The 71,256-nt window shown below is 43.9% G+C and overlaps 1 protein-coding gene and 2 long non-coding RNA genes across 7 annotated transcripts; 2 read left to right on the forward strand and 1 right to left on the reverse strand.

Moving 5' to 3' along the window:
• The first annotated feature begins 1,431 nt into the window (after nucleotides 1–1,431).
• On the forward strand, nucleotides 1,432–7,004 carry LOC123604460. The gene is made up of 3 exons (XR_006715333.1): nucleotides 1,432–1,572; nucleotides 4,845–4,945; nucleotides 6,821–7,004. It is a non-coding gene; the product is annotated as an uncharacterized LOC123604460 (long non-coding RNA).
• On the reverse strand, nucleotides 6,552–10,203 carry LOC123604461. Its single transcript, XR_006715334.1, has 2 exons — nucleotides 8,228–10,203; nucleotides 6,552–8,114 (listed from the first exon to the last, which is right to left on the reverse strand). It is a non-coding gene; the product is annotated as an uncharacterized LOC123604461 (long non-coding RNA).
• Nucleotides 10,204–10,320: 117 nt separating this feature from the next.
• HEATR6 (HEAT repeat containing 6) lies at nucleotides 10,321–46,805 on the forward strand. 5 transcript variants are annotated; one of them, XM_045490552.1, is made up of 21 exons: nucleotides 10,321–10,570; nucleotides 13,684–13,791; nucleotides 16,610–16,750; nucleotides 17,223–17,338; nucleotides 18,151–18,265; nucleotides 19,781–19,882; nucleotides 20,753–20,890; nucleotides 22,578–22,873; nucleotides 23,610–23,787; nucleotides 28,840–29,046; nucleotides 29,487–29,586; nucleotides 32,397–32,752; nucleotides 33,571–33,693; nucleotides 34,063–34,149; nucleotides 37,955–38,089; nucleotides 38,794–38,916; nucleotides 39,628–39,752; nucleotides 40,584–40,680; nucleotides 41,753–41,957; nucleotides 44,410–44,951; nucleotides 45,402–46,220. In XM_045490552.1, the coding sequence occupies exons 1-21, from the start codon at nucleotides 10,352–10,354 to the stop codon at nucleotides 45,417–45,419; spliced, it is 3,531 nt and encodes a 1,176-aa protein (XP_045346508.1). In that variant the 5' UTR covers nucleotides 10,321–10,351; the 3' UTR covers nucleotides 45,420–46,220. The 5 variants fall into 5 exon arrangements, with proteins under 5 accessions (XP_045346508.1, XP_045346507.1, XP_045346510.1 ...); XM_045490551.1 differs by having other exon boundaries at nucleotides 10,322–10,570; nucleotides 44,410–46,805; XM_045490553.1 differs by lacking the exon at nucleotides 10,321–10,570 and adding an exon at nucleotides 10,636–10,827 and having other exon boundaries at nucleotides 44,410–46,805.
• Nucleotides 46,806–71,256: the final 24,451 nt, after the last annotated feature.

Genomic DNA, 71,256 nt, shown 5'->3' on the forward strand with positions numbered 1-71,256 from the left:
ATTGTTTTTATTTCATGGTTAAGCACTTTCTTAAAATTTGCGGTTACATATAGAGGACATCTCTATCATTTGTTCAGTGTTTAGGGCCTCTTTAAGGTTTCTTTCTGGCTCTGACTCTGTTTCAGAAATTGGACACCAACCAGCCTCAGCTTTGGGATAGGCAGGGTTGTGTTGAGGCAGTTTTGCAGAATTGCTTCATGAATAACCTATAGTTATTCATGCACCCCCTAACCTACCCAGGAGTACTAGCAATTTATGAGGTCAGTTGTTTGTCCAAAGGACCTCTCCCTGGTGGCATTTCAGAAACTGTGAGAAATGAAGCAAGGTAGGGTGGGTCTCTTCCTGTAGCCCTAGAATTAGAACCCAGGCCCCTGATGAAATGACAAGGACTCTACTACTCTTTAAAGAGAAGTCAACCATATTGTTAAAGCCATAAGAATCTGCAAACTGGTCCTGCCATGCCCAAGCAGCTGAGTCATCCTTATCCCATGTTAAGTAAGACATCTTATGGGACACGATGTTCATGGCCAGAAGTTACACACACCTCTGCCTTCGCCGACTGCCACTGGGGAGGGAAGGAGGACATATTCCTCCAAAAAGCCGAGGGGAGTACAGATTTCAGAAAATCACTTATCTAGCTGAGGAGTGCTTACAAGAAGGGAGAAATGAATTCTCACTCCCCACCTGGTTGGTTACTGCAGCTACCCAGCATCCCCCAATCCCACCGCAGTGCTGTCTGATGAGAGACATCCTGGAAGAGCCTAACACATATATTGAGAGTTAGGGTTCTCAGAAAAGAAGGTGGACAAGATGAAGTGAAACTCTACACCAAGAGAACGACATATATCGTGTCGGCAAAGACCACCACAAGTGCCTAAATCAGACCAAGCCAGGAGACTAAGGTGGCCTCCTTCCCACCAGCAGGTGACCTAGGAGCACCCCTGCTGGTTCTTCTGACTCTCCCTGTCCTCAATACCAAAGGCCCTAGGCCCAGAGCAGACAGGGGAGATGTCAAAGAAGGGGCTGCGCCCTTGCTAACACCCAGTTCCTAGATTGTGATTTCTACAGGGATGTATTCCATGCCTGGCATGTGTCTGGCCCAGAGGAGATGTTTCTTTGTGTTAAAAAAAAAAAGGAATGAGTGGATAAAGTACATAATAAAGGCCAGGGCCCACCCCCCACCCCACTCCACCCCTTTCTCTGTCACTCATAGCTTACCTGCTTCAGGAGACTCTTGTCTGCCAGAGGAGGGTGTTCCTTTGGGTCAGAGACTTGCCTAGGCAACAAGGAGGAGTTACCCAGGATACCTACTGGTGTGAGTTCTTCAGAAGTAGTTTCTGGGCAGGGCTTAAGGCTCTCACCTCCCTAGTCCCACCCCTGACCTTGCATTCTAATTCGGGGGTGGGGGTGGAAGAGTATAAATTTCAGCCATTCTCTGCCTCGCTGCCTTTCTGCCAAAGACTTTCTACAGCAACATGAAGGTGGGGGGCTTCCTCCTCCTGGTGATGCTCATCACCCTCAGCTTGGAGGTGCAGGAGCTCCAGGCTGCGGTGAGGCCACTGAAATTGTTGGGTGAGTCCAGGCAGAAGACAGCCCTGTTCTCTGAATGAGGGAGCTGGAAAGTGGGCCAGCAGGGACCGGTGTGTGCAGGGGGAGGAGGGAAGAAAGGAGAAAAGGAAAGATGTTCTAGTCAAGGAGCCATCTTGACCGCATAAATCTCTCTCCCTCTGCTTCCACTCTTCCCCCTCCTTTCCTCGGGTCATCCCTTCATCCGGACTCTCCACTCTTCCCTTTTTGCTGCCCCATCATCTCTTCCATCTCCCCCAGCATCTCTCTCCCCATGGGTTTCTTGGCCTTTTGCAACAAATAAATCAGATCACTAGAGAACACATTGTCTTAGTCACATTACACACAAATCATCTCGATCTCCGCTTTTCCCTTTACCACCAACATTCTCAAAGGAGCCATCTTAACTCTCTGCCCCTACTTCCCCACAACTCATTCCTTCACACCCTGAAGACTGACTGTCGCCCTTTCTGTCCTCATCAGTCTCCAGAAACTTTGCTCCCAGGATCTGCTGGCAAATCTCTTGACGCTCCTCGGCAGCGAAAGCCTGTAACCTCTGCATCTGACATGGTTTGCTGCCCTGTCAATCCTCAAACTTTCTTCTCTCTTGGGTTCTCTTCACTGTAGCTCCTGCTTCTCCCTAAATATTCCTGGGTTCTCACTTACTCCCCTCTCTTCTTTGCTGTCCCCCTCCCCCCTCCATTAAACCAGTTACCAAATACCGTCCATTCTTTGAAATTGTTTCTTGCATGTGTTCCTTCCTTTCCCCTCCCCATTGCCACACAGCACTTCCAGCCCTGACTACCCCATGCTTGGGCCAGTGCCCAAGTTTCCTGACCGCACCCCCTGACCCTCTTTCCCTTCTGAGGTTTGCTTGCTCACTGAATCCTGGTCCATTTTATGCCCTCACACCAGAATAATCTTTGTAAGCAAACTGCAGTCATATCCCTCCCTTGGCCTACCAAATGGAATCCAAACTCGTCAGGTCCTCAAGATCTGACCCCAGTAACTTTGTCCCCTGCCTGTTTGTCCTGCTTGACTTCCAGCTGCTCCCATGTACTTCTCCAGCCTCACATTTGCCAGTCCTCCTGTATTCCTTGCATTCCAGTCCGAGCAGTGAGGAGAGGAGACGCCTAGAGTGCAATATTGAAGGAGACGTTCACTCTCAGGTTGTGCAAGTGGCTCCTTAAACTTTGTGCCCTGGATGCCTCACATGCCTGCATTTCCCCTTGTGAACTTTTGCTAGTAATTCTTTTTTCTTCTCACAAGACTCTACCACCACCACCGCCCCCCCCCATGCCCCCGCCCCGTCAAGTCTGCCTTAAAAAGATTCCTGTACTTCAAGACTCACCTTTTGTGGTTAATCTAACTGGAAATAATGTCCTCCCTCCTCTGAGCCCCTTTTCCTTTGGATATACCTCTCTCAGGACACCTGTCACATACTGCTTTGTTTTTAGTACTTCATTTTTTAAAAATATTTTAATGTTTGCTTATTTTTGAGAGAAAGAGAGTGGGAAGGGGCAGAGAGAGAGAGGGACAGGGGATCCAAAGCAGGCTCTGTGCTGACAGCACAGCCAGATGTGGGGCTCGAACCCATGAACCAAAGTTGGACACTTAACTGACTGAGCCACCCAGGCACCCTGTTGTTAGTACTTTAAACACAAGTCTTATCTCTGTTGTTAGATTCTAAGCTGCTTTAAGATAGTGACTCTACCTGACATCTTTTCTTTTAACTGTTTCTTTAAAATGTTTATTTATTTTTGAGAGAGAGACAGAGAGAGAGAGAGAAAGAGAGGGAGCATGAGGTGGGGAGAAGCAGAGAGAGAGGGAGACACAGAATCTGAAACAGGTTCCAGGCTCTGAGCTGTCAGCACAGAGCCCAACACAGGGCCCAAACTCACAAACCACGAGATCATGACCTGAGCCAAAGTTGGGTGCTCAACCCACTGAGCCACCCAGGCACCCCTTAAATCTTTATATTTTCTGAATAACTTAGCTCTATGCTTCATACACAGCAAAGATCAACAGATTTAAGGAGTGGGGCAAAGTCTTCAACCATCTCACCATATATCAACAACAGCAAACAGAAGCAGGGAGGGATCGTACTGACTTTCTCTGAGGTCTGCAAGTATATTATAGACATCCCACCAGGCTCCCTTCTTATACTCTTAAACATTGCTGTCATCACAGGATTCTTTTCCTGTTGAGCTTGGACAAGATGCCCCAGCCTTCTCAACGCAGCATTAGATAGTCATCTCTGTTGATCAGACTTGACACTGGAGAATGAACTTCATTTCCCCTGCTAGATCTAAGATCTCCATTTTACATATGAGGAAACAAGAGCCCAGAGAAGTCCAGACAGAATCAGGTAGAGAAACCCCTGAGTAGAAGCAAAAGCACAGCACACATTCATCCAGAGCTCTGCATACATTTAGCGAGAAGTTCCTGTGGGGTCTTAACCGGCTTCTTGGACCTATTTCATTGGTTCTCAAAGACTAACTGTGAGGCACTGGGAACCTAGGGGGCCTCCACTCAGGTCAGGAGTGACTCCTTGACATTTAGCAATGTGCACTTCATCTCAGAGTCTGTTTCACCATGTGGGACGGCAGAGGGAGCTTGGCCTAGGGGCCAGGCTGGTCTGGGTTCAATTCCATTTCTGTACCTACAGAGGTGGGCAATTCACCTCTGTGCACACCAGTCACCACACTTATTAAGTGAGGTTAATCAGATTCACTGCGCAGGGTGACAGCAAGGCACCCTGGATGGCATTTGCTTAATGTGAGTCTCCTCTTTTCTGCCCTTTTCCCTGCAAAGTAGGGAAGTGAGGACATTTGAGTGGGCTTCTTTGCACTTCCCTTCTGCAAATACAATGATTCTCTTCTTTAAAGTAGGCCTTACTTTATTGTGATTATGTGAATGTATTGTCTTTAACTGAAATATATAAGATGTTAAGGAGTATTATTCTGTAATTATTTAAAAATTCCATATTTATTGAATTTATTGAATTTATTTATTTATTGTCTTTAACTGAAATATATAAGATGTTAAAGAGTATTATTCTGTAATTATTTTTAAATTCCATATTTATTGAATTGAATTTATTGAATTTATTTATTTATTGTCTTTGAAATATATAAGATGTAAAGAGTATTATTCTGTAATTATTTAAAAATTCCATATTTATTGAATTGAAAGAAGAAAGTGGAACTAGCCGCTTCAGTCAAGGGCTGTCCTCTCTGATACCTGGGCTTAAAACAAGGTGGTCTGTTCTAACATAGGTAGCTGCATTGAGGAATGCAGTGGTGACTGGGATTGTGACCCAGATGAACGCTGTGTCAGCAATGGGTGTGGCCACGTCTGTGATCCAGCCTAAGGACAGGTGAAAACATCAGGCCCTTCCCTGCTTCCTCAAACCTTGTCCAACCTAAGGAGGCTGGCTCTGACGGGACTTTCCAGAGCTGGGTGGAACAGAAGCCCATTATTCTGTGGCCTCTCCCTCTTTACACCCTTCTCAAGAAAAAGAAGCATCCATCACAGGATGGTAGCTTCCAAACCTTTAAAATAATTTCATTACCCAATATATCCAGAAGAGAAATCAGACTATTTGAACAAAAAGAACATTAAAATCAGTCACATTATGCCCCATCCCCAAATGATATCTGCTTAATACTTTGGTGCATATTTTAAACACACACATGCAAATACATAATATACATACATATATATTATATATAATATATGTATATGTTATATATATTAATATATGTATATATTATATATATATTGAAATGAGATAATTTGTGTCTATTTTGATTTCTTAATTATTTCACTTAGAAAATAGCTATTTTCTAATACAACTTTTAACAATACCAATGTTTCTATACCATCGTCAACAGGCATAAGGCTGTTATACCTTTAACAGCCTTATAAAAAAGTTCATCATATATGTTCATATACTTAGTAACCCCCATTAATACACACTTGATATGTTTATTATTTATTTTATTAATACAGTTGTAATGAATACTAAATTGGTATACATGCCCTTATTAATTTCCTTGGGATAAATTCTAAGAATTATAATTTATGGCCCAAGAGTATGTTCATTTTATTTATTTATTTTTCAATATATGAAGTTTATTGTCCAATTGGTTTCCATACAACACCCAGTGCTCATCCCAAAAGGTGCCCTCCTCAATACCCATCACCCACCCTCCCCTCCCTCCCACCCCCCATCAACCCTCAGTTTGTTCTCAGTTTTTAACAGTCTCTTATGCTTTGGCTCTCTCCCACTCTAACCTCTTTTTTTTTTTTTTTCCTTCCCCTCCTCCATGGGTTTCTGTTAAGTGTCTCAGGATCCACATAAGAGTGAAAACATATGGTATCTGTCCTTCTCTGTATGGCTTATTTCACTTAGCATAACACTCTCCAGTTCCATCCATGTTGCTACAAAGGGCCATATTTCATTCTTTCTCATTGCCACGTAGTACTCCATTGTGTATATAAACCACAATTTCTTTATCCATTCATCAGTTGAAGGACATTTAGGCTCTTTCCATAATTTGGCTATTGTTGAGAGTGCTGCTATAAACATTGGGGTACAAGTGCCCCTATGCATCAGTACTCCTGTATCCCTTGGGTAAATTCCTAGCAGTGCTATTGCTGGGTCATAGGGTAGGTCTATTTTTAATTTTCTGAGGAACCTCCACACTGTTTTCCAGAGTGGCTGCACCAATTTGCATTCCCACCAACAGTGCAAGAGGGTTCCCGTTTCTCCACATCCTCACCAGCATCTATAGTCTCCTGATTTGTTCATTTTGGCCACGCTGACTGAGAGTATGTTCATTTTAAACCTCTGATGCACATTGCCAGATTAGCCCATGAGAACCCCTTTCCTGTAGAAAAATTTCAAGGTCCTCATGTGATATTTTTAGTAGCCATCAAATGAAAAAAAATGCATAATGGAAAGCTACCATGATTCAGTCTTGATTATAAATCAGGTTGTATTTATTAATTAACGTAATAACTAACACAACAGAATCAACATAAACTTCAGAAGTAAGCCATTTGTGTTCAGAAGTTACTATTTGTCCAATCCACCCACAATCCTTGGGATGCTTTTAGCCTTGCTCGCTCTTTTCAGGTGCTTATTGATTCCCAGAACTGGGAACTGTCACCTCTCAATTGCAGTCTGCGACCCTAGGTCACAAAAACAGCAGGTCTCATGCATAATTTTTTTTTGTCCATTTTTCAGATGAAGATTTATCTTAAGGGCCATCCTTCTCTAATAATTTCTCATCACTTCCTATCTTCAAAGATGTGACTGGAACTCCTTGCCCTGGAAGACAGATGAAAATGGGGACCTGTGGATGGAGATTACATGTGGTGGGGAAGGAAAAAGAGTCACTTCTTTCAATAAATCATCATTGTTAAAAGTACCCACACTGCTTGAGTTATTTGGTTAGGGGTGATGATGAGGTGGGGGAAACATTTGCTCAGGACTTGGTATGCCACTGTGTTATAGTCTCCACAAGAATCATCTAATTTATCCTTACAACCACCTTGTGACTGCTTATTACCACTACCATTTTACATATAAGGGGGCTGAGGTTTGGAGAGATTAAGTAATTTACTCAAACTCATATAGCAGATAAGTGTCAGGACCTTATCGCTAATCTCATGTCAAGCTCCAGGGCCTATGCATTATAGCATTTAGTTAGGAGCTCTGATTCTGAATTCCAAACCCAGTTCCAGCACACAACTGTGTGACCTTCAGCAAGTGTCCTAACCTTTCTGTGCTTTAGTTTTCTGATCTGATTACCAATATATACTTCCTAGAGCTACAAGGATAAAAGAAGTTAGTTCATGTAAAGTGCTTGGCATGCTTGGCATAGTGCCTGACACAGAAAACATTCAATAAATGTTGACTATGATTGTTATGATTATTACCAAATAGATGGGCTGATGGCCCTTAGTCCTAATTTTCTAAGATTCTAGAAGAGAAGCCAAGGCCAATCCTCCTTCCTAGCCTATCCTAGTTGATCTCAATTCTTAGGACCAGCCTCTCTCTTCTGGTTTTCCCCATTACAAAACATGGGTAAAAACAGACTTATAGTTTCTTGTCTCTGGTCTTCACAATCACAACTGGCCTGGGTTGTAGTCTGATTTTGGCCAACTTACTGCCTGTGTGGCCCTTGACAAATCATTTAAACTCTTTATACTTTCTTTTTTTAAGCCATTTAAACTTTTCTTATCTGTAAAAAGGGGGAAGTAACAGTGTCTCCCTCATTTGGATGCTAAGATTTATAGAACTTTATAGTTTACAAAGTATTTTCACAAAGATCCCATTTGATTTTCACAACAAGTAACAAATGGCAAATTGGGGGCTCCGAATAAATAGTGAACCCATTAATTCTGCAGCAAGTATTGGTGAGTGTCTTCCATGATGCAGTTGCTGTGCTAGCATTGATGAACAGCGATAGATGATGCAGACATTGAACAACAGTGAACCAGACAGATGGGATGTGTGCTTTCACAAAGCTCACATTCTAGAAGAGGAAACAGATAAAACCAAGTAAATAACTACACATTATGGTAAAGGTTTTGAAGGAAATAAACAAGGATGTGAATTACAAGGAGAAGGGGGCAAGGTAAAGCCTACTTTAGTTAGGATGATCCACACTCTAATGAGGTAATAAAAATGAAGTCTTGACAGAGTTCCAAAATATGAAAGAGGTGATATTCCAGAGTAAGGCTCCAGACCACTTTATGCAGAACTTACAAAAGGAAATAGCTATGAATATGCTAGGCATCCCTTAAAGTCCCAATGCCACTGTAGGATTAAAAAAGATTGAGAGTGAGGAGGAATAAGGATATGTGAGGAGATTTTCTTGGGAGAGATTTTTACCAAGCTATGAATTCCACAGTTTGGGGGTTATCATCTAAACACAAGCCAATGAAGTGGGCCTTCAAGTCCTCCCTGAAAGCTTGATATATGTTTCTTCAGTTGGTGATCAGCAAAGGGTAGGAATGTTCATTTCCTTGGAGAAACCACATTGCCATCTGCTAGGGTACATTCCATCAGAACTCAACAGACTGGTATCAGTATACTTTACAATATCTGGGTCATTCGGTCTTGAATAACAGTATGCGTGGGCCACTCAGGTTGCAACCTAAGATGAGCCACACCAAACCCTGATCCTTTCCACAGTCTCTATCACACCACCTCCACTGTGATGATGATCAGGTCTCACATCCTTCTAGCCCAGTGTATTGGATATCTCTTGTGCACTGCTTTGAATACTCTTGGCCTTACACTCTTATTCTTAGTCTAATCATTGCTACAGCAACCAGCTTCTATCAGGCATCTACTGGCTTAGCACAAGTTAAGGCTTTTATCAGAGCCTTGTCTTGGACTGTACCCCAGTACCCTCCACCTCTCACTTTTGCCTCAGGGCTTCTCTGTGCATCTAGAAACTCCCACAAGAGCCACCACCCACTGATGCATGCTCAAATGAAAAGCACTGGAGAACTGATGCTTGGTGGGGCAATGCTTGACAACAGAATTCAAAGGCTGGCAGATATATGCTTTCATCTTCCATTCCTCAGGAAGGGGGTTCTGACAGCATTCCATAAAGCTTCTCAGAAAATCTTGAGGATTGAGCAAATACCACCCCTTGCAATGGTTAATTCAATAGCCCATATGCATATTGATTCCCCTTTCTTCCCTGTTCATTCCTGAATAAATCACTCATATAACAACCTCATCTAAGGCTCTGCTTTGGAATAACTCAGACTAAGACATCCGTGACTCGGCCTCAGCTCCTGATCTTCTCTGAGCAAGTGCTTGAACATCACAAATACACATACATAACATACACATACACACATCTCAAGAATAAGCAATAATATACAAGCATAATGAAATCTAAAGTCAAACAAAAAATATTCCTCTCCCAAAAGCCCAAAGTCTTTAGAAAACTAGCTCTTCTAAAGCATGCCCCCAATTGCCATTGCTAAACAGAAGTGTTTGTCTCAAGATAAAACATGTATATTCAGGTGCCTTCAAGGTTTTCCCTAAGAACCATTGATGATAATTTGTTTTACATTTGCATAACTCAAAAGGCTTGAGATGACCAAATGTAAATTTCATGCCTTCACTTCTTGGGTTGCTATAAAGTGTTTATAGCATTTAAAATGGCTATTTTCTTTTCCAGTTTCTTGCTTTTAAGGTTACAGGAAATCTTGGGGTGTCCAATCTCAACTAGGTCACCCTCGGGCAGGTTATATTTCACATGGCTTGAGTTTGAACTTCCAAATTACTTTTCTCGTGTGGTGAAGTGCCTCAAGATTCACAAAAGGATGCACAGCTAGCTGCAAGGAACACTGGTTACTATATCCTTTATGCAGGGTGGTTTTGTGCCTGGGAAAAAAGGTAAGAGCCCAAGATGTCGCAGACCTAGCAGTTTCTGCCATTGCCATCTACAACGGCCCCTCCCCAACTCCAGTCCGAATTTGAAACGCTAGTACTAAATAGGCATGTCAGCCCTGCCCAGGAACAAACTTTCTAGGAGGACAAATAAAGTCTCAATTTCAGTCAGGGCTCAAAGCGAAGTGGGCGGCAAGTAAAGCCTCCAAGCCGTTTCTGAAACCCATTCGCACAGCAGTGCAAGCAGATCCCAACGTCTAGGAACGCCAGCTCTGGTCTAAAGAAGTTATTTCCGGAGTTGGCCCCCGGAGCCGGGAATGCCCCGGAAGTATTTCCCTGTGGTCCTACGTGGTAAAGATGGCGGCGATGCAAGTGGCCGAGTCGCTGCCGGGCGGGCAGGCGCGAGACGTTCCACGAGAGCCACCGCCCGAGCACGGCAGTGGGTTCCTCTGCTTATCGGCCAGGCTCTGCGCCCTCCGTCCTGACGACAGCAGCTCCGCCCGCACCGAGATCCACCTGCTCTTCGACCAGCTCATCTCTGAGAACTACGGCGAGGTCGGCGGCGTGGCCCCGGAGGTAGGCGGCCTGCTGGGTCGGGAGGACTCGGGCCACGCCTGCTCGCCCCGGCCCCACCCTCAGAGACCCGGGCTGGCAGCTCCCGCCGGCCTCTCCTGGCCTCTCCTGGCTTCTCTCGGCACCGCTTCGCATTACTTAGTTCCAGGCATGCTTGCTCCCTCCGACGGTGGCAGTCTCTGCCCTCCTCTGTCTGGAAGACCCCGCAGTGCTTGGCAAACTCGGCATCTTTCAAAACGCCACTGATGACTTCTGCTCTGGTAACACCGCAGGTGTCATTTGGTCCGCCCCTCGCCTCCGCTCCACTCTCTGCATACAAAAACACTTTGTATATAAAATTCACTATTACCATTTACTAAGTAATGGAACTCGGACCGTCACGTACTATATACCGCGCACGGTTCTAGGAATCTTACAACGTCGGTAATATTAGGTCTGTTTTACTGTTAAAAATACGGAGGCACATAAAGGTCCAGTGTCCTATTGCTGGCGAACGGCAGCGCTAGAATTGGAGCCTAAGTCTGTCACATGGTCCCTGCCATTTTCTGTTCCTCCGTGCTAGCTTTTCCCTCTTTGCCTCCTCTTTAGAAGTACTTTGACTCTGAATAATAATAATATTCACGCACATCGGGCCTTGGAGACTACTTAATGAACTCCTAGAACTCTTGACCCAGTCATGCCACTGCCTACGGTGCTCAGAGGCACCTCAAACCTGACAGTTCCTAAAAATGAGTTACATTATCTCGGCAGAGACCACTGTATCCCCAACCCGTCCCCTCCCCCCACTCAGGGAAACATGAACAGTCTGCCAAATCACACTGGCACAAACACTGGTGCTTTCCCTTTCCCTCCTCCCGGATCTATCCACTCTGGATTCTTCAGACTCTATTTCATAAATGTTTCTCATCTCGTTTTCTGTGTTCCATTGCCAGTACCTTAAGCCTTCAGGCAAGGTGACTTTTTCCTGAACTCTCCTTAAAACTTCTGCCTCCAGTCCCGCTCTTCTCCATACCATTCTTTGCTTTGCTGCTAGAGTGCTCTTTTCTTTTGTGGGAAAAAAATCTGACTAGAAAGCCAAGCTCTGATTTGGGATGATCTTCACTACATACTGTAAGTGATCAGAGCAAGTTACAGAACAGTTCATGCATGCAGTGTGACACCAGTATAGGGTGAGGAGCGTGTTTAACAGACTGTGTATATTTATAGATGTAAAGCGTTCACAACAACAAATGGAAGAGTTGACAACAACAAAATAGTATGTATCACTAGGGCGTGGAGTGGAATTCGGGGAGTACTTGGGAACTTTTGCTCTATAGATATAATTTGATATTTTTACGTCAAAAATAATGTGCTTTTCCAGTCTCCCATCACTTCTTTTGTGCCCTGTGTGCAGTCATTTAAAACCTGCTCTTCCTCAAGCTTCTACTAGTGTTTCACACTTACTAGTGTTCCAGGTTTTGCACACTCCATTCCCTTTGCTTGCGGTGTCTTTCGTTGCTTTGTATGTCTGGCAGATTTTTAAGTCATCCTTCAGATCATTCCAGGTTATGCTTAAAAATCACCTCTGTAAGACCTCCTTAATTACCATTTCCCCATAGAGTTTGTACTTAATTCTTTCAACATTTAATTCACTTTAATGTTTTGTGAGTATTTCTAGATAATGAGCTCTTTGAAGTTCAGGAATATGTTTGTTCACCTTTGGATCCCAAAGATCTAACACATAATAGGTGCTCCAGACTTTTAATTCAGTAAACGTCTATAGAGGAATGAATGGTGTGATTTGCAAATAGATTCCCCGCTTTTTTTTTTTAGAATTACCTAATTTTACATTAAACTTATACACGTGTCACTCCTGATTTTCCCAGTGGCCTTGAAAATATGGTTTGCTTGCTTTCTGTTTTCTTTTTCAAGATGGGAATGAATGAGTTTTATTTTTTAATTAAAAAAATTAATTCCAGTATGTTAATATACAGTGTTGTATTAGTTTCAGGTGTACAATATAGTGATTCAACAATTCCGTACATCACCCAGTGCTCATCATAACAAGTGCACTCCTTAATCCCCATCACCTATTTCACCCATCCCTCCCTACCCACCTCCCTTCTGGTAACCATTAGTCTGTTCTCTATAGTTAAGAATCTGTTTCTTGGTTTGTCTCTCTCTTTTTTTCCCCCTTTGCTTGTTTGTTTTGTTTCTTCAATTCCACAGATGAGTGAAATCATATGATATTTGTCTTTCTATTATTTTGCTTAGCATTATACTCTGTAGCTCCATCCATCCAGGTCATTGCAAATGGCAAGATTTCATTCTTTTTTATGGCTGAGTAATATTCCACTGTGTGTGTGTGTGTGTGTGTATACACCACATCTTCTTTATCCATTCATCTGTTGATGGACATGGGCTGCTTTCATACTTTGTAAATAACACTGCTGTAAACATAGGGGTGCATGTATCCCTTTGAATAGTGTTTTTGTATCCTTTGGGTAAATACCCAGTAGTGCAGTTGCTGAATCTTAGGGTAGTTCTATTTTTAACTTTCTGAAGAGCCTCCATACTGTTTTCCACAGTGGCTGCACCAGTTTGCATTCCCACCAACAGTGCACGAGGGTTCCTTTTCCTTCATATCCTTGCCAACACCTGTTGTTTCTGGTGTTTTTTATTTTAACCATTCTGACAGGTGTGACGTGATATCTCATTGTAGTTTTGGTTTGCATTTCCCTGATGGTAAGTGTTGTTGAGCATCTTTTCATGTGTCTGTTTGCTTACTTTTTGGTATTTTTAACTTTGGTGTGTGTTTTTATATTCTGGAAGCCTCTCTTTGGCTATTTAATTGCACTCTCTACATATGTAGAGACTCTGGAGTTTTTAGACTGACAAAAACCATATTGTGTCTTTTCCTTCTTTTTAGCACATCCCATTTCTGTGCTATCATTTAATTTTCTTCCTACTTCCTGCCTCACATTTCATCTTTTCCTCATTTTGAGTGTGAACATTGCCTTTCATTTTTCTGTTTGGCTGTGTTTGGGGGGCAGGGGTTGCTTCTTTACTTGACTAATAAATAGGCATATCACCTTTCATTGTTTTTTGTTTTTTTGTTTTTTTGTTTTTTTTGGTAGGATGTCAGTGCTCTTCTTGTCCAAGCTTGCCGACTGGTGCCTCTTAATCAGAATCATCTTGTCAGCAAAGTGTCTCAACTTATCCACCATTTACTTAACAGATTACAGGTAATCATGTGCATAACTTTAGAATTTATCATGAACTAAATAAGTACCTTTGAAATGCTACATCTGTGCTAGGTGCGATAGGCTGATCTTTTGAGAAATTAGAAGAAGCACTTCCTTACTAGGGATGATATTAAATATAATTCTGACCAAAAAAATTATTCTGCACAATTCTAGAAGTTTGTCTGTTAGAGTTACCCCTTTCTGTTTGGTTCAAGAAAGCAATATCATTGAGTCCCTCAGGTCTTAGAATTTTTCATGGAAGATGTATTTGACCAAGATATATCTAAGAATAAGTTGAAACAATCTACTACTCCTTTCCTACCAATATGTTTTCCCCTTTCCCATTTTTGTGGTCCGCTTTTGATCTTCATAAACATAAGTAGCTTGGGAGCAAGAGGACACTAGATAGAAAGACCCTTGGGGCGCCTGGGTGGCTCAGTCGGTTAGGCATCCGGCTTCGGCTCAGGTCATAATCTCGCGGTCCATGAGTTCAAGCCCCGCGTCGGGCTCTGTGCTGACAGCTCAGAGCCTGGAGCCTGTTTCAGATTCTGTGTCTCCCTCTCTCTCTGATCCTCCCCTGTTCATGCTCTGTCTCTCCCTGTCTCAAAAATAAATAAACATTAAAAAAAAATTTTTTTTTTTAAAAAAAGAAAGACCCTTGTTATTTATAACAAGGTCCATGCTGTAGCTCTCCTTTCTCCAGAATGTTTTCAGTTTGCTAAATAAATCTCATATCTTTTTAGGAACAGTTCAGACATTGAGGCTGTTACCATAAGATGCCACATGAGGATGTGAATGTAGTTAGCACAAAATTTACAATTAGCACTATGTAACCTTTTGGCTGCAAGAAACAGAAAAGTCAACCTAGAACAGCTTAAAAACAATTTTTTTTTAAGTTATATCATACCACAACCCCCAAGAGAGGCACTCCAGGGGCACTTCATGAGAAACTTCCTGACATTTTTCCATTCTGCTATCGGTGTATGGGCTGTCCTCAGCTAGCATCTCTCCTAGTCAAGATGGCTGCCTCAGTTCCAGGCATTCCATGCGAAATAAATAAATAACCCCCAGCAGAAGCAAAAAAATGATTTATTTTGTGTCTCTGTAAGAATGAGGCATGTTGTTGGGGCGCCTGGGTGGCTCAGTCGGTTGAACGTCCGATTTCAGCTCGGGTCATGATCTCACAGTCTGTGAGTTCGAGCCCTGCGTCAGGCTCTGTGCTGACAGCTCAGAGCCCGGGGCCTGCTTCAGATTCTGTGTCTCCCTCTCTCTCTGACCCTCCCCCATTCATGCTCCGTCTCTCTCTGTCTCAAAAATAAATAAACGTTAAAAAAAATTAAAAAAAAAAAAAAAGAATGAGGCATGTTGGGGCGCCTGGGTGGCTCAGTCAGTTGAGTGTCCGACTTCAGCTCAGGTCATGATCTCACGGTCTGTGAGTTCGAGCCCTGCGTCAGGCTTTGTGCTGACAGCTCGGAGCCTGGAGCCTGCTTCAGATTCTGTGTCTCCCTCTCTCTCTGCCCCTCCGCCTTCATGCTCTGTCTCTCTCTGTCAAAAATAAATAAACATTAAAAAAAATTTTTTTTAAAAAGAATGAAGCATGTTGTCCCCTCACTCTCCATCAGACCTCCCCTCATATCTGGCTGGGGAGACCTAGGTCTGATCAAGGGAATAGTATTACCTTGGGTGACTAAAACCAGGGGTTAACCTTGACTGCACATTAGAATCAACTGCAGGGCTTAAGCTCCCTAGATGATTACACTGTGCAGCTCAACTTTTATATCAGGGTTTCCCAATCTCGACACTTACTGATATTTTGGATTGGATGATTCTTAGTTGTAGTGCGGCTCTCCTGTGCATTGTAGGATTTTAGCAGCATCCTTGGCTTCTACCTTAGAAGGCAATAGCATCCCTCTGATTGTGACAGTCAAAACTGTCTACAGACATTCCCATTTCCTTGGGAAATAAGATTTCCCCTGGTAGAGAACCAGTATCTTAGCTAATTAGGATTTACCCTCAGGTCCCATGTGCAAGAGGTGAGTACCCAAATAAAATCAATACTCTGCCAGCAGGACAGAGGAGATGAGTGCTGATAGGTAAGCAGTGTCTGCTACCTGTGACGTCCTAAATGAAATGAGGCTGTCTTCAAGTTCAGAATTTTTCACACTGGTACCATAGCTTCTGAAGGTTTACTGTTCTCAGATGTAGTACCTTTGTAGCACTGGCAGTTGGAAAAGTTCCTGATCACAGATGGTACCTACAGCCCTTAATCAACTTTCTAGCTTTTGATGACAGTTTATCTCAGTTATTCATGAATTGATACTTCGATTAGCCTCCTTTGTCCCAACACGATTATAAACTTGATGACAAGGATATGCAGTCTCTTCCCATTGTATGCTCCACATCATAGTGAGACATAGTAGCTATTTAACAGGCATTTATATGCATTTATATTCATAGTGTGTTTGTTGAGCATTTATGATGTAGAGAAGCCCATTTCAGTGGCTTGAGTCTTACATATCTGTGTATTTACAGCTACCAGTATCTGGTTGGCTCCAGGAAAAGCTGCAGGGACTTTGCCAGGCTCTATTTTGAGTGGAGGGAGTAAAGGGGAGGAAGTGAGCAAGGCCCTGGGACAAGGAGAAGGCCCTGTCTTGATCAGACGTTCACGGCCTTTAAAGCTGATCTTTCTGACACCAAAAAGATGGACACATGTGCCCTTTCTTTCATAGCTTGGTTCAGATGAGCATACATGTCTGAAAAAGATAAAAGTATTTTTTCTTACAAGTTGGATGATGCATATTTTTTCCTGTATTGATAGGTGATTGTTGATGAACAAAACCTGGATTTCCTGTTGGCATATACTATTTCTGCTATTCAGCAGTGTAGTTCCTGGACACACATGGAGATTCTCCAAGCCCTGGCAGCTCTGGTTTACTGCAATGGCTCAAAATGTCAAAAGGTAGTTTAAACTGTGTTCTGCCTTTCCTTCCAAAGGTTAGGAACACAGGCTCTGAACCAATAGACTCATGCTCAGGTTTCCATCCTGTCATTAATGAGATGTGTGACCTTGGTCAACCCTTACTCTACCACCCTGAATCTCATTTCTTCATGTATATGGTAGATCGTTTGAGGATGAGGTGAGACAGTCCTTGTAAAGTGCTTGGCACTCGCTAAACATGAACCGCTATTGTTATCGTCATCCTTCAGTGTGCACCCAAGACTGAAGAGCTTCAGCAGCTACCTGGGCTGAGAGTGATGATCGCTACTGGTGTTTCAGGGCACATCTTTGCATGCCCATTTGAAAGATTTAGCTAGCAGCTAGTCTTTTGGGACTTAACCGCCCATTAGTTAAAAAAAATGACACCCACCTAAAGAGTAATAATTTTCCAAGAAGCCTTTTCTGACGCACATTAGCTGTTATTTTGTTCTAGTACCTCCCAGACTTGCTCGGCAAGAGCGGGATTTTGATGCAGTTGAGTGACTCGGCTCAGCCTGACCCTGAAGCTAGGAGAGCTGCAGTGCACTGCATGGCAAACTTGTGTCTCAGGTATGTGACTCCGGCCACATCTCCTGGCTGTGATGAGACAGGGCCTCTCATGTCTGAAGCCAGAGCCAACTTAGAAAAATAACCTACTTTGTGTTTCCCATGTTCCTTGCTAATAAGATCATCGTATATTGTTTATTTTAGTAGTATTTGTTTAAAAAGGTAAAGTAAAGGAAAAAATAGACTAGGATCTTATCCCTAAAATAGGGAAAGAGCAGTACATATGCAATATGTCAAGGTTTTGTTTTCTGTTGATACAAATTCTAACCATATTAAGTCTTCTAGAAGGATATAGTCATGAATTTAAGCTTTGTTGAGGCCTCTATCAAAGCCAGTTTCTTCTAAGAAAATGGAACCAATCCCATCCACCAAATTGTAGATTCGTGCAATGGAAACTGAGGAGCACAGACTTGAACCAATGTATCTTGACTCCCCATTGCGGTGTTGTCCAGTGGGGAGGAGTCGGGCTCAGCTGTGTGATTCTAGCCAGACAAGACCTGTGTGCATTGTTTCCCTCTACACATTGAAAAGTAGAGCTAAAAAAAGATTTCTTTCTCCATACTTCTTCCACTACAAACTTCTGTAACTTTTCCCCGTGGAAACCCCTCTTCCTTCTTGGTATTCATTCCAGCCATGTGCTATTCCACAGCCGTAGTTACTTACCCGAAGTGCACAGTCTTCCTTAATATAGTTTCATCTGAAGGTACATTCCAACTCCACTAGTCTGTATTACTGCTATTTTTAATTCTTATTCTTTTGCAAGCCCCATTTCAAAGGAGACTGAGTTTGAGTTACTTTCTCTGTATGTGTTTTAGTGTACCAGGACAGCCATACTTGGAGGAACCCTACCCAAATATCTGCTTCCAGGCTTTCTTGACCACTTTACAGTCTCCAAAATCATCTGATATGGATGATATCACGTTTTGCATGGTAGGTGGGGCTACCACTAATCTTGTGAATGTTACAGATGTGTCTAGAAGCAGTAGTCGAACAGAAGCTGGGACTAAAGAATATAATTTGGTTGCTGAATCAGTTTTGTCTGGAGATAAAGGCATAAGTGAGATATTTATAACCTGCAAAGATGGAAATCATATCTTTCAGGTTTAAATTACAAAACAGTTTCTGTTTGTTTTGTGGTTCTAGATTTTTGAAGAAAAGTATTTTTTCCCCTCCTGACTATAAAAGCAATACAGTTTCAGACTAGTAACAGTCTTTTAGATGTAAGGGAAAGGAGATTTCAACAATATCTGCAGTATTACTTCTTTTTAAAAACTCTGATGCAGATATGGCAATTAGTTAACATGCTTTAAATTCAGAGTGACACATTTCAAAACTTACAGATCTGAGGTAGTGAAAGTTCCCTATAGTTCCCTGCTCAGATATAACCACCTGGAACAATTTGTTCTACATGCCCCTAGACATTTTTTTCTGTATATAAATGACTATATTTTATAATTTTTCAGTGGGATCATATTAAATATGCTGGTTTTTACCACTGTATCTCCTTTTTAAAGTTAATATTTCTTGGGCATCTTTTCAGTACCTATTAATGTACCTCATGCATTTCTAACTGCTGTAGCTGGGAGATGTTGGGCAAGTTACTTAACTTCTTGAGTCTCCATATACTTTTTCTCTCAAATGAGACGAATGATACAGTTACATGAGCGGTATATGAAATACATCATTTAAAGTGCTTGGCAGATGCTTCCTGTTATCATGATTGAGTTTCCCATGTAGCAGAGGGCTAGCTTCTTACATAATGATTGTCATACAGATGGACATTGAAGTTTCTTCAGTGTTTCCACTATTTCAGAAAAAAGGCTATGTTCCACATCCTCTCTGTGTGGGGAGTGTTTTTAAGGACATTATCTTTTTTTTTTAAGTTTTATTTATTTACGTGATCTCTACACACAACATGAGGCTTGAACTCACAATCCTGAGATCAGGGGTTGGATGCTCTACCGACTAAGCCAGCCAGGCACCCAAGGACTATTTCTTAATGAGATTGCTGAGTCAAAAGATCAATCTCGATCAGAATTGCCCTCTAGAAACCTGTTCCCACATACATTCCTTTGACTTTAAGAACTAGTGAGGCTGCTGTATCATAGAGATTCCCCGCTTCTAATCTCTGCTGCCACTTTTCCATCCCTGTCACCTCCTTCCCACTACACACCTCCTGTTTTTTTTTTCCTCCTTGCTCACCATTTGTACATGCTAGCTTATAAACATGTACAGTAAGACCACTCTTTTCAGTGAGAACACTCTGTTCTTCTGGAAAATAATTAGTAGTTCATCACATCTCTCCTCTAGATCTTCTTTCTTTTCCCCTGTTGCATGATTTTTTTCATCATTGAAAGACTTCTTCATCCTAGGTGGTGCTAGGAAGCTGACCCCTGGATAACCAAATTTTCTGTACCTTTTAACTTGGCCTCTTTTCTCCCCCAGTTGTTACAAAATGCATTGAAAGGTATACAGTCTCTTCTCAATGGGGGTAAGATGAAACTGACACAGACCGAGGAACTTGGAGCTCTTCTGGCTGTGCTAAAGGTAAGTGCTCATCGCGATGAGTGTCTTTCCTGCTCAGACCTCAGGCATAGGGACCACTTTATGTCATTTCTCTAAAGCTAGCTTTTGGGCAGTATATATTAGGAGATCGTTCAAATGTTCATATGTAGGCATATGTCAAATTAAGAACTGAAAACAGTAAGCTGTGCTTTAAGTAAATTCATCAAAATTCTAAAACTTTATGTATGAATCTTCACTTAGGAAGGGAATAGTTTATGATCTATAGACAATTTAATTGTAGATCCTCTTAAACCTGTTTGTATTTGAAAGAGGAACCAGGGCTTCTCTTTGGCTCTTGGCCCACATAAGTAGACAGGCCAGTCAGATGGCAATTAGTAGGCTGCCTCCTTTAGTTTCTGAGCCTGCTCGTCGGTGGGAAGGTTCCTCTCTGGGGACCCACCTTTCAGGTCAGCCAGGAAGCGGCCTCGGGTCAAAGCCATTTTTAACTACCTTGATCGTGACTAAAACTTTAAATCTTTCCCTGTCCCATCTCCCATATAGACAACTGGATGTGGACATGGATAAGTGAAATAAAAATGATAGATTGTTTAAAAAAATCATAGATAAAATAATTGGATAAAACAGGCTGGATAAATTTTTAAACTTAATAAAAACGGTAAGTAAATAAAGTAAAATCAAACTTAAACTCATCTGACCAGACCAGATCCACCCAGATGGGATTAAACTCTTCTGTAAGCCCTAAACCTTCAAGATACCAATTTTCTGTCCCTTTGAATTTCTTCAGTAAGATTCTAGACATTAATCGGTTCATTGATGTGATTCAGAACATGGCAAGTCATTCTGTTTTATGATTTGTTTTTGTGGGCGTGCTTCCTTCATCATCATCATCAGAAATCTATGTTTCACGGACTCCCGGGACTAAACATAGAGCTGCCCACGGTGTTATACCCCACTCCGCTTCCTCAGTATGACGGGCGGCCACCTGTCAAACCGCAGCAATCCGAATCCAACACTTCTCGACCAACTGTGGTATGCTTGTGTTTACTTAGCACGAAGTTGTGGATTGTTTTTAATTGCCTATTATATATATTTTCTGTGATTTGCGTCCCTACTTGCGCCAAAGGCTGACCTTAAATTTGATTTCAGTTTTGGGTTTTTAGCATAGTAAATGTAAATTCATCAGACTGCTGAAAACACTGGTTAGAGCATCTTATATTTCTAAGAGGTCTAGGCAGTGTAAGAGCTATAGCAGCAGACATTCACTTTACGCCTGAAGCCGCACATCCTCGTTCCCCAAATGCTCGAGACCACAGGTCAACCCACTTTTTCTACAAAAGGCTAATTGGTAAATATTGTAGGTCTCTGTTACAACTGCCAGGTTTCCCAACCTGTCCATATAGTTGCCATCTCCCTCATGTTTCCATTGGAGAACCTAGAGCATACAGATATATGGGCCACTGTATTATATCTGGACGTGTATCCGGTATTACTTATAAAATGTTTATAATTCGAAATTCTTCTACTCATTGAGTTACTCAACATTTACTGAATACTTGCTACATCCCAGACATTATGCTAAACATTAAGGATATAGATTCTGTTTTTAGGAGTTTAGGGGAGAAACTCAGAGCCTACTTGGGATTTTCTCTCTCCCTCTGTCTCTGTCCCTCCCCCGCTTGCTCTCTCTCTCTCTCTCTTAAAATAAATAAACTTTTTTTTTTTTTTAAAGAATGAGTAGAGTACAAAAAGGAAGGAAAGTGTTGGTTATTTTTTTCCGCCAGAGGAAACAGAAGGTGCCTAGGCATAGAGGATGAGCATGTGTGCAGCCTATTTGTTAACCAGTAGTCTAGAGTGTCAGGTGCGTGCAGGAGAAGGCTGGGACAAGTAGGTAGCAGAGGCCAAATCATAAGGGTCTTTTATAGTATGCTAAGGAGTTAGTTTTTATCTTACAGGTGGCAGAGATGAAGACTCTTATATAGGGGAGTGATATGATCAGATACACATCTAGGAAACATCACTGTGGTAGCAAGTAAAAGGTGTGAGTCTGGGGCCATGTTAATAATACAAAATAGAAGTGATGAGGACCTTCCTTTCTTAAATTCAGGGGACCTTGAGAATGCAGAGGGAGGCCTAGATTCCGAAGATATTTGGATGTCAGAAAGGAAGCAGGAGAAAAGAAAGAAACTGGCTCTTACTTACTATCTACAAAGCCTCAGTGACCTAAACCGTGCATTGTATATAGTGGATTAACGTCTCTCTTCTACATCTAGAGTGGTACTAGCTATGGGTCTTATCTGGAAGAACTGAGAAAATTGTCACTCTAGTCATTTTCTATAGACTTGAAATCTGTTGCTGCTGAATGCTTTCACAACTGTGCAAGGAAAGTGGCATTAGCCTTATACTCACAGATCAGGAACTTCAAGCTAAGTGGAAGGTGAAATGATTTGCCCACAGTCACAGAGGTAGAATTTAAACCCAGGCTACCAGTATGGCTCTGTTGTACATACGTCATGCCTTGTTTCCTGTAGTCCAGTAGGGTGTGTGTAAGCACTTAGCCCAGCACCTGACACACAGAGTATTAAGTAAGTGCCATTTTTTTCTCCTCTCCTCTTTTCTTCTTTCTTCAGGCTACATGTTGGGGACATATTTAGTAATTATCAAATGAGAAAGTACCAATAGCTCTCATATGTATGTTTTCATTTGCTCCTAAAATCAGAATAAAAAGAAGAAATCAAAAGTAAAATCAAGGAAAATCCAGCAAGAAGAGGAAGAGGAAGAATCCAGTGGTGAAAGAGAAGCAGCCCCCATCACTGGCTCAGGCAAAGAGAACCTGCGTGAGGGGAGCACTCCCTGCTCCTCCTCCCTGGGAGTCCGAAGTTTGCCTGTAGAGGGAAGCAGCATGGCAGGAAGAGACCGAGTCTCCACCCCCTTCCGTTCTGCCAGTTGGAAAAAGGTCAGCAGTAGTGAGTCTGACTATTCGGATGCTGAAGGAGGCATGCAGAGTAAAATGAGGTAGTAGTATTTTGTTATGTTGTTACGCCTTATCATCTCAGGTGCACATAAGTTAATAACTTTGCTTAAAAACCTGACTGCTACACAAGATTTAATTTGAAGATTCATTTATGCTGGGCTTTGTGTCACTCTACATCTGCCTTGTTCCCTTCATCTGCCTTTGTACATGTTGTTCCTCTGCCTGGAATTTTCTTCCACTTTGTGTGCCTTCTTATTAACCACTATTCCACTTTGGTACGAGCTCAGCAATCATGTCCTCTGAGAAGCCTTTTCTTACTAGCACCCCTGCTCCCCAATTCTGGCTTTGGTGCCTTCTTTGTGACCCTTTGATGTATCTCCACCTTAGCATCTATCAAAATGCCCTGCAGTTATCTCTTTAACTGTCTGTCTCTGCCCCTCGCAGGCTCCTTGGGGGCAGGGCGGGCTTTATGTCTGCCAGCCTCAGCACAATGCCTGGCACATACTCACTACTCCTGATGCCAAGCTGTTGCCCTCTTATTTTCTGTCTAGTTGTGTTTTATATTGTTTACTGTATTAACTTGTTGTGTAAACAAATTGCTTTAGCATGTTTTGATGGCATTTTGAAAACTATTTTTTCAACTATCACGTTGGCATATTTACTTTTGGGTTTATTCAGAATGTTGAGTTTCTCAGTGCATCATGTGAGTTGGCTGGAATAAATAGAATTTCATGTTTGTATTTTTTAAAGACTTTTTTTCTTCCTTCTCTTGGATAGGTCTTACCAAGCCAAAGTTCGCCAAGGAGCGTTAGCTTGTTTTCTTTCTACTATAAAATCAATAGAAAAAAAAGTTCTTTATGGCTACTGGTCAGCCTTTGTTCCTGATACACCCGAGCTTGGAAGCCCTCAGTCAGTGTCCCTGATGACTCTTACGTTAAAAGATCCTTCTCCAAAGGTAAGAGCACTTAAATTCTGAGCATAATACCAGGAAAGTCTTTGTTGTTTTCCCTGCCTTATCTGGTCTCATCTGAACACAGCTCTCATTACTAACAATCCAACTCCTGACTCGAGAACCACAGGACAGGCAGGAGGACAGAACACGGGCGTATGTGAGTAGCAGGGTGAGAACGCTCACACTAGGGGCCCTGCTGCCTAGGGCTTGCTTGGAGCCTGAGCGCACTGACTTGTAGCCTCTGTATCCCTTTGGAGCTGCACTGAGACAGCCGTGGTTCTTTCCCTTTTATGGGAATGTTGATTGCCATGGGATTTATAATAGGAAAAAATCAAAAGCAGTTTAAACACTCAGTGGAATATCTTGGTCCATAATGGTTACAAAGAATACATAAAGCTTAGAAAAATGTCTATGATAAGAACACATAAGAAAACTTGTGGGTGACCCTTCAAAAGCTCTTACAGGGTGAAAAAATAAACAGGCCTCAGTTAAGCACAAAAATTTCAAACATCCAATATCCTGAGTAGTTATACCAGCAGGAAATTTTCAGATTAACTGAATCAGTAGCAAATGAGAACCTGCAAGAAAAATGGAAAATAAGGGGTGACAAGTCAGTACTGAAGCCATTCTTGTAAGTGAAAGGAAAAATACTATAAAGGTTAAAAAATACATATATTTGAAAAGCCTCCCCAAAAAATAAATAAATAAATAAATAAATAAATAAATAATAAAAAATAAGAAAAGAAAAGCCTCTGGCTGCGGGGAGCTGCCGGCAGGAGCTGAGGAGATCGTCCTATGGAGCAAGTGGCAGGCTAGGTAAACCACCCGCACTGCAGTTGCCCAGCGAACGTATGAGTTTGGGATATGAGTACAGAGAGGTTATGGAGTTGGATCTCATGAAAGTGGATTGAAATCTGTGTCATGGTGTTTATGTCTTTATAGTTTTTAATGTTTACATTTGCCTTAGAGTGCATGAGAAATTTTACATGCTGCAAAGTGGTCCTCCTTGATTTGGGTACCTTTTACAAGACCAGTGCTCTAACCCCTGAGCTATGGAGCCTTAGGTACCTTTTAGATATGGTCTTGCTCTTTAACTTTGATGAATGCAATGCAAGAAATGTGATGAAAAGGAAACGTATAGAACTTCCTTCTGGAGATGTCCTAGCTCCAAGACATGAAGGTCCTGGAGAAATGGAAAAGCAATCATCATTCGTAGGATTTAGAAAGATCAAAGTAATGAGTAGAACTTGTCGGTTCCATGTAATGGCAAGTGAAATGATTGTAGCCAGAAGCTTTGTCACAGATTTTAGGTTAGAAAGATGTAAAGAAGTGTGATCATGCTCCACAGTGAGCCTTAGTACACACCTCTGCAAACTGTCCCTGTGCACCAAGACACGTGCTAGAAGCAAGTGCTGTGGTCGGTGATGTCAGTGAGAGAGACTTTTTACAAAGACTCCTAGAAAGTTGTGTGCAAAACTTAAAAGTTCACATAATACAATGGAGCAGCAATCGTTGATCAGAGCTAGATTAAAAAGTACAGTCATGTGTAAAAGCTGAGTGGTCATCTGCTCAAAGGCTCATTGTAAGTATAGAGTTGGATGCCTGAAGTTTCTCTTAGCCAGGATGAAACATGACAGTAGTGCATTCTGCTGAAGTGCACAGTGATGACAGTTTCAAGTTCATGGCAGCTCTGGTATGACCTAGGGTAGATTCAACTGGAAGCACAGTTTTTACTGATATGCTGAGAAACTTTCCAAAGAAAAGCGGACAGAAGGAAGGGGACTGGACTCTTCATTCAGAACACTGGCAATAGATTACTTTCGGGAAATTGCAGTATGAAATGTTAGAGTGATTAATTCCAAAGGAGAAAACTTAGAAATTTCCTTTAGGATTTGGCAGTGGGCAGTACTTGGGAAATGGTCATATTTTCACATGTTGGAAATGTGCTTCAGAAAGCACATCCTGTATGTTTCCAGATGGCACAGAGCAAATTATCAATAAAAATACCATGACTAATTTATGAATTTCTTCTATAGGATTTCTTTGGGTGTTAAAAGGGTAGATTATGTGGCTATAGCAAGACTTGATCTAGGGAACAAACTATGGGACAGACTTTCTTGGTACCTTGAGAACTATCCCAATTTTCAAATTTCATGATTTTTTATTTCTCTTTTGGAGAGCTATGAAATGTGGAAACAAATCAAAATCTAGAGTAATAGCTCTATAAGGAAAGAGAATAAAGCAGGTTTGTAACTATCATGGACTGGTAGGTAATCGGGTTTTCCCTTATATGGCCGACCAAGAACAGATGGCCTTGGCTTGGATATCTCCAAATCTAGAGACCCCGACACAGTGTTCAAATGCCCCCACCCTAAAGGCAACCAACTTTAGGAGTGTGATCAAATAAAGTTAACCTTGAACATGTGTGCAGAATAATCAGTCCTGGGACAAAGCTAAAGAAGGGAACAACCAAGTACATTGAAACCTCACTGCTACCCACTCCCAGCCATGACTTCTTTATCATCCTCCCAGGAAGATTGAGACCAAACATAAAAAAAGGGAAAACTAAGGACTAACTGAGCTACCTCTGCAAACATTTCTGCCACATCCATAAGTAGCAAAAAGGGGAAAGTGTTTTCCTGTTTCATTACCTTTGAACAAGTCTTCATGTCCAAGGAAGTGAAACTACCCCCTGGTGAAACAGAGCACACTGATGTTTATCAGATTGAAAAGTCTTCATCCATCATTGTAAATATTCAGACAATAAAAACTTAACAAAATGAGTTCTCTGGAGAGCTGCCCCTCTTAAGATTTGCTTGCACATCAGTAATTTCCGCTGAAAGTGCTGATCAGAACTGGTAAACAGTATATTAAATATTGATGTAAGAATCAGTGAAGCAGAACTTGAATGATTCAGTGTCATAAGTAGCTTTTTTTTTTTTTTAGCAACAGAGATCTATTAAACAAGGTTTAAAGGAAATTAAATCAGACCTATGAGAAATATCATGTGATATAGTATTATATTTTTCATAGATTTCCTACCTCGGTGATATATTTCAGTGACTTTCCTTTTGTTTTCATTTGTGATGGTCATGGATACTTTTACCTCTTAGGGTACCAAAGTTAATGAGGCTAAAAACTTTTGGCTTTTGAGTATCAGTTCATTTCTTTCCACAAGTTGGTTTTAAATTGTAATTGCTTTGTCACCTGTGGGAATCATGATTTTTTAACTGCCTTATAAAGAAATGGAGGTTCAGCATAGCATACCTTTATTCAGACCCGCCATCTAATCAGGGGTTGGCAAACTATGTTTCTGTATGACCCATGAGCTAAGAATACTTTTATACTTTTAAATTGTTGTTAAAAAAAAAAACTTTTTAAAATGGTATTTCATGCCATGTGAAAATTATATGAAATTCAGATTTCATTGTCCATAAGTAAAATTTTATTGGAATATAATCATATTTATTCTTTATTTAGCATCTGTCTTGTCATGGCTGAGTGGTTGCAACAGAGGCTGTGGCCTACAAAGTCTAAAATATAAAGTAGGTGCTACTGGTCCTTTGCAGAAAAAGTTTGGCAGCCCCTTATCTAAGTTTTTGTTGGGTCAGCTGACTTGTGACTTGAGTTCTTTCTCGCTTGCTGTCTCTCTCACCCTCTCTCTCTCTCTCACCCTCTCACCCATACACACACACACACACACACACACACACACACACAATTTCCTAATACATTGTCAGCTTCCTAACTTAAATGATTATGCTTGATTCTGAAGACTTATATTGTCATACTACAAATTTATTCTCAGAGCGGTAAATCTTTAGTTTTTTGTTTGTGAGCCCACTCTACAAAAGATGCGCAGGAATGATTTATTTCTTAGTTACTTGGAGATGATATAGTTGAAGATTTTCTGGAGAACCTTTTTCACACCAAACTCAGATATGCTTCATGGTGAGCAAATATTTAGATTAGAATTATAATGTTGATTCCCCACTTTTAAAATATCTGGAAGTATTTAGTTGGTATTTTGGGGGGCTGGCCAAAGAGGGTACAGTATTATATAACTGGTCCTACATTTATCACCTGCATTCCATTATGGTTAAATTGGCTTTCTTTGTATTTTTTTCTTACCTGATTTTTTGTTTGCTTGCTTTTAATGTTTATTTAATCATTTTGAGAGAGAGTGTGTGCAAGCAGGACAGGGGCAGAGAGAGAGGGAGAGAGATGTGGGACTCAGTCCCACAATGGCGAAATCATGACCTGAGCCGAAACCAAGATTCGGATGCTTAACTGACTGAGCCACCCAGGCTCCCCTCTTTCCTGATTTTTAATACCACGGAATCATCAGAGTACCAATTGAAAGTAATGCTTTAATCTTATAAACAAAATTTTGCTTCATTGACACTTTTCCTGACGAGTACAGCAGACCATTGACAAAGGTGCACATATTTTCCTTTCCTTCCATAAGGTTATAGTTAATAGTTTTCCTTTCTTTGATTATCAAAGACTCTCACTACAGGCAGTATTATTTTCTGTACCTAAGACTGTTTCTGAAAAGTTGGATCACTAATGATGCCTGCCAACTTGAATGTGCACAAAGTTCCTAATATACTGTTTAATTAACTTTGAGCATTCATGGATGCTTCAGTGTCGCATGTTTAGTGTGAAACAGACTCTAGACTTGGGTATTTTTTTTCCTACCCCACGAGCTATTTAGTTCTCTCTTTTTACTTGGCCTTATGCTTGAATAAACTAGACTTTAATCTTTTAAGTTATTCTCATGTTCATGATTTCAGGGTTTTATATTATCATGTAGCTTAGACTTACTCCTTCCTGTAAGAAAACCTAACAGCAATGTGATAGAAGTTTTTTTAAAGTGAGGGTGCAAGTGGCCTAGTTCATGGCTACTTTTAGGACCTGATAGATAATCTTATTGCCTCTAATTTTCTAATTAAAATGATCCTAAATACTTCAAAAATTAAAAACAAAAATAGGAAGAAGGGGATTTGACTCCTGATTATTAACTAATAAAGGTGAATCATTCTGAAATTTCAGACACGTGCGTGTGCTCTGCAAGTTTTATCCGCCATCTTGGAAGGCTCAAAGCAGTTCCTTTCTGTTGCTGAAGACACCAGTGACCACAGAAGGGCTTTTACTCCCTTCTCCGTGATGATCGCATCCAGCATTAGAGAGTTACACAGATGTCTTTTGTTAGCTTTGGTGGCGGAGTCATCCTCACAGACCCTCACTCAGATAATTAAGGTAAGCATGCCAAGTTATCAACGGGTTCTGGATGGGTTTTCTCTGTTTCGATCTTGTATAATGTTTTACATTGTCCAAAAGTAATTTGACTTAAGAATAGAAGTAACAATTTTATTTAAAGTTATCCTATTTGTTTTATTTAAAGCTATTCTATTAAAAAAAAAAAAAAAGCTATCCTATTGTGCCTCCTCACTTGATCTTACCTACACTCTTTGTATATCCAAATAAATGATTTACTAAAAATACTCCCATATTTTTAGTATTAAGTTGTACCAGTGAGAACACAAGTGCAAGTCCCCTAAAAAAAGGACAAAAAAGAAAAAAACTGATTTTCAAATGAGTCTTCATAGACTTTTCTTTTTTAATTAAATGCTATAACATTTTGTGTCTGTGCTGTGGCTTAATCAGGCCTATTGATGGGCTATTCTTGTCTTTTGCAGTGCCTTGCAAATTTAGTATCAAATTCACCTTACAACCGTCTGAAACTCAGCCTGTTGACCAAAGTCTGGAACCAGATAAAGCCTTATATCCGCCACAAAGGTTGGTGGTAGTTTAAAATCGATTGCTCTTTTGTATCAATCAAATCTAGATTATTAGTTTTAAAAATATTGAGAGCATTTTTACAGCCGTAAGGTATCTCTACTCATTCTCAAGTTTTCAGGGAAAGCAGCTATTGCTAGAAGCCTGCTTTTGACCCCAGAAGCCCCAGTGGACACCTGGAAGAAGTGAGCTGGAGAATTAATTGTAAAGATTAGTGGTTCTTTGCTGCTGCAGTATAGTGACTTTAGAATTCTGGTTGAGCCAAGTGCAGGGGGCCGGCGCTGGGGGGGTAGGGGGGGCAGTGCTCTGGTACACAATACGTAGTTTCTATCCTTAAGGCAGAAGTAAGGATGTGTGGACAATCACATAGACATCATCCTCTCTTTGGAAAGAAAAACTGAAATATAAAACATAACTGCTGTAAGATTATCTCCTCTGCAGTTTAATAATAGCATTTTTTTTTTCAACGTTTATTTATTTTTGGGACAGAGAGAGACAGAGCATGAACGGGGGAGGGGCAGAGAGAGAGGGAGACACAGAATCGGAAACAGGCTCCAGGCTCTGAGCCATCAGCCCAGAGCCTGACGCGGGGCTCGAACTCACGGACCGCGAGATCGTGACCTGGCTGAAGTCGGACGCTTAACCGACTGCGCCACCCAGGCGCCCCTCCTCTGCAGTTTAGATAAAATTCCAGAACCTCAACTCCCCCACTTACTGCAGAGTCTTATTTCTTGTTATTTCCTGACTTACTCCCACACGTGATATATCTGTGCTATAAACATTTGCCTAAAGAACATTTGTTTTTCTTTTGCTAGCAAGCAGGCAATGAAAGTACTATGTGGTCTGTTATCCAGACCACATTCTGATAAGTTTTTCAGTCAGAGTTCTTGAAGGAGGCAGCGATGTTTCTGTGACGTCATGGGAGGGGTACTAGACCTGGAGTCAGGCTGAGGGTCTGCAGCCCATTCCCATTTCCTCCATCTCATAACTGTGGCTCTGTCAGAACCGTCATTTCCTCCTAACAGGAAGATGTTGACCTACCTCGGAAGATTTTTATAAGGCTTAAAGGAGATTATGATGTATACACATGTATCACTGGACATCAGGGTCCAGTTCACTTGTTTCACCAATGTGTAAAACGGGACCCAGAAAGATAAATCTTGCCTTTGACGTCTCTCATGTCAGTGGCAGAAGTAAGATTGAAACAACTCAGTGGGGCGCCTGGGTGGCTCAGTCAGTTAAGCGTCCGACTTCAGCTCAGGTCACGATCTTACGGTCTGTGAGTTCAAGCCCCGTGTCGGGCTCTGGGCTGATGGTCCAGAGCCTGGAGCCTGGTTCCGATTCTGTGTCTCCCTCTCTCTCTGCTCCTCCCCCGTTCATGCTCTGTCTCTCTCTGTCTCAAAAATAAATAAACGTGGGGCGCCTGGGTGGCGCAGTCGGTTAAGCGTCCGACTTCAGCCAGGTCACGATCTCGCGGTCCGTGAGTTCGAGCCCCGCGTCGGGCTCTGGGCTGATGGCTCAGAACCTGGAGCCTGTTGCCGATTCTGTGTCTCCCTCTCTCTCTGCCCCTCCCCCGTTCATGCTCTGTCTCTCTCTGTCCCAAAAATAAATAAACGTTGAAAAAAAAAAATTAAGCCAACAAAAATAAATAAACGTTAAAAAAAAAAAATTAAAAAAAAAAAAAAAGATTGAAACAACTCAAGTCTTTGGGCTCAGTCCCCTGCTCATTCCGCTGCACCAGCTTTTCTTCATCTGTAAACTGAGAGCAGTGGACCATGTCTCACGTCCCTCCCAAGTGTCTGGCTTTGTCTTTCATCATTTTCATGAATAAAACGGTCAAACCCTCAGAAACTTGAAAGAATAGCACAGTGAACATGTGCATATCTCTACCTAGACTTAAAAGTTATTAACATTTGTCATATTTGCTTTGTCTCTGCATGTATGTATCTGTGTACGTGTGTATACATAATGTGTGTATAAATAGGTATATTTTTGAACCATTTGAAAGTAAACTTCTGGGGCACCTGGGTGGCTCAGTCAGTTAAGTGTCAGACTTCGGCTCAGGTCACGATCTCGCCGTTTGTGACTTCGAGCCCCATGTCGGGCTCCGGGCTGACAGCTCAGAGCCTGGAGCCTGCTTCGGATTCTCTGTCTCCCTCTCTCTCTGCCCCTCTCCTGCTTGTGCTCTGTCTCTGTCTCTCAAAAATAAATGTTAAAGAAATTTTTTTTGTTTTCATAAAAAAATTGAAAAAAAGAAAGTAAATTCCAGACATGATATTTCATCCTGAATACCTCAGCATGCATCTTACAAGAACAAAGACAATTTCCTAAAAAACACATCCCCATTTTCACACCTAAGAAATCCACATCAATTCCATAATATTGTTTCGTATCTACTCCACATTCACATTTCACCATATGTCTCAAAAAGTCTTCCCTCCCTTTTTGTGAGGATTTGGGTTCATTCCTGGTTCATGCATTTCATGTCATTATTATGTCAGTTTAGTCTCTTCTAATCTAGAGTAGTCCCATCACCCTTTTGTTCTTTTGCCACGCTGATTTGGGGAAGAGTCCAAGACTGTTGTCTTAAAGCCTGTTTTACCTTCTCAGTTTGCCAGATAGGTTCTTTACAGTGTTGTTTAAATTCTGTTTCTGTCCCATGTATTTCTATAAACTGGAAGTTGGGTCTGGAGGTTTCATTGGATTCAGGTTACACAAGGACGCCATCATTCTTCATTGTCTGCGGGAATAATTGTGATCCTTGCGATAGCTGTTCCCACAGTGATAGTGATTCCCATCAACTTTGACAGATGTGAATGTTCGAGTGTCAAGCCTCACTCTCTTGGGAGCCATAGTGTCCACTCACGCGCCTCTACCTGAAGTCCAGCTCCTTTTACAACAGCCCTGCTCTTCCGGACTCAGCAATAGCAATTCAGCAACTCCTCACCTCAGCGCTCCTGATTGGTGGAAGAAAGCCCCCTCGGGACCCTTTTTGGAAGAGGCTTCAGTTAGCTCCCCTAAGGGGTCTTCAGAGCCTTGCTGGCTCATCCGACTTTGCATTTCCACTGTTGTACTGCCCAAGGAGGAGTCCTGTTCCAGTAGCGATGCTGGCTGTGCAGCGGGGAGCATCTATGAACCATCCCCCATGCGATTGGAGGCCTTACAGGTAGGAGGTTTCGTTTCCTCATTTCTAGAATGGAAGTAATCACTCTTCTTTCAAAGCATTGATTGTGAGGAGTGAGTCTATGAAAATAACATATAACTGAGCCGCAGGTCAGTGGTGTTAGAGACCTGTGTTTTAGGTGTGAGTGCTTTGTTGTTTTGGTTTTGGCGGCGGTTAGGAGAAGACTTGGTTGTAAATGTCACATTTATTCCTTTTTGTTGCAAGTCACTTTAGTGACCATAGTTTTTATGTGACAGGTTGGGTATGCTGGATTATACAGTAATTCTGAAAGACGTTGTACAGTTAAGCTTTGATTTCTGAGACTTTCAATATTTAATTCTCCATAACTTCTCTTCCATCTTCTGTCTGCTTAGAGACAACAGGAAGAAAACAACCCTAGATTAATTTATTCACTTCTTTGGTACTCAGCTGTGATCTGAGACATGGGTTTGGTCCTGGGCTCTGCTGCTGATTGTGCGGTTGATATTAAACATGTCCTTTAACCTTTAACTTTTTTAGCCTTAGCTTCTTTAGCTGAAATATTCAGTTAGTACCTGCCTCAGAAAATTGTTCCCAGGCTTGAATAATATTGACAACCTTAATGAAACACATTTCAAAAATTATAAAGCACCGTGAAGTTACATGATAGAGTTAACTGATTTCAGTCATAAAATAAAGATTATGGTTGTTCATTTCATTCAACATCAGATTCCTGCCTACCCCTTGTTAAATGTGAGTGATTTCTGAAATATGAAAACACTTTTCTGGATATTGCAGCCCTGCATTTAGGTCTTGAGGTTATTCCTCTTTTCTCTTTGCAGGTGTTAGCTCATCTGGCCAAGGGCTACTTTTCAATGGCTCAAGTGTACTTAATGGAGCTTGGAGAGGTGATTTGCAAGTGCATGGGGGAAGCAGATCCGTCTATTCAGCTTCATGGAGCAAAGGTAACTTTGATGAAAAGCCACCTGCTATTTTCTTCTCTTCCTTTATGTTCTTCCTTCTGTTCTATGTCTGTCAGTTCTGAGGTTTCTTAAAGGGGTATCAGGTAGGGAAAGTCATACATTCCTTCATTTTCAGCTCACCAGAGAAACCCAAAGAATTCATTTGGTAATAAATAAACAATATGTTTCTGGTGGTTTTGCTCCTGAAAGAATGCCTCTGATGTCAGAGTTACTGAAAGAAGAAAGAAAATTCGGTTGGAAACTATTTTTCCCTTTGATTTGAGGTCGTCTCCAAACAAGTGAGGTTTTCTGCCTCCGTAATTCGGATTATCAAATCTGCTTTGATAATCTATATTTCTTTTGCCTTGGCAGCTTCTGGAAGAACTGGGGACAGGCTTAATACAGCAGTATAAACCAGATTCTACCATAGCTCCTGACCAGAGAGTGCCAGTCACCGTGGTAAGTACACGTTGTTCAGTGCTCTCCTAGTGCTGCAGTCAGTTGTGAGGCTCAGTGATGAAGTAAACTGTGTAGTTTCTTCCAGTGTCAAAAACTACAGCTAATGATATGTGATGACAGGAGACTAGCATGAATAAGATTTATTTGCATTTCTGTTTATTTGCAGTTCAGTATGTGGTCAGATTGTGTGTAACGTACAGCCAGCAATTGAAAAACCAGTATTTCTTTCGCATAAAACCTCATGTGGTTCCTCATCCTGCCCAAGAGGTAGACTAGAATGGTGGGAAGAGCCAAGGATTTGGAATCCGAAGACATGAGAGCAAATGTAGGGAGCACATTAATGGATGTGTGAGCACAGTTTCCTCATAAAGAGGAATAATAATCTGTAACTAGATTGAATAAAATGTAAGGCTGCTGGCAAATAGTAGGTGCTTGGTAGATGTTGATTCCCTTAACTCCCTCACCACCCTGCTCCAGGATTCCTAGTAAATTCCTGTGACCTTAGGTTGTTTCTGTTGTCTCCATACTGTGCCAGTTCTTTGGAGGAGGAACACGTGACCCTACCAAAAAGGGCTTCTACTTGGTGCCAAAAGCAAAGTCAACTCAACATTAGTGGTGTTTTTTACCTTCTGCCCTCTTCATCCTGCCCATTCTTTTCCCTTTGCAATTTCCATCATCCCTGCAAGCAATTAAGAATATCTAGCCCTAGTCCTTTCCTGAGACTGCCACTCAAGCTGAAACGTCACCATTCACAGGGAGAGGAGTTGAGCTTTGCTCAGACAGACCTGGGTTTGCACCTGGACTTCTCCCCCTGCTGGTCAAATGACTGTAGGCATCACGTTCAGGTTTTTTCATTTGTAAAAAAGAGATATACTTTCTATATTACTTGTCAGTTGCTGAGTCGTAAATTAGCCAAAACACTTAGCAGCTTACAACAATATATATTCTCTCACATAGTTTCTGTGGCTCAGGAATTGGGAGTAGCTTAGCTTTGTCCTTCTGAGGCTGCAGTCAAGATGCTGGCAGGGGCTGCAGTCAACTGAACTTGACAGGGGTTTGAGGATCTTCTTCCAACACGGCTCACTCACATACCTAGCAAGTTAGTGCTGGCTTTTGGCAGCAGGCCTCTCTTACTTCCTTCCCACAAGGAACTCTCCAGAGGGCTGCTGGAGTGTCCTGTGGATATGGCAGCTGGCTTCCCCCATAGCAAGAGAATCAAGACAGAGCAAGACAGAAGCTGTGGTGTTTTTTTTTTTTTTTTTAATGTTTATTTATTTTTGAGAGAGAGAGAGAGACACAGTGTGAGGGAGGGGAGGGGCTGAGAGAGAGGGAGACACAGAATCCGAAGCAGGCTCCTGGCTCTGAGCTGTCAGCATAGAACCTGACGTGGGGCTCAAACCCACAAACCGTGAGATCATGACCTGAGCTGAAATCAGACGCTTAACCGACTGAGCCACCCAGGCACCCCTGTATTCTTATAACCTCGTTTTGGGTTTGTTTGTTTTTTTTTTTAAGTTTATTTATTTATTTTGAGAGAGAGAACACACAGGGGAGGGGGCAGAGAGAGGGGGAGAGAGAATCTCAGGCAAGCTCCGCATTATCAACGCGGAGCCTGACTTGGGGTGTGAACTCATGAACTGTGAGATCATGACCTGAACTGAAATCAAGAATTGAACACTTGGGGCGCCTGGGTGGCGCAGTCGGTTAAGCGTCCGATTTCAGCCAGGTCACGATCTCGCGGTCCGTGAGTTCGAGCCCCGCATCAGGCTCTGGGCTGATGGCTCAGAGCCTGGAGCCTGTTTCTGATTCTGTGTCTCCCTCTCTCTCTGCCCCTCCCCCGTTCATGCTCTGTCTCTCTCTGTCCCAAAAATAAATAAACGTTGAAAAAAAAAATTAAAAAAAAAAAAAAAAAAAAAAAAAGAATTGAACACTTAACCAACTGAGCCACCCAGGCATCCCACCCTCGCTTTGGAAGTTTCACACTGTCATTTCCACAGCACCCTACTGGTTACACAGGTCGGCCTGTACAGGGGCTAGGTGGGGGGCCACCTCCTTAACATTAGGAGGCAAGAATCTGTATGGGCCATCTTGGAGGCTGGCAAGCATACCTGTCTAAAGTCTTCTGGTTTGGGGTGGGGAAGGCCCAGATTGGGTTTCTAGAAACTAGGATTTAGGGGAGGACAGAATTGATGTGTGGGACACATGGCAAAACTTGGGACTAAATTCGTGGGGCAGAAAGTAGAGACTCCAAAACCACAGACAGTTGCAAATGCACCTGAAATCCTAGGATTTTTAGAAAGCATGGGAAGGAAAGGGTTCAAGGTACTCTTCAGATGCCTGCCTTGAGAGCTTTAATAAAAGTGAGGTATGGGCGCCTGGCTGGCCCAGTCGGTTGAGCGTCTGACTTCAGCTCAGGTCATGATCTCACAGTTTGTGAGTTCGAGCCCCACATCAGGTTCTGTGCTGACAGCTCAGAGCCTGGAGCCTGCCTCGGATTCTGTGTCTCCCTCTCTCTCTGCTCCTCCCCTGCTCACACTCTGTCTCTCTCTCAAAAATAAATAAAGATTAAAAAAAAAAGGTAAATCTTCATAATACCCACAAGAGAGCCCAGTGCTCAATTTAAGAGTCTCCACTGTGCACCTGACACTGTGCAAGGAACTTGACACACAGTGTTACATTTTACTGTCACCAAGACTCTGCCAAGTAGACATCTTTACCCTGTGTTATTGAAGAGGAATCAACACTTAGGTTCAGGGACTTGCCCAAGGTTGCAGAGATGGGAAACAGCCACTGAAGGATTCAGCCCCAGCTCTGCCTCTGGATCCGGTGCTCTTTAGACTCTGGCACATGGCCTCTGGGCTGTGCAGGGCCCTAATGCCCACTAGCAAGTTACACCATATGTTTGTGCCTCAGTTTCCTTGTGTGAAAATGGAGATAATGACACATACTTCATTTAGTTGTACTGAGGATTGAAATGGGTAGATATGTGTAAAGCTTAGAGCAGTGCCTGGCGTGTGAGAGGCTTTCTGGAAAACACGAGCCATGGCCGCCGTTACCACCATCACCCCCTGCCCCTCCTCATGATCATCATCACTCCCATCACTCCGGCCACCTAGCTGTAGCCAGCTGTTTCCTATTTCATAAAGTGGAAGGATGCAGTCATTGTTTTTTTTTTCTTTTAATTTTTTTAATGTTTACTTATTTTTGAGAGAAGGAGAGAGACAGAGCACAAGCAGGGGAGGGGCAGAGAGAGAGGGAGACACAAAATCCAAAGCAGTCTCCAGACTCTGAGCTGTCAGCACAGAGCCCGATGTGGGGCTTGAACTCGGGAAAGACAAGATCGTGACCTGAGGCAAAGTTGGAGGCTTAACCGACTGAGCCACCCGGGCCACCCAGGCACCCCTGCAGTTGTTTTCTAAAGCTCCTTCCCCTGCTGTGCAAGGACTAGCGGAAGCATTGACAAAAGGCTACTGCTTAAAATTTTTTTTTTAACGTTTATTTATTTTTGAGACAGAGACAGAGCATGAACGGGGGAGGGGCAGAGAGAGAGGGAGACACAGAATCCGAAGCCGGCTCCAGGCTCTGAGCCATCAGCCCAGAGCCCGACGCGGGGCTCGAACTCACAGACCACAAGATCGTGACCTGAGTTGAAGTCGGACGCTTAACCAGCTGAGCCACCCAGGCACCCCGAAGGCTACTGCTTTAAAGAATGTTGCATTACTAGGGCCACCTGAGGTAGTCTTAGCGGCAAGTTGGTTCTGCTGTAGTGTCTGGGGCCACAGCTGTAACCGTGCCCCTGATCCAGGTGGTGATGTTCTGGACGATGATGCTAAACGGCCCTCTGCCCAGAGCCCTGCAGAACTCAGAGCACCCAACCCTGCAGGCGAGCACCTGTGACGCCCTGTCTTCCATCCTGCCCGAAGCCTTCAGCAGCCTGCCGGTAACTCCAGGAGTGTTTTCTCACCTTACGTGGTGCCCCCGAGCAGCAGAGCTTGAGTTTGATTCAGATTCGTTGTCATCTTGAGCCGGTATTCAGCATCATCCCTGGCTTGAGTGTGGGGTGAGGGCAGTGGAAACACTTCAAATCTTAATGTCTCAGGGGAGCCTTTCCTCCCTGTCCTCGGAGGGCAGGTGAGGGAGGAGGCTTGGAAGAGACATTTCAGAAAGACTTCAAAACCAAGAGTTAGGAGGACCTGGGTTTATCTCTTCCACTCCACTCCCTGATTTTCTTAACATCTCTAACCCTGGGTGTTCTCATCTATAAAATGGGCACAATGTGAGGAATAACACGAAGTGTGAGCAGTACTTGGCCAGTGCCCACCACATGTATATTCAGGCTGCTCCCCTTCTTTAGTCCTCAGTGGCATTTGCATGAATTAGCTTTTATAAAGAGGCTGCTTTCAGAAAGTGAACACGGTGACCTAACTCACACAGTGGGAAAGGTTAATGGTCACAGGTGCTGTGTGTGCCCAGCACCAAACAGGCACTCACCCAATACCTGGATCTGCGTTGCCCCTCTGCTCTCTGCTAAGGTAGCCTCACGGTCTCCCTTGTGTTCAGATGCAGACACGTCCCAGTCGCGTGTTGAGGACAGTGGCTCGTGGTTCTTTCTCACTTTCCCTGCACCCACCTTTCTCACTACAGAGCGACAGGCAGATCCTGTGCATCACCATGCTGCTTGGGCTGAACGACAGCAAGAACCGTCTAGTGAAAGCGGCGACCTCGCGGGCCCTTGGAGTCTATGTGCTTTTCCCCTGTCTCAGACAGGTCAGAGCGAGCCTGCACAGCCCTTCTCTGCCTCTGTGATAGACCAGGGCAGTGTTGATTTGGGTGCATACAGAGCTTCTGAGTTGGACAGTAAGGGACACCAAATTGCTCTTAGTTTCTTTAATTGCTACTAAAATACGGTAATGCCTGTAAGTTCATTTATTTCTAATTATTTAGCACACTGGCCAGGACCCTAGATTTACATTAATGAATAATTGAAAAAAAATGAAGTGGGATATTGCCATGGGATAATAATAATTTAGAAAGCTGATGTAGAGTTGTTGCTAAGAAGCGAATAAATTTCTTTTTTACTCTTAATTGTGACATCTCACTGTGAAGTGGGTAATGAATAGGATGTGTTTTAGAAATGCATTTCATTGTCAGTGTCATTTCCCAAGGTGGAAATCAGTCTAAGCACAGAATTCATGGATCACTATCGCAGACCAGGTTATAAGATGTTCAACAAGAGCAAAATCCATAGGCCCCTCGGGTATGCGTGGCACATACCAAAATCCCAGAAGACCTTCCCCTGGGGTTTTAATGAGTGTCCACATTATAATAAGTAGAATAGTAAATTGAGTAAATAAATTTTGATTTTCAAATAGAAATTGTGGTAAAGGCTTATATCATTGTCTGAAAATAAATTTCAGAATTTCTAAGGCAGCTGTGTGAGCTCCCAAAGTAACTACAGTGTTTTATTTTCTCTTACAGGATGTCATATTTGTTGCAGACACAGCGAATGCAATATTAATGTCACTTCAAGACAAATCTCTGAATGTCCGGGCCAAAGCAGCCTGGTCCCTGGGCAACTTGACAGACACTCTGATTGTCAACATGTAGGTGACTCAGCTCATTTCCCCTGGGTGACTTCTGAGGTTGAGGTCCCAGGAGGGTATCTTTGATCTCTACTATAAAAGAACAGTAATTCTCCCATATCGTGTAGTCAGTCTTCCTGCTTTGTTGTGTTTTATTCTCCTTCAAGTAATGAGATTAGTAAGTCGTTCTTTATATATACATGTATGTGTTTGTGTGTGTGTATTTAATACTGTATGCTGATACAAGTAACGTATCCACATTATAGAAAATGTGGAAAATACTAAAGTAGAAATTCAAAACCATAATATAGGTCGCACTACTCTTTAAATATCAAATTTGTAATTTTTCAGAGTAATAAAAAAAAAATTGAAACAATACAATACAAAAGGGTTAATCAGTATAAAGCCTTCCTCCCTAGAGGCAGCTATTGTCCCTCATGTACTAGTGCCCTGCTTATCATTGCTTAGTTCTCCCATACAGCATGTCTAAGCATCCTCCCAACTTCTGCTGGCTTTTTATAAATTGTTCATTACTATTATATAATCACCACTGTGAAGTGATTATTTAAACCACTCCATTACCGAACATGTGCATTATCTTAGGCTTTTCTAACCAATGGACATTTTTGTACATAAAATCTTTATTTCAAGATACACCTTTTGGTCACATTCCTAGATGTGGACCTACTGGGTCAAAAGGTATAAACTTTTAAGTTCTTGATATAATCGGAACAGATTTGTTGAGCTGTTTTCCCACATTTTTATAGTTCTACTAAGTGAATGCCTCTGTATATGTATATATTTAACTGAGTTTTAACTTTTAACGTGTTTTGTCTGCTTTGGATGGAACAGGGAAACCCCAGACCCAAGTTTCCAGGAAGAGTTCTCTGGTCTCCTGCTCTTGAAGATGTTGCGATCAGCTATAGAAGCGTCCAGGGATAAAGACAAGGTAGACCCACAGCAAAGCCTGGTATTTCTCCATTAGATACTTAGTGTATTACAGTTGTATCCCCCAAATGTATCCCTGTTGAAAGGAGATCAAGAGAGTACTCAGGTATAATGTGGCCTACTCCACACTGTACAGTTTCCTTCCTGTCTCCTGTCTCAAGAAAAATATCAGTGCTCTTTGTAATACTGCTCCATGATCTGTCCGTGTTTGTTTTAGTATTAGTCTGCTTTTGGTTTTTGTTTTTGTTCTTTTCTAAAAAATCTTTAAGTAGAAGTGACAAGTCAGAAAAATGAACAGCCCTTGGCTTTGTATAGCTCCCATTAGACTAATAAGTTAAAAGCATAGAAATGGGTTTTAGGGTCAGGTAGACATGGTTCAAATCCTGGCTTGCCCTTTAGTAGCCGGGTGACGTTTGGTATATCATTAACTTCTCTGAAGGTCTGTTTCCTCATCTGGAACCTGGAAGTCATTACATCTACCTCAGTGGCCTCGGAGATGCCTTGTGTTAAAGTACCTAGCATGATACCTGACCCATACCGAGTGCTTAATTTAGTACAGTGACTCTGAAAACCTGGGAAGCCCTATGTGGACTAATCTGTTCAGAATTTCTGGGGCTAGGGCCTGGGAATTGGTTTTGGAGAAAGAAAGCTCCTCGGATGATTCTAGTGTGCTGCGAAGGTTGAGAGAGACTTTCTAATGGAAAAGTACTGGACTGGAATTTTGAAACCTCGCCTCTCCTTGTCACCTTGCTGCAAACCAGCTTTGCCCTGTAGCCTCTGGGTCTTCCACACGGTCTCTGTAAAACGAGGAAGACAGACCTCTCTGGGGTCTAATCCAAAAATACCAGTGAGGAGCTGTGGAAGACCTCACCTCTCTGATGGCATAGGCTGTTCAGCACATAAGACCTTGCAGAGTTTCAAGAAGCCACACTTTCACAGGCTGCTGTTTTCATTGGCTTTCCAACTTTAAGCTGTCCAAGACCTCCTGGGTTTTTTAAAGCTGAAATGATACTTTCTGTAACATGTCTTTGGCAAAGCAGATTTCGAATGCTTTTTTTTACATTTTATTATAGGTAAAAAGCAACGCAGTGCGGGCCCTTGGAAATTTGCTTCATTTTTTGCAACCGTCTCATATAGAAAAGCCCAGGTTTGCTGAAATCATTGAGGAGTCTATCCAGGCCCTCATCTCTACTGTGCTGAATGAGGCTGCCATGAAAGTCCGATGGAATGCTTGCTACGCAGTGGGGAATGTATTTAAAAATCCTGCTCTTCCATTAGGTAAGAAGGTGTCTCTCTGGTGCAGGGCCTCAGGACAGCACACTCCAGCCTACAGTAGTATTCAAGATGTTCCTCGTAGTTTTACTTATCACATATTAGAAAAAATGGAAATGTTTCGAATGCCCAACTTTAGGGGAATCATAGTATATATCATAGTATATATATTCAAAGGGATCCTTTAGAATTATGTGTACAAAAAGTTTTTGATAATCTGGGAAAGTACTTCCGATGTTAAGCAAATTAAAACAGGATATGCAGGGGCGCCTGGGTGGCGCAGTCGGTTAAGCGTCCGACTTCAGCCAGGTCACGATCTCGCGGTCCGTGAGTTCGAGCCCCGCGTCAGGCTCTGGGCTGATGGCTCGGAGCCTGGGGCCTGTTTCCGATTCTGTGTCTCCCTCTCTCTCTGCCCCTCCCCTGTTCATGCTCTGTCTCTCTCTGTCCCAAAAATAAATAAACGTTGAAAAAAAAAAAAAGTTAAAACAGGATATGCAGTTGTTTCTACGACATGATCTCAATAAATGGGTAGAAAAAAGAGTGAAAGGAAATTAGCCTAATCATTAACGGTGGTTGCCTCTGGAGGGGATGATGAGTAGGACTTTTGTCTGCTTTCATTTTCTATAAGAAAATGTTGTTCTAACAACCGGGGGGGGGGGGGGGGGGGGAGGGCAATGAAGGAGAAAAGCTGGCATGGAAGAAGAGGTCCAGATTGGAAATCCCAAATGAGCCCTTGGTACTGAAGTGGGCTGCTGTGTAGGAGGGCATCTCAGTAATGACGTGCCGTGCACCTTGATAGAGCATCAGTGGCTTATAGCTGCTTAGGCATATAGGTCAAAGCCTCCAAATCCCCATTCCCTCTCCTTACCAGCATTTGCCTTATACATTTGACTCTGTGACAAGATTTGAAACATGTTCCTGGAGAGGTAAAACCATTCTGGGCCAGCAGAGCATGCATCAGGTTAGGGAGATCTGGCTCTGCTCCCCTTTATTGCCACGATCTTCCAGCCAGGGAGTGCCTGGCTGGCTCAGTTGGAAGAGCACGTGACTCTTAATCTCAGGGTCATGAGTTTGAGTCCCACACTGGGGGTAGAGATTGCTTAAATAAATAAATTCAATTTAAAAAAAAAATGCTCCCAACCGAGGGCTAATGGAGAAGTAGCTTCATGGTGTTTTCTACAGAGGAAATAACCCAAAGTGACCTTTGGAGTTGGAGCTCATTAAGGTAGATGTCTGCCTGCCTGCCTTCAAAGACAGCAAAGAAGTTCGGAAGGGCTGAAAGAGGGAAGCTGAATTCTTTAAAAAAAAAATTTTTTTTTAATGTTCATTCATTTTTGAGAGAGAAAAAGAGAGAGAGACAGAGCAGCAGTCGGGGTGGGGCAGAGAGAGAGAGCAGGACACAATCTAAAGCAGGCTCCAGGCTCTGAGCTGTTAGCACAGAGCCTGATGCGGGGCTCAAACCCACAAACCATGATAAGACCTGAGCTGAAGTCCGACACCTAACCGACTGAGCCATCAAGGCGCTCCTAAAAAAATTTTTTTTTAGTTAATTTATTTTTGAGAGAGGGCATGAGTGAGTGAGGGGCAGAGAGAGAGAAAGAGAGAGAATCCCACACAGGCTCTGCATTGTCAGCACAGAGCCCGAAGCGGGGTTCAAACTCATGAATTGTCAGATCATGAGCGAGCTGAAGTCAGATGTTTAAACAGACTGAGCCACCTAGGCACCCCAGGGAAGCTGAATTCTATTCTGTCCATCTTGAGGAATAAGAGCCACCCCAAAATTGAGTGGGGAGTGGTAGTTGTTCTGATGAGGAAGAAAGCAGGCTGATTTCCTGAGACTGACCAACAGGAAGGGAAAGAAGACAGAAACTGGGACATCATCTTCTCAAAATTAGAGAATTGCACCTTTGGTTAATCTGAGTACTCTGTTCCTTAGTCACTGCCTAGATAGTACCTTCTTTTTCTTTGCAATAAAACACATGACTTACTATGTCCAGAGCAGTGTCTGGATGCTAATCTGGGTGATGAGATATTTTTTTGTCATCATGAACAAGGCTGGGCATACGGTTGTGCAGTGTGTGCACTGCTCAGAAGCAGGCAACTGAGCACAAGTGGCACTACAGTTTAGTCCGAGCTCCTCAGCCTTACCCCCGTAGGACAGCCTCTTCCCAGAGAAGAAGCCTCTTTCACTGTCGCCAAAGTCCCCATTTAGAGTAGCAGCGGCCCCCATGTGTGCGGCAGACTGTTTAAGGAAATGGGAAGTTTGGGAATCTGTACTCAGCCCCTTCCCTAGAATCCCGCAGTGAGTACCGGTCACCCTGATCCTATAGGGTTAGCGTGAGAATTGAATGAAAACCTAGTGTCAGCTGGAGCATAAGTGTGTATTTCCTCCACCCTCTCCACTCCCCTGCTTGTTTCTAAGCCTTCATCTGTTGTAATGCCGGTGGGTTCTTTCTAGGAACAGCCCCGTGGACCTCCCAGGCCTACAACGCCCTGACGTCGGTTGTGACATCATGCAAGAACTTCAAAGTGCGCATCAGATCTGCCACTGCCCTTTCCATCCCGAGCAAGAGAGAGCAGTATGGGTCAGCTGAGCAGTACGTTCAGATCTGGAATGCATTGGTCACTGCCTTACAAAAGAGCGAAGACACCACAGACTTTTTGGAGTTCAAGTACTGTGCCAGCCTACGGACCCAAATCTGCCAGGCACTGATCCACCTCTTGAGTTTGGCCAGTGCCTCAGACCTGCCCTGCATCAGAGAAACCCTCGAATCAAATGGGGACATGGTGCAGTCCTTTATCCTACAGTTTTTAAAATCAGGAGCAGAGGGAGATGATACCGGAGCACCCCACAGCTTGCACCAAAGAGACCAGATGGTCAGAGCGGCCCTGGAGCACGTAAGCAGCCTCCAGGCACTGGCTGGCGACTCAGCCAAAAGGGCCATCATGGACTTTCTAGAAGATACCCTCACCATTTATTTTGACTCCTCTGGATCACAGGTAGCACTCCTGGGACTGACAGATCGGTGAATGGTCTGCCATACCTTCCAGGTGTCGTGGTGATGGAAAGACCCAAGCTTGAGTATCAGATATGCAGGATTCAATTTTAGGGGCAGAAACAACCCATTCAATTTTATTCAGAATGGGCTCACATCTATTTAAATTTTTCCCAAAGGGCTCAACCACTTTAGGGAGTGGTTCCGCTGCATTGGCCACGGTCCAGGTTGTTGGAACCTCTGACCTGTGCAGCCGGGAGCCAGGAAATACGGTCGTAGGGCGGGCTGAGCAGACTGGACGGTTGCAAAGGGTGTTTGGCCTCAGACACCAAGATAAAGACAAAAAAAGAATGAATTTAGGAATTGTTATGTTATATATTGTGTCTCGGAATTGTTCTTCTTTTTGTAATAAACTAATGAAAACTAGTGTGCCCATAACCTTCTCTGTTTTTAGATCAAGTTGCGTTTATAGAAAGCCTGAGGCAGAGCTGATGTTCGGCCAGTCTGCACTGGTGTAGCTGCTTCAGTTGCTAAAATACTGAGAAGTTCCTCACAGGCTGCTAAACAGCTACTGCACTGAGCTTCCCAGGTACGCACCCTGGAAGCCCTCCGTGTGCCTCCCCACGAGCCGCTAGCTAAAGAGCTCCCTACTGGCACCTGGCTGCCACCCTGGGCCCGCGTCCAGTTCGCCGTAGCCGCACCACCCGCTTCCGTCTCAGCTTCTAAAGTCCCCGAGGAGAGTGTGGTCCGTACACTAAAGGTATGATTGTTTCACCACCTTTGCATCTGTGCCTTAGAAAAAGAGTTCTCTAATTTAATTTAGATGGTTATAAAACTTTTTAAACTATATTTTGATAATGTCTAAGCCGTTATAAAAGTGATTTCTCCCTGAAGAATTATTTACATTTAAATTTTGCATTCCTCTATTAACCACCAGCAGTTTATGAGAATTGATTTCAGGTAGGAACTTCAATCCACAAAAGAACCAACTAAAATTACTCCATACTTATATTTGATCTGGGATAAATAAAAATCAAGATACATAGAATGGATTTTGGCAATACATTATTTAACTGTTATTTAGCTTAAAAGTCATATTTTAGGGCATACATATGTCCTCAGCATTTCTCATTTGCCCTTGAGTTGCTCTTTTCCCTCTACTATGTTGTTGATTGTTGAGGAAATACTATCCAAGCAGACAGGGGAACAGATTAGTCCGGTAACTGAAGGCCCACTTTTCCATTGGTAGAATGCCAACCAGTTTCCAAACAATTAGACTATGGCACAGTAAAAACACCCATGTAGAACATTCTTTAAAGTTGCTGATGACTCTGGACACGAATTATTACAGAGGCCTAGGGACTGAGTTGAACCTGTACTGATCCTAATGATGAATCTTGGAACTTCCTTCTCTTTAAGGAATATGTTCTTTTTTAAATTTTTTTTTTTCAACGTTTATTTATTTTTGGGACAGAGAGAGACAGAGCATGAATGGGGGAGGGGCAGAGAGAGAGGGAGACACAGAATCGGAAACATGCTCCAGGCTCTGAGCCATCAGCCCAGAGCCCGATGCGGGGCTCGAACTCACGGACCGCGAGATCGTGACCTGGCTGAAGTCGGACGCTTAACCGACTGCGCCACCCAGGCGCCCCTAAGGAATATGTTCTTAGCAGCAGCTTGTTTACTTGTCCCTGTCCTAAAGGTAAAAATGTGGCATGGATACCCACTGTTTGGGGGGCTTTCACTGGTGACCTTCTTGATAAAAATATTTGTGAAATGACTTTGAGTGGTCTGATTTGATGATTTGCTCTTATCCTTTGTTTATCTTGAATAAAACTTCATTTTTTGAAGAAACTTTTACTTCTGTACAGATTTCCTTGTCTCTGAAAACAGATGTTAGTGTGCTCATATGCAGGGAAAGCCGAAGGGTAAGCACTTCTAGAAACTCCAGGAGCCCGGGGTACAGCTTCTGTCTGGATCGGATGCTGGTTCTCTCCTTGCCGTAGCACTGTGGGTGTACCCCAAGGGCAGGGGCTCCCACACGCCCTGCGCTGGTGCCTCAGGAAAGCTGCCATCGTGAAAGGAAGCCTCACAAACAGTAAAGGATTAGAACTGATTCTGATGCAGAAACAATAGAAAGTCTGGCTCTGATGCAGAATTCTAATTCAGAACGCCAAACTCTGAACTTTCTTTTGATGTTTAAAAGGGAAAAAACCAGGGGCATCTAGGTGGCTCAGTTGGTTGAGCGTCCAACTTCAGCTTAGGTCATGAGTTCGTGAGTTCAAGCCCCGCATCGGGCTCTGTGCTTACAGCTCAGAGCCTGGGGCCTGCTTCAGATTCTGTGTCTCTCTCTTTCTCTGCCCCCGCCCCCCATCTTCGCACTCTGTGACTCTCTCTCTCTCTCTCTCTGTCTCTCAAAAATAAATAAACATTTAAAAAAATTAAAAGGAAAAAAAACAGGAGGAGGGGCCATCCAGGTACAGATGGCTAGAGCCTCTGTTTAATAAACTGACAGCATGATGACACCTTGCTTACTTTTGAAGTTGTCTGTGACCACTAAAAGCCACTAATTCTGACCCACTTGGAGAACTTGAGGAAGGCACACGCTATAACCTGTTGTATGGTAGTAGTTCATGGTAAAGCAGGGGTCCTATGGTGATTACAGGGCAGCAGAAACCCTCCCACCGTGGAACACCAGGGCAAGAGCTTCCTTGATTTTGACATCTGTGCATGAACACAGACCCTGAGCTGAACATCACCGTCTTTCCAGCCTAAGAGTTCTGTGAGTTCTAGCTACTCGGCTTCATTTGACCTTCACTTTGTGAATACAGTGCAGTGCTTCAGAGCCCAGGGTTGAACCCTGGTCTGCTGCTTTCTATCTGTGAACATCTTGTGCCTCAGTTTTCCCATCTGCAAAAGAGGGATAATAGTGCCTACCTCATAAGGATATTATAATGAGTAAATGAGTTAGTATGTGGAGAGTTCTTCAGACAGCTTCTGGCACCCAATAAATGTCAGATACTTATTTTCCTTGAACTTTCAGAGCACTAGACAGAAATACGGTCGACATACCATGACCTTTCGTGTTGGTAAATAGCTAGAGTCTCCTGACTGCACCCTCAGGTGAGGTGTTACCTCGGATGCCTCGGGAACCTGGATCCAGCAGTATGGGAGAGGCACCACCCCAGGACCTCGGTAGCCTGCCAGATACAGCCCTCCGTCTTGCCCCTACAGGACCCCGTGGACAAGGGAAATGCCTGGGTGTGTGGGAGGCCACATACTTAACGGGGCAGTAGTGACCCCTTTCCTAGTTCTGCCTCAGGACGCATCCCCGAGGGCCAGTCAGGAATTAACATCCAGTTTCCACAAGCTTTGGAATTACACCTGGGTTTTGCAGGACAACTCTGCAACTTAATAACCACACCCCTGGGCAAGTTACTTGACCTCTCATCTGTAAAATGGGGATAATAGTACCTCCTAGGGTTTCAGGAGTAGGTCGCATGATATCTGGCTCGGAGCTGGCACAGAGCAAGCACTCAGCAATAAACGGTGCCCTTGTCACACCTCTCTGATGTCCTTCCTGGGCTTGAATGTCTGTCTCTTCACTGGAGAAAGATCATTGGAGTGGGACCTGCTTTTGGTACACACCTGGAGGCCTCGGGTCACAACTGAAGGGATCCTCAGCTCCAGTGGACAAGGATATTGTATTAGGGTTGGGGTCAGAGGACTAAAGCACTGCCACCAGTAAGAGCAGCCCACAGGAATGCGGCCTGCGGGTTTAATTCAAAGCAGCGGCAGCGTATGCCATTTGCAAAAACCTTTCCTTGAAAATTACTGCCCTGTCGGGGCGCCTGGGTGGCTCGGTCGGTTGAGCATCTGACTTTGCTCAGGTCACGTTCTTGTGGTTGGAGTTTGAGCCCCACATCAGTGCAGAGCCCGCTTTGGATCCGCTGTCCCCCTCTGCCCCTCTCCCACTTGTGCTCTCTCTCAAAAATAAAACATTTTAAAAAATTTAAAAAAAGAAAGAAAGGAAATCACTGCTCTGCCATTGATTCCATGACCAGCTGGTGTTTACTGTAGGAATAGGGGCATTTCTTGAATGAGAAGTTCTATTAACAAAATTTATCACATATCAAATAAAACCCAAATGGTCATTTTTATGAATGCTGAAAGAGCATTTGACAAAGCTCAATGTCCTTTTTTGATGAAAATTATTTTTAAAAAACTAAAGATACATTGTTAACATCATAAAGTATACCTATCTTATCAGTGACTTTCCTTAAAACGTCAGAATCAAGACAAGGAACCCTGTCATCACGACTATTACCTAACATACAAGATTTAATGATCAAGGTGATTAAACCAACAATGCAAATTAATTTTCCAGAAAGTTTTTTCAAAGAGTTTCCAAATTATGATTATTTGTAGAACACCAGTCTGAGAGACTGACTCCACAAAGCACTATTTGCAGAAAGTCGAGATAAATCAACTCGGCAAATAATAGAACTAATGAAAGTTCTGTAAGGTAGCTGTTTACAAATATGCCCAAATCGCTAGCTCTTCCGTATGTCAGCAATAATGGGTGCGATATTTTTTTGTCAAAAAAGATTCCGTTCACAAAAGTCACAAAAGTAATAAAATACCTAGAAATAAAGAAAGCCAGTCCAAGGAATTTGTGCGAAAATAAAAATTTTTCAAAGGCCACAAGAGACATTTAAAAAAGAGAAGGTATACGATGTTCTAGACAGAAGGACTCAATATTATAAAGACCACTTCTCTTTAAATCTATAAATTTAACCACATTCCCATCAAAGTCAAAATAAGATTTTTTAAAATGACAAAATGATTCTAAATTTCATCTAGAAAAGTAAATGCAAAAATTCAAACCAAGGAATCAGGCTTTTGGCTACCACCCTGTGAGAGAAAAGAGAATTTCTCCTTCAATTAGTGTGCCCCATGGAAGCACTTTCCAGGCTCTGTAAATCTACACACCCTGCTACATAAAAATCCATCTTTCATTCCAGTCCTACTCCATCCTGTTTCTCCCACCAGATGTGGCTATGGAGCCTGGACTAAATGCATGGAGCAGCTATCATGAACAGAAGGAATAAACAGGAACCTCAGGGAGGGACCAGAGAAGTCAGAGCCCCACCAAACCGGCATGAGGTTTGCCATTTTCCCCCTCTGGCCTCCCCTGGCCTGGACTGCAAGCAGACAGAGACCTGCCCTGCAGACCAGATGCAGATGGAGAGAAGCTATCTCCTATTCTAGGACAGGGAAGGAGGACCCTGGGGTGGGGTGGGGGGAGTCCTGTTTGTTGTTGCTTCTCCCTGACACCAGCCCCTTGGCAAGCCCACCGCAGCCCACCACGGCAGGTGCCTAAAAGTGCAGGGAAGGAACTCCTCTCTGTCCAGTGGAACCGCAGTCCCCTGCGCAAGGGAGTGATGACCATTGTGAGTGATGACCATTGCTTTCTCTCTCCCTCTCTCCCTCTGGGTTTTCTTATTGGACCTCTTACTGTGATGACATTTTCTTCTTGCTTGCTTGCTTGCTTGCTTGCTTATTCATTTTTGAGAGAGAGAGAGGGAGAGCGTGAGCAGCAGAGGGGCAGAGAGAAACAGAGACACAGAATTGGAAGCAGGCTCCAGGCTCCGAGCTGTCAGCACAGAGCCCGATGCAGGGCTAGAACTCAAGAGACGTGAGATCATGACCTAAGCTGAAGTCAGACACAACCGACAGAGACACGCAGGTGCTCTGATGGCATTTTCTTAATAGAACTCTGACACCAAAGGGAAATTTGAAACTTTGGGAATGGAAGAAGAGCAACAGAAATAGGAATTATTTGGGTAAATGTAACCAACTATTTTTTTCATCTTGAGCCCTTTATAATGTGTATAATTGGCGAAAGCAAAATTTACATAACATGGTCTGGTGGGACTTTTAGTAAATGTATATCTATATGGTAGTAAGATTTCTACACTTCACTTGAAGTGACAAAATATTAATCCTAAATAGACTACAAAAAGTTAAGTGTTTTTTGAAATCCCTAGAGAAACCACATTTAAAAATTACACAAAAATGGGGCACCTGGGTGGCTTAGTCAGTTGAGCACCCGACTCTTGATTTCGGCTCAGCTCATGATCTCCTTCCTGGTTGGTTGTGAGATTGAGCCCCTCACTGGGCACCACCCCACATCCCATGCTGAGAACCTGCTTAAGACCCTCTCATGCCCTCTGCCCCTCCCCCACTGCTCTCTCAAGCACTCCTGTGCTCTCTCTCTAAATTAAAAAAATCACACATAAAGATACAGTAAAAAAGCTCAATAGACACATTTTTAAAAATGGGATGCAATTTTTAAAAAATGGGATGCAAACAACATTTCATAATCTGGAAGAAGACAAGAAAAACAGGAATGAAAAACATAGGGAACAAATAGAAAACAAGTAATAAAAGAGTAGCCCTAAATCTAAACATGTCAACAATTAAATTCAAAAGATCTAAGTTATGCTAGTTAAAAGAGATTGTCAGGATGTTAAAAAAAAAAAACACCTCAAGACCTATTTATTATTTATTAGAAACCCATTTTAAGTAAATAGTGTAGGTTAAAAATAAAAGGACAAAAAAGAAAATTATAGCATGCAGATACTGATCAAAAGAAAGCTGGAATAGCTACATTAACATCAGACAAAATCAACATCAGAGCAAGGACATTTACCAGCGATAAAGGAGGACATTATAGAAGGTCAACACGCGACGAAGACATAGTAATCCTAAATGGCCATGTACCTAACAACAAATATTTAAACTGTGAAGCAAACACTGCTAGAACTGAAAAGAGAGATGTTGAATCCACATACTGTTAGAGGTGGAGACTTCAACACTTACTCCTTCTTCAGTAACCAATAATAGAATGAATAGACCATAGTCTGGATCATAAAATGAATCTCAACAAATTTCGAGGAGTTAAAATCACACAATATGAGCTCTGACCACAAAGGAATTAAACCAGAAATCAATGACTGGAAAAATCTCTAAATCCTTGGAAATGGACATACTTCTAAGTAACCCCTGGTCCAAGGGAAAGTCTCCGAGGACATTAGAAAATCAGAAAATCATTTAAACTGAACAAAAACAAAAAATACAACACATCAAAATGCATAGGTGCAGCTAAAGCAGGGCTTTGATGGAAATCTCCAGCATTAGAAAAATTAGAAAGGAAGAACAGTCTCAAATCAATAATCTCCATTTCAAACACAAGCTGTAGAAAAATAAGAGAAACCTAAAGCAAGCAAAAGGAAGAAAATTATGCTGAGTGAAGGAAGCCACTCTCAAAATGTTACATACCAGATGATGCTATGTACATGGCATTATGGAAAAGGCAAAACATAGGCAGGAAAAACAAATCTGTGTTTGCTAAGGATTAGGATGGGAGGAAGCATCCAACTGCAGGGAAGCCTAAAGGAGTGTTTTGGGGTTGATGGAATCCTTGTGGTGGTGGTTACATAAATCTATTCAGAGACTCTGGAACATATACTCCCTCAAAAGTCTATAACAATGATAAGTGGGAGAGAGGCAGAAGGAGAGTGAGGGAGAGAACCCGAAGCAGGTTCCACATGATCTCACCAACTGTGAGATCATGACCTGAGCCGAAAATCAAGCTTAACCGACTGAGCCACCAGGTGCCCCAATAATGACAATTTAAAACATCTTTATCTCTCTCTCTCTCTCTCTCTCTCTCTCTCTCTCTCAATGTCTCTCTCAGTGTACAGAGTGTTCACCTTTAGGTACCCATAGTGGACAGTGTGCCAGGTAGAGTAGCACTAAACGTATCTTTTAAATGGATGAAAAGCATTCATTCCGAAATGACTCACTGTACTCAGGGCGCCTGGGTGGCTCAGTTGGTTAAACCTCTGACTCTTGATTTCAGCTCAGGCAGTGACGTCACAATTCATGAGATCCAGCTCGGAGCCCCGAGCCCACTGTGAGGACCTGCACTGGCAGCATGGAGGCTGCTTGGGATTCTCTCTCTCCCTCTATCTCTCTGCCCCTCCCCTGCTCACGCTCTCTTTCTCTCTCTCTCAAAATAAATAAACTTGCAAAAGAAAGAAATCACTCACTGTACTCAAAATATGGGGGCCAATATTCCTAATAATAATGATAAGAGCTAACTAACATCTTTTGGCTGCTTTTAATTTACCAAGCACAGAAAAGATCCTGGGTGTGTTATCCTACCGCAGTTATAACTTAAACCATCCTATTACATACAAGAATATATTCTGTAGCTATTCTTATTGCTTAAAAATTTCAACTCTTTTTTTGTTCTTTGTTTCTTGAGGCAGACGTTCTTAAAACTATAAAGAAGCATCACCTCTTCTTGTTCAGGTAAATTGTGGCAATGCAGCAGAATGGCCAGCAGATGGAGACAGAGAACATAAAGTCGTTTAGACCCGGGGCTTGTTTCTCAGGCTCAGGAGCCCGGGCACCTAGATTTCGCGTCGCTCTCAGTAAGTAGAGCGCTGAATCTCGAACCTGGAGAAGTTTAAAAACTACAGATTCTGAGTTTATCAGCCTGGGGTGCAGTCTTGCCATTAGCAGGTTTAAAATCTGTACCAGCGATTCTAATTACAGCAAAGTTTGAGACCCACTACCTAAGAAGGAGCAAAAGCAGTGGGTCTCAAGCTGACGAGTTTCAGAATCACCTGGAGAACTTGTGAAAAACAGAAACTCGGGCTGTTGGAGTCTTCATTCTTTTGAGAACCAGTGCATACCGAAAGGGTGACATATTGCTATAGTTAAATATATAGACAGGACTAAATCTGATATCATCTTATACTGGATTCTAATATACCCGTAACTTCAGGCATCAAATGTTTAAGAAAATCTTATAGCAGATAAATTTTAATTGAAAACAACGCTAACCATGAACTTTCCCTTGGGTCAGCTGGGCTATCTTGTAGAACATAGGAGCCAATTCCCTCTCCAGAGAAGCACAAGCTGCTGTCAGGTTCCAAGAGTGTTAATATTTGGCCACTTTGCAGCAGGGGATTAGGAAAAAGTTGAGGTCCTTGGGCAACTGGATTACCAGCCTTCATGAAGTCTGTTCCCCAGATTTGTTTTCACTTTCTTTCACCAAAGTATTTAAATTATTTAATATTAGAGCCTATATAGTTAATTTTCTAAATAACATTTATCTCTTTTCCATATTATAAAAAAAATTTTAATATTTATTTTTAAGAGAGAGACAGAGACAGAGTGCAAGGGGGGGAGGGGCAGAGAGAGAGAGGGAGACACAACCCAAAGCAGGCTCTAGGCTCTGAACTGTCAGTGCAGAGCCCAGCGCAGGGCTTGAACCCACGAACCATGAGATCATGACCTGAGCCGAAGTCGGATGCTCAATCGACTGAGCCACCCGAGCACCCCTCTTTTCCATATTATAGAAGTAATGAATCTATCTTCACTATAGAATTTTTTCAAACAAAAAAACAACAACCAATAAGTATGTGTAAGTAAAAATGACTTGTGATGATTGCTATTACCATTTTGGTATGTTTCATTTTAGACTTAAAATTTTTTTTAAGTTTATTTATTTATTTATTTTTAGAGAGACAGAGACAGGGCGAGTGGGGGTGGGGCAGAGAGAGAGGGAGACAGAGAATCCCAAGCAGGCCCTGTGCTGTCGAACTCCCCAAACCGTGAGATCATGACTTGAGCCAAAACCAAGAGTCAGATGCTTAACCAACTGAGCCACCCAGGCGTCCCTTTTTCCTTTTCTTTCTTTTTTTTCTTTTTTTGTTTAAAAATTCTTTTTAAGTTCATTTTAGACTTTTGATGATACATGCATGTGTGAGTATGAGTGTATGCCATCCATGTGGACTCATATGATCACTCTTCGATATATAGGGTGGGAAGTTAGTCTACAAAATTGTGATAATAACCTATGTAGTTTTGGATAGTCTGTTATTTTATTTAATAACCTATGATAGCCTTAAATATTTTCCTAAAACATTATTTTAATGACTTGAGAGTAGTCCACAGTCAATACGTCGTGATTTTAACCAGTTCTCCATTGCTGGACGGTGTTTTCCAATTGTTTGTTGACTTACATGCAGCTCTTTCACAGACATTAGAGTTTTATTTGGATGTGTGATATGAGGCAGAGATGTTGTAACTGTATGCCTCTCCGATCATCTCTGTACCACTGATTTAATAATCACATCATCCTTCCTGGGTTTGACGTACTTTGTTGCTCAGATGCTACCTGCTTATACTCCCACAGGGCTGTGGTAGGCTTCCCAGTGTATTCAGCCCTCTGCCCCTCTATCCTGGTGCTAGTGCCCAGTGTATTGACAACTGAGATGGCGGGTGGGTCAGTGGTCACTTTGGGAGTGAGACTGATGGTAGGACAGGGGAGAACCTGCAGGCTCTACCTTTCCAGGAGGCTGCCTGGATACACGATCTCATTAGCTTCCCTCACCTTGTACCCACATGGCCACCAGTCTCTAAGCCCGGGCCCTTCCTTCTTCCTGAAACTATGACAACAGCCTCCAAGTGGGTGATCTGCCACTAACAGGTCCGTAGGTCTCCTCCCCTTTCTCACTGCTCCCTGAGCCCTTCACATGGCGTCACTGTCTACCAGCCCCCTCCCCCACCCCAGCCACCGGTGGGCTCCATGCCTGTGCAGGCCTTTGGTCAGTCCAGAGGCTCCCAGCCCTTCGGGCACCATGTCTTCTGGGCCACCTTCCGTGAGCACCCCTGACATGGGGTATTGTGGTGCTCAGCTCATAGGGTTGTTACAGGATTAAATGAAATGATCAAGCCCCTAGCAGAGAGCCAAGCACTAATAAGACGCAAGTGAATGCTAGCTATTACCACTGTGTCTGTTATGCTCCTTACCATATTGCTCACCACCCTGTATTACAATCACCCTTTTACCTGGCTGTCTTCCTACCAGACTGTGGGCAATTTGAGAGTTAACATCGTGTCTTCTCACCTTTTTATCTCCCCCACCAAGCACTGGGCCAAGCACAGAGCAGGTGCTCAGCAAGTGCCTGCTGAATGCAATGTGAAATATCCCTATTTCACAGATGAGCAAACTGAGTCCCACAGAGGGAAAAATGACTCACCCCTAATGATGCTGCCAGTAAGGGACAGAACAGGAAATGAATTCAGGCCTTGGAGACTCCTTTGTCCAATGCTGTTCTCTCTATACTGCTATTACCTTGAGGCCAGATATAGAAGGAATGAAAATACAAAAAGGAGTGATTTTCAAGCCTATTATTTTTCTGCTGTGTTTTACTCTGGTCTTGCCAGCTATGGTTTTCCTGATAATTCAGGAGCTCAAGGGAAGACCTTCATACAGCCTTGCTCTCAGGAGGGCGAGCTGTGACATTAGAGCTGACAGCAGCCTTCTGGGTCATCCAGTCCACCCTCTTTACCCCTTCACCTCAAGGCAAATCAAGACTCTGAGAGGGAAGTCAGTCACCCACAGCCACACAGCAGAGCTGAACTCCCTTTACAGTGCTCCTCTTATCCGTGAGAAGTAAAGTGGTGTCAGCATGGCTGAGCAGCTGAAGGGAGTTCAGTTATTTACAGGGCAAATGTTCCATGGAAGCCTCCAGCACAAGCCGCAGAGCCCTGCATCCTCCAACAGGCCCTCCAGAGATGGCACAGGCCGTGCCAGGGGGCAGGGAGAGGACAGTTCATCAGGCAGAGAGTGCATGGTCTGGGCCCCACCCAGAGGGACGGGTATAGTCCACACTCTGCCAACTGTTGATGGGCCATGCTCTTTATAGCTTCCTCAAGAGGAAGACGATTACCTTCCCCAGCCTAAAGATTTATGGCTAAATAAGGGACAAGGGACACTCCACTCCATTCAGGCCCTTTGAAAGTGGACTTATAGGATTATCTCTGGGTTGGGGCACTTTGCCTTTAGCTGCAGAAGGATTGTCACTTGCAGTCCCCGCTTTTCTGCCAACACCTGCTGGCACCAGGGCCGCAGCTAGAGAGACGAAGCACATTTGCCTAGGTAGGGAAATGCGGTTGGAGGTGGCCCAGGTGTGGAAGTGAGGCTGAAACTCCACAGTCCGGGTAGTGGTGGTGGGCGGGGCCAGCTGATTGCCCCAGGATTAGTGCTGGGACTTGGAAGAAGCTGGTCAGGTAACTGGTAGGATTGCCTACCTGGCTCCAGTCCTTCCAGAGACCAGTAGGCATCCTGTCCTTCACCCATCACCGTCCCCCACCCACCACACAAATCTGCCTGCTGTCAGGCAGCTGCAGGTTGAGGATATAAAGATGGATAATACACTCGCCCTGGCCTTAAGGAGCTCACAGAGAGGCCAGTAAACACAACGTGACAGTCAGTGTGGAGCCAGCCCCCCTGTGAGAGCAGACAGCAGAGGGACCAGTCTGTCCAAAGGCATGGAAGGGTGGCAAGGGGCCATACGAGTCAGGAAGGGGAAGGAGGCAGGATAGGGAGGTAGGTGCATGGAGGTCACAGAGACCATGCATCCATCCTGGGGAGCTCAGATTTTTCGAGGGCCACAGGGAGCCATAAGGGGTTTTAAGAAGAATGCGGGTGACACACTCAGATTTGCACTGAGATGGCAGCATGAAGCTTGGGTTAGAGGTGCTGTGGCTCCCATACTTGGCTGTGCTTGTAATTGCCTAGGAGCTGTAGAAAGACTGATACCTGGGTTCCCCCTCCAGAGAGGCTGCTGTAGTGGGTCTGGGGTGTGGCCTGGGCACTGGGATGTTGAACTCCTCCTCCCTGCCGAGTCCAATGTACAGCAGAGGGTGACCCACTGGAGAGAAATCCCAGTAGGAGGCACTGTGGCCATCTAGGTAAGAAGTGGCCAGGCAGTTTCTGGAGATGCAGGAGGGCACACGTTCAGGGGAGAGAACGACAGCCCACGGTGGGTGGTTGGATGTGGCTTCTTGGAGAAAAGGGAGAGAAAACAGTCTGGAAGTTCTTCAAAAGGTTAAACATTGAGTTACCATGTGTTCCAGCAACTTAGGTACTTACCCCAGAGCAACGAAAATATACATTCATACAAAAACTCGATCCAAATGTCCATCAACTGATGAATCGAGGTGGAAATTCATGCAATGAAGTGTTATTCAATAAAAAAGAGGAATGTAGTCCTGATACCTGCTACAACATGAATGAACCTCGAAATTATTACACTAACTGGAAAAAGTCACAACAGACCACATATTGTATGATTCCACTTATACGAAATGCCCAGAATAGGCCCATGTATCAGACAGAAGGTAGATTATTGGCTGCCTAGGGCTGGGGTGCTGGGCAGATTAGGAGCAGATGGCTAAGGGCTACGGGGTTTTCGGGGCAGAGGGGTCATGAAAATGGTCTCAAATCACGTGATGGATACCCACCTGATTAGTAAAAGCCACTGAATTGCACACTTTAAGCGGATGAATTGTGAGGTATGTGGGTTGTACCTCAATGACGCTGTTAGAGGGAGAAAGAGAAGTTTCAAGCACGACCCTCGGTTTGCTGATGCGGGTGTCAGCTAGATGGTGGCCTGATGAATCAGGCAGCAGGCGTGGAAAGAGGAGCAAGTCCGGGACAACGTGATGTTGATGTAGTCCCTCATTCAGCAAATGGATTCTGAGCACCAGGCAGTGGGGTACAGCAGTGAACAAATCAAATATGCCTTCCCTGTGGATCTTACCCTCTAGGGGAGGAAGAGAAAATAACAATAACTAACTTAGTGTGTCAGGCCATCAGTGAGGCAGGTGGCCCTATAACCCAGGAGGACGGGGCACACTGGGCCAGGGCTGCAGCTTTAGATGAGGCAGTGGAGAAACCGTCCAGCAAAGGAGACATTTGAGGAATGTAGGGGCGAGGCTCCGAGGAACAGGGGTAGAGCAGAGAACAGGGGCAGAACCGTGAGGGCCTTGCCCTCCCCCTCCCCCGCCCCCTGCGGATACTGGGCTCGCTCTGAGAAGACAGCAGCCTTGGGAGGTCATGAGCCGAGCATTGCCATGAGCTCACCTACCTTGTGTAAGACTCCCTCTACTTCTGGTTTCTCCGCCTCAACACTATCGACCCCTGGGGCAGGATAATCCCTTGTTCTGGAGCCTACTCTCGGCATGCGGGACCCCTGACCATGCAGCAGCATCTCTGACTTTCGCCAATGCCTCTCTGGGCTCTGTTGCCCTTCCCTACAAAGTGAGTGAATGGTGCCTGGCCTGGCTAACTCTTTCAGGAAGGAAGTGTGAGTTTGCAGAGAAAACATGGGCTTTCCAGTGTCAGAACCATTTTCTAATGGGGCTCTTCCATACACTGGCTGTGTGGCCTAGGAAAAATGACTTGGATTCTCTGAGCCTCACCCATAGTCATCTGTCAATTGAAAAGGAAAAAAATACATATGGCATATATAAATGTGCAATGCCTGGAACGTACTAGAGGTGCAACAAATGTGGGATCCCCTCCCTGCTCAAAGGGTGTGTGGGGATTAAAGAGCCCCTTCTCAGGGGGGCGCCTGGGTGGCTCAGTTGGTTGAACGTCCAACATTGGCTCCGGTCATGATCTCGCAGTTTGTGAGTTCCAGCCCCATATCGGGCTTGCTGCGGTCAGTGCGGAGCCCGCTTCAGATCTTCAGTTCCCCTCTCTCTCTGTCCCTCCCCTGCTTGCACTCTCACAAAAATAAATAAAACGTTAAAAAAAAAAAAAAGCCCCTTCTCGGTAAGGCCTCCCTGGCCATCCTGATGCAAATGTGAGCCCCCACTGTCCACCCCCACCTTGTTCATGTCCCCTTTTCTTCCTCATTGTTTATCACTATCTAACATGTTACTTATCCGGTTTATTGTCTCCATCCCTCCCTAGAACGACTATGACTCCAGGTAGGGTATTTGTATCTGGATGGTTTGCTAATACCTGCCTGAAGCCTAGAACAATACCAGGATGCGAATTTTTGTTGAATGCATGGAAGTTTCTTCGGCTATTATGCTGTGGTGTTATCAGGTTTCATTTCTTCCACACCTCGGAAGTCAGTGTAACGCACCTGTAGTAGGCATGCAGCTGGTTAGACAGCAGAGCCCCAGCAGGAAACAGTTTGAGCAGAGACCACAGGGGAGATGGGGAACAAGGAAGAGCCTACAGTGGGAGGCAGGGAGCCATTAAACGCAGTCAAGACTTCCGGGTCAGGGCAGCCTGGATGGTTCAGTCGGTTATTTCTGACTTTGGCCCAGGTCATGATCTCACGATCCGTGGGTTTGAGCCCCACATCGGGCTCTGTGTTGACGGCTCAGAGCCTGGAGCCTGCTTGGGATTCTGTGTCTCCCTCTCTTCTGCCCCTCCCCTACTTGCTCATTCTCTCTCTGTGTCTCTCTCTCTCTCTTTCAAAAATAAAAACATTAAAAAAAAAAAAAAAGAGCTGCTGGGTGATAAGGCAAGAGTCTTCTGGGCTCTCCCACACCACCACACAACAGATAATGTTCCTTTCTTGATCTCTGGCTTACCCCAAGCACAAGAGAGGATGAAACCTTCTCCCTTAAAAACCAACTGAGTCCATAAGAAAGCGATCCATGAAGTGTTACTACGAGGGCCCCCAGAATCCATCGCCTCTGGCGTCCACTGCTCCATCTCGGCTTTCTGGGCATCTCACTTCCTTGGTTTCTTAAGCTGCATCAGTTTTGATTGACTCTGGCCCCATGACCGATGTCCTCAGTATGGGATCCTCTTTCCAAGCTCTGATCTTGATTTCACGTTCCCCCTCTGGTTTCATGCACCCAACGTTTGGGTAAGAGGCGCCTTGCTCTCTGATCCCCATTCCTTGCTCCGCAGGGGACAGTGGAGCAGAATGAGGGCTTAAGGTCAGGTGGCCTTAGGTTCAAATCCCGAGTCTAGAAATTACCAGCTGTGACGCCCTGGTCAACTTACCTGAGCCTCAGTTTATTCATTTGTAAACGACAAGGATCAACATTATCTTGCAAAGTGTTGTCAGCAGTGAGTCTCAAAACGTGTGCTTTGGAATATCAATCAGATGAGGTGTGTGAGAGAGGGTTTTGCTGTTAGGTGAGTCTGGCAAATGTTGAATATCACATCCCCATCTTGGGGATTCCTGACTAATAATAATAATAATTCCTGATTAAGCAAGCTCTGAGAAACCTGTAAAATAATCCATTTAACCTCGATCAACACAGCCTTTGCCAAGCAACAGAATCATTTTTGCAAGGAACACATGTTAGCATCTGCAGAGCTAAGGATCTCTGTAATGCACTTTGGGAAAAGCTGTTGTGGACGATTCAGTGAGATGCTAGACACATGGCTATCAGCAAGCTGCGGCCCATGCACAGAGGACCCCGAGCGAGTATGAGCGCCCTCTACACTTCTTCCCCTAAAGTCACCAGTGTTCATTCAAACCTTTCCTAGCTTGGCCACAAATGAGCATTTTTTAGGCCGTTGCAATAAGTAATTTTCCAGAAAACTGTTGTTGATCCCTTTACACAAAGGGAGAATCACATAAGTTAATGACGTGTGTAACTTTTGAAGCTGAAATACGGGCACTCACAAGCCTAGATGTGAAGAACGCTGCTCTTGGATTCCAGGCGGGTGACGGGTCCCACCTGCACCAGCAGGAGGTGGTGAAGTTGGGTAACTTGCCCAAAGTGGCAGAGGCTGAGCTCTTTCCAGTAACAACCTTGCACACACAAACCAGCGTGCGTCCCATCACACTGGTCCAGGTCTAAGTGCCTTCAGGCCCCATCTTTTTGGAAAAAGTCTGTATCTCAAAAGCCTTAAAGATCTTCCTGCCTGGGAATGCCCCTTCTGGAATTACTGTAAAGTGCAGACAAATGCAAAATGCAGACAAAAACAAAATGCATACAAGGTGATATGCATAAAGATACTCATCACAGAGGCGCCTGAGTGGCTTAGTGGGTTAAGCGTCTGACTCCCGGTCTGGTCACGATCTCAGTTTGTGAGTTCGAGACCCTCATCAGGCAAAGTCCGCTTGGGATTCTCTCTCTGCCCCTCCCCTGCTTGCATGTGCACTCTCTCTCTCTCAAAGTAAATAAACTTAAAAAAGGTGGGAAGGCGCCTGGTTGGCTCAGTAGGCTAAGCGTCCAACTTCAGCTCAGGTCGTGATCTCAGGGTTTGTGAGTTCAAGCCCCGTATCAGTCTCTGTGCTGACAGCCCAGGGCCTGGAGCCTGCTTCAGATTCTGTCTCCCTCTCTCTCTGCCCCTCCCCCACTCATGCTCTGTCTCTCTTTGTCTCTCAAAGATAAAAATAAGCATTAAAAAAAATTAAAAAAAAATAAAAAGACACTTATCACAGCATTTTAGTGGACAAAACTGGAAACAACCCAAGTGCCCACTACTTGGAGAATGGTTGGGGCCACTACAGGGCTTTTCTATGTTAAAATAATGTGTATGAAGAGTTTTGAATGATATTGGGACATGCTTATACTATAATATTAGGGAAATAAATTTGGCTACAAAAATAAAATACATATATCATCATAACAGCTGTATTGGTGTACTGAGGAAGAAAAATTTACCAACGTACTTGGAGTGGTTATTTCTGAGTAGAGAGACAATGCATGAGTCACTCTCTTTTTTTTTTTTTTTTTTTTAACACTTATTATTGAGAGACCGAGAGAGACAGAGCATAAGCATGGGAGGGACAAGAGACGGGGAGACACAGAATCCGAAGCAGGCTCCAGGCTCTGAGCTGTCAGCACAGGGCCTGACGTGGGGCTTGAACCCAAGAACCGCGAGATCATGATCTGAGCCAAAGTCAGACACTTAACCGACTGAGCCACCAAAGCGCCTCTTCACTCTCTTCTGTAGAGGGATTTTTCTATATTTTCTCCTTTTAGTGTGTTTTTCTGTATTTCCAAGTTTTCTACAACAGTGAACAGGAAAAGGTAAACATTTATTTAGAAAGAAAAAAAGAAGGGCGACTTGGTGGTTGACTCGGTTATGCGTTGGACTTCAGCTCAGGTCATGATCTCATGGTCTGTGAGTTCGAGCCCAGCGTCAGGCTCTCTCTGTGCTGGCAGCTCAGAGTCTGGAACCTGCTTCGGATTCTGTGTCTCCCTCTCTCTCTGCCCCTCCCTGCTCACAATCTGTGTGTGTCTCTCTCTCAAAAATAAAGACACATTTAAAAAATTGTTTTAAAGAAAATAGAGATCTGGGGCGCCTGGGTGGCTCAGTTGGTTGAGCGGCCGACTTCGGCTCAGGTCATGGTCTTGCGGTCCGTGAGTTCGAGCCCCGCGTCGGGCTCTGTGCTGACAGCTCAGAGCCTGGAGCCTGTTTCGGATTCTGTGTCTCCCTCTCCCTGACCCTCCCCTGTTCATGCTCTCTCTCTGTCTCAAAAATAAATAAACGTTAAAAAAAAATTAAAAAAAAAAAAAAAGAAAATAGAGATCTGAAGCTGAGTTACCTACTAGATCTAAATGAAGCACCATTGTGGTGTCCAGAGAAACCTCCCCTATTTGTTTTGGGGGAATGCCACCCGCCAGTGTTTCTCAAACCCCAGGAAGCATCTGCTCTATGTTGTCACATAGGGCATTACTTTATACATTATTACTTAATATTTTTATAGAAATCAACTCAATTTTTTAAAGTTTAAGTGCATGTATTTTTTTTCATTTTTTTAATGTTTTATTTATTTTTGAGACAGAGAGAGACAGAGCGTGAGCAGGGGAGGGGCAGAGAGAGAGCGAGACACAGAATCCGAAGCAGGCTCCAGGCTCTGAGCTGTCAGCACAGAGCCCGACGCGGGGCTCGAACTCACAAACCGCGAAATCATGACCTGAGCTGAAGTCGGACGCCCAACCGACTGAGCCACCCAGGCGCCCCTGCATGTATTTTTTAAGATGAATTTTTCACTACTCTAAATGGGAACATAGTATCACCTTCCATTAATTATCCACAAAAATAAATGCAATACAGCAACACAGTATTACCAAATTCTACACTGGCAAGGCTTCTGAGCCTGAGCCCTGTTTTCTCTCTGTTGAATAAAAAGTGGGGGCCAGAAGGAGAATGTCACCAAGGAGGAAGGGACAGATTAGCAAAGGTTTGAATGTTACAAAAATCCCCTAGCCCAACAACAGACCCCTTAAAGGCGTCAGAAAGATTGAAAGATAACTGAACATGATTTTAGGACTAGAGGGTTTGATTTGTGCTTGATGATTTGCCTGTGTAGCGTCCAAACTGCCTCGTATGCCACAAACTGGGGGCACGTGCTGTACATATTCCGAGTACCAGAGGGTCTCCCGCCGTCTGTGGGCACGCGCCCAGCTGGTTTTCCACTCAAGAGCAGGTGTTTCTACCATCAACGCCTCTCCTTTGCTCCCGACATTCCAAAGTCCTGCTCTTGTTCAAGACCTTGGTGTTTCCAAGCAATATTCCTAATGCCTTCATCATTTATTTGCAAAGCATGTTCCAAGGTTTGTAAGGCCATAAACTTGCTGATGTAGTGCCAGTTCCAATCTGAAACAGGCCAGGCAAGTTAAAAAGGGTAAAAAGACGCCACCAGTACCAGAAAGTGGTGGAGGCCAGATAAAAGCTTAGTGAACGTAAATTCGCTCATTATACAGACCAGGAAACAGAGGCCCGACAGGAGGAAGGGACTGAAGATCAGCAACAGAGTTGGGATAGAATCCAGGCGCCCACATCCCAGCCCAATACTACCTTTCCACCATACTCCATGTGAAGTTGGCTCAGAACCAAAGTCGCTGTTGGTGTTTAGTGCGAGAGGTTTGTCTGCTCTGGAATCTCTACCTGCAGGATCAGAAGTTAAAATCAGAGACCAATAAAGAAGAGAAGAAGTCTTCCTGCAAGCGTTTCTCTTTGGGTCCCTTAAATGCCAGTGAGCTCACTCCTCTCTCTCTGGAATGACTCCCAGCCATGGGTTTGCTTGGCTCAGGGAAGAGTCACAGATCTGTGAGCTTCAGCAGAAGATAGGGACCTTATATCACTTGTGTGACCTACATCTAAAGAGAAGCTCCATTTCCTGTTCCAACCAACTAATTTTGTAGCAAAGGCTGAGTCCCAGGAAGGAATCGTATCTCGCTTTAGATCACCCAGCTAGTGAGCAGCAGTGGTAAGACTGGGATATGACCCTTCTGGGTCCAAGACCAGTACTCATTAAAAAAAAAAAAAAAAAAAAAAAAAAACAGTTTTGAAAATAAAATTCACTTGTAAACTCGGACAAGCAGAACTATATAGTGCCAGTAGAACTCTAGATAAAATTCATTTATTCAATATATTCATTCAACAAATACTGATTGAATGGGATATGCCAATATATATTGACCAGGGATCCATAGAATCACTGCCTGGCAGTGCTAAGGAGCCACGTGAGACTTGAGGTTGTGAATTTAAACTGTGAGCCACCAGCATGATTGCATATTTTTCTCAAACCTTGTTGGACTACATGCGGCCAGGCACTAAGTGAGCTGAGTCAGATCTAACCAAGGTTATGGCTTTGCCAAAGGAGGGTGATGAGGTGAAGGGCTCAGAGAGAGAGAGCTGAGGGCACTCAAGGAAGGGATTAACAAGTAATCAGAGGATTTAAAAGTGAATTTTAGAGGTGCCTGGGTGGCTCAGTTGGTTAAGTGTCTGACTTCACTTTAGGTCATGATCTCATGGTTGGTGGGTTCGAGCTCTGAATCAGGCTCTGTGCGGACAGCTCAGAGCCTGGAGCCTGCTTCCCATTCGGTGTCTCCCTCTCTCCCTGCCCCTCCTCCGCTCACACTCTCTCTCTGTCTCTGTCTCTGTCTCTCTCTCTCTCAAAATAAATAAACATTAAAAAAATTTTTAAGTGAATGTTATTTTCAAAACTTTTCTTTAACTTTGCAAAATGAATTTTGAAACCTGGCTGTGATGCCCGTTCATCTTTGTTTAGTAGCTGCCCTAAGGGTGTTTTCCCTGGGCTCGTGCAGCCTTTAGATGGAGGAGGTGCTACTTGATCTAAATTGTTTGAGGCAGTGCTCGACCTGAGAGCTTCAGGACTTTCCTTCCTCCGGAAGGAGGTTTTCAGGCAAATCCAGGGGCCGGTCCAAAGCTCAGGAGATGCAACCCCACGTATAAAGTCCTTTTATAGCATTACTTGCATAAGTAAATAGTGGACTTCCTATTTCTGAAAAGGACATATTTGTTCTCAAGGCTGCCTGTGTCCCGGGCACCCACTGGGGTGCTGGAAAACAAAACCATCCCTCTCCTGACATTGTTTTGAAATAGCCAGGGCAGTGTGCACCGTTCAACCACAAAAAACAACCGCACGCCGAAGCCGCAATACAAGCCACACTCAGTTTTGTATTCGGCCCGTCCCCTACCTCATCATAATACTTACTAAGAACCTGGCCTCCTTTGCACTCATTGTAGGTGCCCAGGCAGGTTTTCATTGATGTCAGCAGTGGTAATGATTAAGTGGAAACACCCCACCCCATTCAAACGTCTCCCTTCCCCTGCCAATCCCCATTGTGAGCGAAAGTGCAGTGTGCCTTCCAGTATTCCTCCCAGGACTTCATCTGGAGGGCAAGTAAGGTGAACCTGTAGAAAATAAGTCCTTTTGACTCAAAACAGGCCACCACCCTTTCGGCGCCCCAGACGTCGGCCTCGGCCACTCGGATGCAGCAGCCCCTTGGAAGAACCCAAAACGGATATTCCACTCCCGAGTGCTACTATAAACAATAACTATAGACACAGCAGAGCAGAGGCATATGCCTTTACGAAAGTTTATCAGGATGTACACTTCAGACGTGTACGTAAGGTATAACCCAACAGAAAACTTTTTGATAAAGCAGTATTCTAGATCACGTCCTAACTAGCGTAGGATTTAGGGGGAGGGGTGAGAAAGAACGCTGTTACCTACTTTGAGATCCCAATATTCTGGGTTGCGTTTGACAAGAGGACACCAACCCCTTGGTTGGAATGGGTGCCAATTATTGTTTAAAAAAAAAAAAGACAATAAGAGGTAAATAAAGCAACCCTCCCCCTCCTCTTGCCTCACATTCTCAGTGCCTACAGGAGATTTAAAAAAGAAAAGCCCAGGAAATTCCAAGCATGTATACCTCCCCAGATAAGACAGAAATGGAAGAAAACCAAACTTTTTAAAGTAAGCATTTTGATCTTCATGCAAACATGGAGTTAATCTCGGGACAGCTAAGCACAATTACACAGATGAATTCATTGTGTGAAATGGTCATTGAGCGTAGAGAATGTTAGTGCCAGTTCAGAGTCCAAGCTCTGTAGGGGTCATACCTGAATCTGCTGAGTTGAGCACATGGAAACCTCAGTGTGCATTCAGGCTTGACCATTCCTTTTAATTTATTTCAGAGTTGCTTGCGGGGTGGCTTCAGGAAATACACATCGAACGTCCAGAGTGGTGTTTGAAGATGTGCAGGGTTTTGACGCGTGTTAAACTGCCAATATAAATAAAAGTCTTTGGGACCAAAGTTACATATGTTAAAGCTGCTACTAAGATAATGGTATGATTTTTATAATCCCTTACTCTTCTAATTGGCTTTTATTCATACAGAGAGGACACAAGCATTAGACTGGACATGATGGCAGCTAGGTTTTGGCTCTGGCTCCATGCCAAATTCCCCAGGAGTCCTGGGGTGCTTCCTCCCTTGACTCTGGGCCCCCATACCTGTAAGATGAGGAGTCTGGACCACACGGTCTGGCTCTTAGTTCCCAGGCTGCAACTCGGTGGAGTTTGGAAACACCACTTTTCCTCCAGGATTTTATTCTAAGCAAATCGGATACATTTTTACAATGTAAAACACATAGGAACCTATAGCTGCATTGGTTTGGGGCCACAGTTGGAAAGAACTCAAGTCTTTGTCTTAAACACCCATCCCTGTTCCAACCAAGAGAAAATTCTGAATTCATCAAGTACGACTGGCCATGGTCAATGTGCAAACCTCAGCACTACAAAGGAACATTCCCGAGAAGATTCTCTCCATGTTTGCAACAGTGAAACATGTGCACTGAAAGAGGCCTTAGCAAGCATGGAGGCTCAGAGAGGCTAATCGACTTGCCCAAGATCACACAGGCAGCAGGAGGGAGTGAGGACCACAACTTAAGTCACCTCACTCCCAGCCTGGTCAGGACTCAGGCATGCGCCCTTCAGAGTTCGAAACCATCACCTTTTGAATTTGTTTTCCGTTTTTCCCTACACCCTTCACAGGGCATGGAAATGTTGATTTTTAGAATTAGATCTTGTTGAAATTCACTAGAGAAGTAGATACTGGTGAAAAACTCGCAGTTGCCTAATCTGTAGGAGACTTGTACAAAAGAAACGATGAAGGTCTTTGTTCAGAGCTGTCCCTTCCTTATCCCCAGAAGCGCAGTAACTAGGAGACAAGAGAAGGAAAGGCGGTCTGGACCCGTCAGGAGCCAAGCAGGGACAGCCTGAGCTGCTGATGTCCTAAGTTCAAATCCAAACAGGGCCTTGGTGTGCTGGTGGAGCTTGGGCCCAGGGAAAACAAACTGGAGCAAAAGCACACCCAGGTCTGTCCCACAGTGTCCCCTGATCTTTCATTTTGGGGAGAGGGAGCCCGATTTCCAGCATTCTCGAACGCTTGAGCGGCCCACACATTTGTCTGCCCCTTTTGTTGTGCCCCACCTCAACTCAAATGCACTTGAATCCAGGGGTCATGTCCGCCACATGTCCTCCAGGGAGGGCGGGAAGGGCCTGAAGTCAGGGACAGGAACCGTCAGCTGCAGCCCACAGAAATGATGCTGAGACAGAGGAGCCAGCATGGCTTGGAGAACACAGCGCACAACCAGAAGAGCAGAGTTTCACTGCTATCGAGCTATATGACCCTGGGCAGGAAACTTCTCCTGTTTCCTCATCTGTGAGCTGGGGGCATCACACCCCCCGAGAGCACTGTTGAGGGGTTTAAAGGAGAAAGTTCCCTTCCTCCAGCCTTTTCCTTAGCAGGCTGTCTATTGAGATGCCACCATTTACTGAGTACCCATTAGCTCATGTCCTCCTCCTAACTGAAAGTGTTTTCACAAAGGTCGGACATAGAAAGATATGGAACCCAAGGCAGGATGTCGCTTTGACACCCAACCCTCCCCCACCCCAAACCGACTACTACCATCATTTGTGAAACAGCCATGTGGCAGGTCTGGTGTCTGTCAGACGGATTTCCATCTTCCCTTACTTCCATCCCCAGTGTCCACTCTTGTAGATGACGCTTATCCCTAACCCTCTTCAGTAACAAAAGCAGGTTCTCGCCTCCGAAAGAGGAGGGGCCGCACTGGCCTCAGCAAGACTCCATGTCTTAACCCCTACGTTACCCCCTCCTTGCCTGCCCCCCACACGCAGCCATGGACACCAGCAAGGTTTGGGTGCAGAAGAGAGCGCCTGTCAGGTGTCGACCAGGCTCTGCCACTCACGGCCAATCCACTTGCGCTCCCTGAGCCTCAGTTTCCCCACTGGCGAAAAGAAGGATCTGGATGAGGTGCCTCTCAAGGGCCACTCAAGCTCAAATCCTCTGAGTGTGGCTGGCGTGTGACAAGAGTGCTCTCACACCCGAAAATGCTGCTTTTTGCTAGCTCCCAGAGGTGACAAGGGCCCTTCCAACCATTCCAAGTAGTTCGGACTTTCTTTAAAAAGATCTCATTTCCCTAGGTTTCTGAGGCCCCCTGCCACTCAGGAGCCAAAATTATCCCAGTGTCAGCAGCTAAAAACAAATCAGATCAAAAAGCATCCCTGTGCCTCATCTGAGCCCAATTTCTGCTTTGAACCTTATGCCAAGTCTAGGGCTTATCAGCCAGAGTGTGTGCGATTACCATATGAAAGAGCTCTCTTGGATCATATTTAAAAGAATCCTCTTTTCAATTTAGATAAGAAAAACACCCAGTCCTCCAGAAAATACATATAAATTCCTCTCTAAATGTCCAAAGAGATTTACGCTCATGGAAGTTGTAATTATCTCCTTCTAGGATAAATGAATCTTCCAGCTATAAGGGAGAGCCAAGAAGCCAGAACATTCTGCTCGAACATTCTGCAGAACATTCTGCAGCAGGGCCACCACAGAAGGTTGTCCAAGTTGTTCACTGCACAAGAGTGCTCCACTGATGAAGGGGAAGGGAGGTGAAGGTGGAGGGTGACTTAAATACACCAGTCAAGCTGTGTGCTGCGTGCGAGATTATATCAGTTCAAAGGGAGGTGCGTGCACCTTTTTGTAATCCAGCAAAGGCACTGTATTTGCGGGCAAGCAGCCCCCAGCGTGGAGAAATAGGTGTTTCCTCTGCTTTCAAATACATCATCTCCCAAAGGCTCGTGGCAAGAGCAGACAGCAGAAAAGCAGAAGTGAAAGCTGGGTAGTGAGAAGCTCCTCTTGGAGACCATCTTGGTGTCTGGAGGGTGTTTAAACAAACCCCCAGTGCCCCTTGGCTGGCTTCCAGAAGAGCATGGTTCTAAGAAGAACCCAGTAAGAGGCTGCCCCCTGCTTCTCTCTGTCCTTCACTACCCTGCATGTAGGGCTCCGCTTAGCCCTCCCTGACCTCTCAGCCTATGCCACTGCCTGCTGCAGGGTTTCGGAACAGCTTTCCTTGTCCTTTAGAACACTCACGCTGCACTTTGCAATAACGTGTGTGCAGGTGATCGATTTGCCTCTGTCTTCTGACTAGCCTGTAAGCTCTGTGAGGACAGACCGTGTTATATCCCGAGGACAGTGTCTGGGGCACGAAGCAGGCGCTACAAATGGATGGAAACAGCGTGAGTCAAAGGGCGTGGGTCGTGCACTTCTGCGTCCCTTTCTTCCAGGCTGAGGGGACGTTTGGGCACAGTGACATGCAGTCTCCATGACCTAAGCCCTGTGCCCAGGCTCAGGGGACACAGACTAGAAAAGAGATACCCAATCCTGGCCTGGCATCCAAAACACACAGCTTCCCAAGACTTGCCCCAAGAGATTCGGGTGTCTAGGATTTGTATTTTTGAACAAGGTCCTCCAGGCGATGCTGAATTGCCTCTCGGGCTTGGGAACCCATGGATATGAGGAACGTTAGACACCAAAGACAAGGAGACCAAGTCCGACCTGAAGGTTCATGGAAGGCTTTCTAGTGGAGATGATGCCTCAGCCAGGTCTTGGCAAATGTGAGTCATGTGAAGGAAGGAGAGAACGGCGTTCTGGGTTGAAGGAACCACGTGAACAAAAACAGAAACAGGTGACTGCATGGGGTGCACTTATGGGGGAAGGGCAGTGGGACTGAAGTGAAATGACAAGAATTGGGCCCCTGGTACACCATCAAGCATAAATCACCCACTTTTCAGCTGGGATCCCAGGACCCTTCTGGGTAGGAAGCCCGCCAT

The sequence above is a fragment of the Leopardus geoffroyi genome, chromosome E1 (genome assembly GCF_018350155.1).
Source record: "Leopardus geoffroyi isolate Oge1 chromosome E1, O.geoffroyi_Oge1_pat1.0, whole genome shotgun sequence".
Classification (NCBI taxonomy): Eukaryota; Metazoa; Chordata; class Mammalia; order Carnivora; family Felidae; genus Leopardus; species Leopardus geoffroyi.

What these genes read in the sequence shown, in the direction of transcription:
- HEATR6 (XM_045490551.1), top strand. Translation starts at nt 10,352, where the DNA reads ATGGCGGCGATGCAAGTGGCCGAGTCGCTGCCGGGCGGGCAGGCGCGA. An exon ending in CTCTTCTGGCTGTGCTAAAG is followed by an intron (nt 19,883 to 20,752) that starts GTAAGTGCTCAT and finishes CATCATCATCAG; the next exon opens with AAATCTATGTTTCACGGACT. An exon ending in AGAGAGTGCCAGTCACCGTG is followed by an intron (nt 34,150 to 37,954) that starts GTAAGTACACGT and finishes CCCCTGATCCAG; the next exon opens with GTGGTGATGTTCTGGACGAT.